Source organism: Pseudophryne corroboree, chromosome 2 (genome assembly GCF_028390025.1).
Source record: "Pseudophryne corroboree isolate aPseCor3 chromosome 2, aPseCor3.hap2, whole genome shotgun sequence".
Classification (NCBI taxonomy): domain Eukaryota; kingdom Metazoa; phylum Chordata; class Amphibia; order Anura; family Myobatrachidae; genus Pseudophryne; species Pseudophryne corroboree.
Window position 1 is genome coordinate 945,121,527 of NC_086445.1, and position 72,089 is coordinate 945,193,615.

Consider the following 72,089-nt stretch of genomic DNA (forward strand, 5'->3'; position numbering starts at 1 on the left):
GTTGGAACGGTCAGTGCCATGGACCGTTCATACATTGCCCTGCATATTGGCGTGCTATCTTACAAACAGGGACGTGCAGTCAGGGGAGGCAGGGGAGGCAGTGCCTCCCCTGTCATTAATGAATACAATAATACAAAGAGATACTTATGACACATATTCTGTGTCATAAGTATCTGCTTTAGCGCAGATATTATTTTAAGATTTTTTTCCTTGAAAAAATCCTGTGTTAAATGTGTTTCGGAGGCACCGCTATTGGTGCCTCCGGCTGTCACTGTGAGAGAGCAGGAAGAGGGAGGCGGGGCCATGCGCTGGGCAGTGAAAGCCCGTTAAAAAACACAGCAGAAGCGGCACCTTACAGAAGTGCCGCTTTAGAATGGGGCGTGCTTTCAGCTCATATGAAAGCACGCCCCCACCCTTTTCAGCTGCTGCCTGGCCGAGAATGCAGACATGTCACAGTCTGACATGTCTGCAGCAGCAGCAGTACCCGATGACTGCTCCCCCCCTACCCTCTTTGCATGGCCACTCCCTCCCCCTGCACCAGCCACCAATCTCTACTGCAGCATACATACATTCTTCCGCCCCTCCTGAGGCTCCGCCCCCTCACACCAGAGGCCACACCCCTTTTCCCGATCTATTTGGAAGATATGATTTCTCCCCAGCCAGCTCCGTGGGATGGAATATATAGAGACTGCAGCCTACCACAATCAAATGTAAGGATCTGTGGGGGGATGGGTGTTTTATATATATATAGGGTTTGGGGTGTATATTAATATTATATAGGGGTGTTGTATTAATATGATCTTTAGGGGAGTGGGTTGGTAAATAATATTGTGTGGGTGTTGTATCACCATCATGGGGTTGTGTACTATCTTGTATTATAGTACAGTATATTGAAGTTATTTGGGGATGGTGTAATGTAATGTGTGTGTGTGTGTGTGAGGGGGGAGGGGGAGGGTAGTGATGTTTTGTGGGATTTACTTTTTATTTTTATCTACGCACACGCACACAGGGCCGGTGCTACCTTTAGGCAGCTGCCTATGGGCGCCAGCACTTGAATGGCGGCGCTGAGTGGAACAAAAAAATGAAGGAAGTGACTGTTGACTGTGCAGTGCGCTCGCCGTGAGGGGGACCAATTCCCTGCTCACCCGGTGTCAGATCTGCCGTTAGAGCCACATATCCGGGGTTGTTCCCACCAGCACTTCCAGCGTCGCTCGCTCACTCCCCTGCCCCCGCCTGGGACCACAAACCATGTAAGCAGGACACGGCGACGGAGCTGCTGGAGCCCGAGGAGAAGGCCGGGTGCCGGTGGCGTTTAGTATATTACTTATCATGCAGCCTGGGACCCGCCAGCAGGAGCCAGAGGTGGAACTTTACTATGAGAATGACGGCTCGCCATTGATTTCCTATAAGCCGGCGTCAGAGCACATCGCTGGGGCTAGCTAAGCTTACCATGTACTTGAAGGTGGCTTGCTGACCCCTTCCCAGGAACAAGTGGCCGCCTCTCTACAAAAGCTCCTCCGGCTCAGACACCTATCATCTGGTTGGTGCGGAAGTCAGTGATTCCACCCTTCACAGGATCAGCCACGGGGAGTGAACATTCCAGGAGCCCCATCAATGGACACAGGAGGCCGGGGGCACCGAGACTGGCACTGCTACTACTTCAGGTAAGTCATTGTCACTGTCTCTACTTGCCTGATGTAAAGTACACCCAGAGCAGCTTCTCTAGTACAGCCCCATGCCCTACATTATGCTGCACATCTGACGGCTCCCTATTTCCCTGATACACCCTGACTGCTCCCTATGTGTCCCTTATACACCCCGACTGCACCCTATGTGTCCCTGATACACCCCGACTGCCCCCTATGTGTCTCTGATACACCCCGACTGCTCCCTATGTGTCTCTGATACACCCCTGATTGCTCCCTATGTGTCCCTGATACATCCCGACTGCTCCCTATGTGTCCCTGATACATCCCGACTGCTCCCTATGTGTCCCTGATACACCCCGACTGCTCCCTATGTGTCCCTGATACACCCCGACTGCACCCTATGTGTCCCTGATACACCCCGACTGCCCCCTATGTGTCCCTGATACACCCCGACTGCACCCTATGTGTCCCTGATACACCCCGACTGCCCCCTATGTGTCCCTGATACACCCCGACTGCTCCCTATGTGTCCCTGATGCACCCCTGATTGCTCCCTATGTGTCCCTGATACACCCCGACTGCTCCCTATGTGTCCCTGATACACCCGACTGCTCCCTATGTGTCCCTGATACACCCCAACTGCTCCCTATGTGTCCCTGATACACCCGACTGCTCCCTATGTGTCCCTGATACACCCCGACTGCTCCCTATGTGTCCCTGATGCACCCCTGATTGCTCCCTATGTGTCCCTGATACACCCCGACTGCTCCCTATGTGTCCCTGATACACCCGACTGCTCCCTATGTGTCCCTGATACACCCCGACTGCTCCCTATGTGTCCCTGATACACCCCGACTGCTCCCTATGTGTCCCTGATACACCCGACTGCTCCCTATGTGTCCCTGATACACCCCAACTGCTCCCTATGTGTCCCTGATACACCCCGACTGCTCCCTATGTGTCCCTGATACACCCCGACTGCCCCCTATGTGTCCCTGATACACCCCGACTGCTCCCTATGTGTCCCTGATACACCCCTGATTGCTCCCTATGTGTCCCTGATACACCCCTGATTGCTCTCTATGTGTCCCTGATACACCCCGACTGCTCCCTATGTGTCCCTGATACACCCCGACTGCTCCCTATGTGTCCCTGATGCACCCCGACTGCTCCCTATGTGTCCCTGATGCACCCCGACTGCTCCCTATGTGTCCCTGATACACCCCGACTGCTCCCTATGTGTCCCTGATACACCCCGACTGCCCCCTATGTGTCCCTGATACACCCCGACTGCCCCCTATGTGTCCCTGATGCACCCCGACTGCTCCCTATGTGTCCCTGATACACCCCGACTGCCCCCTATGTGTCCCTGATACACCCCGACTTCCCCCTATGTGTCCCTGATACACCCCGACTGCTCCCTATGTGTCCCTGATACACCCCAACTGCTCCCTATGTGTCCCTGATACACCCCGACTGCCCCCTATGTGTCCCTGATACACCCCGACTGCTCCCTATGTGTCCCTGATACACCCCGACTGCTCCATATGTGTCCCTGATACACCCCGACTGCTCCCTATGTGTCCCTGATACACCCCTGATTGCTCCCTATCTGTCCCTGATACACCCCGACTTCCCCCTATGTGTCCCTGATACACCCCGACTGCCCCCTATGTGTCCCTGATACACCCCGACTGCTCCCTATGTGTCCCTGATACACCCCGACTGCTCCCTATGTGTCCCTGATACACCCCGACTGCCCCCTATGTGTCCCTGATACACCCCGACTGCCCCCTATGTGTCCCTGATACACCCCGACTGCCCCCTATGTGTCCCTGATACACCCCGACTGCCCCCTATGTGTCCCTGATGCATCCATGATTGCTCCCTATGTGTCCCTGATACACCCCGACTGCTCCCTATGTGTCCCTGAAACACCCCTGATTGCTCCCTATCTGTCCCTGATACACCCCGACTGCCCCCTATGTGTCCCTGATACACCCCGACTGCTCCCTATGTGTCCCTGATACACCCCGACTGCTCCCTATGTGTCCCTGATACACCCCGACTGCTCCCTATGTGTCCCTGAAACACCCCTGATTGCCCCCTATCTGTCCCTGATACACCCCGATTTCCCCCTATGTGTCCCTGATACACCCCGACTGCTCCCTATGTGTCCCTGATACACCCCGACTGCTCCCTATGTGTCCCTGATACACCCCGACTGCCCCCTATCTGTCCCTGATACACCCCTACAAGAATCAGGGCTAGGAGGCACAATATGCACTTGGGTCAAAAACTGGTTAGATAATAGGAAGCAGCGCGTTGTGGTTAATGGATCTTTTTCAACTTGGACTGAAGTGCTAAGTGGTGTGCCGCAAGGCTCAGTATTAGGACCGCTATTGTTCAATATTTTCATTAACGACCTAACAGAAGGTCTAGAGAGCATGGTGTCAATTTTTGCAGATGATACCAAATTGTGTAAGGCTATAAATACAGAGGAGGATGCCGAGTCTCTTCAGAACGACTTAGTTAAATTAGAAGCATGGGCAGCCAAATGGAGAATGCGCTTCAACACAGACAAGTGTAAGGTAATGCACTGTGGTAACAAGAACAAAAATTACACCTACCTACTAAATGGGGTAAAATTAGGGGATTCTGTACTGGAAAAGGACTTAGGTGTCCTCATAGATAGCAAGCTAAGCAGTAGTACCCAAAGTAGGACTGCAGCAAAGAAGGCTAATAAGATATTAGCATGCATAAAACGGGGTATTGATGCTAGGGACGAGAGTATTATACTCCCGTTATATAAATCTAAATCACTAGTGAGGCCACACCTTGAATACTGTGTACAGTTCTGGGCACCGTACTACAAAAAGGATATCCTGGAGCTTGAAAAGGTACAGAGGAGGGCGACCAAACTAATTAAGGGCATGGAGACGATGGAATACAAGGAAAGGCTTGAAAGACTAGGCATGTTTACATTGGAAAAGAGGAGACTAAGAGGGGATATGATCAACATCTACAAATATATAAGGGGACAATACACAGAGCTTGCGCGGGACCTGTTTTTGGTTAGATCAACACAGAGGACTCGTGGACACTCGCTCAGGTTAGAGGAAAGGAGATTCCGCACAATACGGCGTAAAGGCTTTTTCACGGTAAGGACAATACGTGTTTGGAATTCCCTGCCCGAGGGAGTTGTAATGGCGGAATCTGTCAACACCTTTAAGAATGGGTTAGATAAATTCCTATTGGATAAGGATATCCAGGGGTATGGTGCATAGTCATGCATTATAGTTACTATAAATAGGGATAAAATGCAATGGCTGACAGCAGCATCAGTCAGAAATTTTAGTCAAATCATCATGCATAGGACACCACAAATAGGTTGAACACGATGGACAATTGTCTTTTTTCAACCTCAGATACTATGGCCCTCATTCCGAGTTGTTCGCTCGGTATTTTTCATCGCATCGCAGTGAAAATCCGCTTAGTACGCATGCGCAATGTTCGCACTGCGACTGCGCCAAGTAACTTTACTATGATGAAAGTATTTTTACTCACGGCTTTTTCTTCGCTCCGGCGATCGTAATGTGATTGACAGGAAATGGGTGTTACTGGGCGGAAACACGGCGTTTCAGGGGCGTGTGGCTGAAAACGCTACCGTTTCCGGAAAAAACGCAGGAGTGGCCGGAGAAACGGTGGGAGTGCCTGGGCGAACGCTGGGTGTGTTTGTGACGTCAACCAGGAACGACAAGCACTGAAATGATCGCACAGGCAGAGTAAGTCTGGAGCTACTCTGAAACTGCTAACTCGTTTGTAATCGCAATATTGCGCGTACGTCGGTCGCAATTTTAAGAAGCTAAGATTCACTCCCAGTAGGCGGCGGCTTAGCGTGTGTAACTCTGCTACATTCGCCTTGCGAGCGAACAACTCGGAATGAGGGCCTATGTTACTATGTTACCCCGACTGCTCCCTATGTGTCCCTGAAACACCCCTGATTGCTCCCTATCTGTCCCTGATACACCCCGACTGCTCCCTATGTGTCCCTGAAACACCCCTGATTGCTCCCTATCTGTCCCTGATACACCCCGACTTCCCCCTATGTGTCCCTGATACACCCCGACTGCCCCCCTATGTGTCCCTGATACACCCCGACTTCCACCTATGTGTCCCTGATACACCCCGACTGCCCCCTATGTGTCCCTGATACACCCCGACTGCTCCCTATGTGTCCCTGATACACTCCTCACTGCTCCCTTAAGGACCCATTTATCCATGATCGTATTTGCAATGCAACCTGAGTCTGAGGTACATGATTCTGGCACAGTGAGATAGCGATCTAGTGAGGCAGCGATCTCTCTATGCTGGCATCAGTCATCTTACCCTAATTCTCCTACTGTCAGGAGCTGATGGAGCTCGAGGAGGAAGGCGGGGGTGGCACCTTCTCCCAGGCAGGGAAGGGCTTCCCCAACTACCGACTGATCTGTACCCCCTTACAGCCAGCCTTGACCAGCGGCGGTGACAGGGAGTCAAAACCCGGAAAAACTACGAGTGGGTCTTCACGGGCGACTTCCCTCATCCGTAGCCACAGCATCAGCCAAAACAGAAAGGCAACCATGGTCAGTAGCTCAGCCAGCCGTCAGTCATGTGACCGTCAGGAGGTTCTGCAGCAGCTGCAACTGTCTAGTGCCTGAGAGGTGTCAGCTGCCTGCAGATGACCATAATAACATGCCAAAACATTAATGTGTGGGTGTGTCTATATATATATATATATATATATATATATATAAAATCTCCATATGCACAGTGGGAACCAATGTAGCGGTGTAGGATGGGTCCAAATTACAATATATATATATATATATATATATATATATATATATATATAAATATGCCGTGTCTGCACATTTTCACCTCAGGGGCTCGGTATTTTGCTGAGTGGGGGTGGGGGGGGGGGGGGGGGGAGGTGTTTGCTGTTTATTTGCCTAGGGTGCGGAGAAACCTTGCACCAGCCCTGCACGCACAGAGGTGTATTCAGCAAGGAGGGGTCAGTGTGCCGTCTTCATCCGGGGCCCCTTCTTTTTAACCGGCGGTACAAGTAATACCCCTTTTCAGACCGCCTGAGACTGGTCGCACACAGTGTGCGACACGCTTCAGGCCCCTTGCCGCCGCCGCCGTCTGCAACCCGGTATATTGCCGGGTTGGTGACATCAGTGGTGACACGGCAAGGACGGCGCTTGGAGATCACATGATCGCCAAGCGCCACCCATACACCCACAGTAAACGGGAAACGGGTCGCATCAACCTGACTCCCATTCACACTGCACAGTGAGCTGCGTTGAACACAAGTTCAACCCTGCTTGTGACCAGGATTAAAATAACGGGTCACTGTACCCAGTATTTCAACCCTTGCACCTCTCAGACTGCACCTGAACACGGGTTATACGCGCTCATGTGTCAATAACCCGTGTTCATAGGTGGTGGTCTGAAAAGGGTATGAGACTTCTGTCCTAGAGTCCACTCACCAGCTTTTCCCAATAGTCATAGTCAGCGGGTTTTTGAGGGAGGATGAGTGGTAGGCTAAAATGTATCCTAGGGCGCAGTGCCACCATGCACTGGCCCTGCTCCCAGATACGGCCCTGTACAGGTGGAGCTAGGAAGTGCTGGAGGAAGAGCAGCCCCACCACAGGGAGCAGGTTTATTGTTTTCTCTGTCTGTTACCGGCTGCAGCAGGGGCTGGCCAGGATTTGCTCGGGAGAATGGCGGGTACTTTAGTTTGACATGGACTAAGCTCACCGTGGACCTAGCTGTACTGCTTATATTCTATGCTATACTGCCAACAGAGTGGGACAGAGTAATGTGCTCTCCATAGTGTATTTATTAAGAGTTTTGTACATAGCGCAGCAAATTCCGTTGTCACCCACTGCTGTCACCAGCAGTTGGCACCAACTGCTGTCACTCTCTCCCTGTCACCAGCTCCCTGGCATCACCCTCTACCTGTCACCTACTGCTGTCACCCTTTACATGGCATCATCCTCTCCCTGGTGTCACCCTCTGCCTGTCACCCACTGCCTCTCTCCATCACGCTTTACCTGTTACCCTCTGCCTTTCACCCACTGCCTCTCTCCATCACCCTTTACCAGTTACCCTCTTCCTGTCACCCACTGCCTCTCTCCGTCACCCTCTCACTGTAACCCACTGCATCTACCCCGCATCACTGTCTCCCTATCACCATCTCTCTCCTGTCACCCTCTGCCTTTCCAAGGCATCACCCTCTCCTTCGTCATACAAATACAGCATTCTCATTGTGGATTTGTTGTGTGGCCACACCCTCATTGCAAGACCACCCCCAGTTTTCCGGGAGCACGTGTGCCTTTGGCACACGCAGGGACAGTGGCGGTAGCAGGCATGGTAGAAGCTAGAACCAAGTGGGCTAAAGAACCTCTGATGTCAGGAGGAGGAGCTAGGCTGGCAGGACAGTTCTTTCACTATGCATGCCACCCACTACTACCTTTAGTAACCTGGTGGCGAGCGGAGCAAGCCACCGTGCCCAAAGCGTGGCGAATGAAGCTAGCCCACAAGGGCACATTTCGGGTACCCTGTTCGGCCCTGGTGATGTCAGAGGTTCTTTCTCCAACTGGGTTTTAGCCATAACCTAGCGGGCATCGGCTCGGGGGTGGTAGCGGACATTGGCTCAACAGCGGTAGGGGTCATCGGTGGAACTCGGCAGACATTATAGCTGCAGTGCCTCACCAGCCACTGACCTCACCGCACGCCACTGCTTACAGATAGCAGCGCCGATAATGACAGGGGCCACACTCTGCCAGTGTCATACATGGGGGAGAAGCGGTATCAGTGCACATAACGTGACAAGGCAATAGGATGTTGTCATTAAGAGGAATCCTGCTTCCTGACACTCAACAAAGAAAGCAGAGACCAAATGGGTGTGCAATTGTGCATGCATCTAACAGGCCACAGAACAAAACATCCTGGTCTGCAGACAAACACACACACCTGGCCACCTCACGTCTGACTGCCCCTAAATGCACTCTCATGTCTAGCTGTTCCCATGTTCACCCTAATGTCCACCAGAACAATATTTTTGCAGACACTCAAAATGGCTCTGCACATGGACTTCCCTCTCAAGTTAAGATTGCCATCAGCTGTGCTGCAACAGCTTTCTCATCAATTAACTAGTTAACACAGGTTACTAAAATCATAGATTGAGTGGAAGGTCCAGGAGCTGAGCATTTTATACCTGATGGAAGGGGAAATGTTGGAGGGTCTCTTTATGTTGCCTGGAGGCGACCACGTGCCTCAACAAAAAAACGTGGCACTGCCCCCATAATACCCCATAGCCTGTGACTTTTGCCCCACAACACCCCACAGCCTACAACACTGCTCTGATTCTGAGTTGGAAGCACAGCAATAATGAGCAAGTGATCTTGCAACTTTGGTAAAACCATGCTGCACTGCAGGTGGGGCAGCTGTAAAGTGCAGAGAGATTTAGATGTGAGAGGGGTGTGTCCAAACTCAAATGTAAATTGCAGTGTAAAAATAAAACGTCATGAGAAAGGTAAGTAGACAAGGAAACTGATTGTGCCTTTAATATGTGAGAAGCTAAATAAAAACTTACAATATATTGGACCACATGTTTAATACTGTAGATCACTTAATAAACACACCTCGTGTCTTCTATTAGCACGTTTGGTGATTTTGTTACATGTTCATAGGGTATATACTACGGTGGCCAATCCCGGGATCGCGATCGGCGGGATCCCGGGATTTAGGGCCAAAATTGTCTGGGGTCCAATCCCGGGGATTGAGGGATCAGAATTGAGCATCCACAGGACGCTCAGACGCTGTCCGGCTTCCTTCTTCCGGCTCCCCAGCGCAGCATGATGTCACGCTGCGCCGCCGCTGCTGGAGGAGAGAGAGAGAGGCTGTGAAGTTTCCCACTCACCCGCCCACGGTATCTGGTTAGTTATGTGTGCGGGGCGGGCGAGGGGGCCGCCACATAGTTAAAAGCCAATCCCGGGAATCATGGGGATTGGCCATTTTTCAATCCAGATACCCGGGATTGTACAAATGGCCCGGGATTGGCTTCCCTAGTATATACCCAATATGTGGACTTTATGAATATTTTGAACATTTATTTTGAGGGTAAAATGATTGAATTTCACACTATGGTGGACTTCCCCAAAGTCTAGGTTTACTAGTGCTATCCAAAAAGAAAAAACTTCTGCAGCATTGCTTCACAGAAGTCTGCTCCAGTGCTATACGGAAAACCTAACCATGCCCATTATAGACCGTTGTCACTGCTGAACACCATTAAGATCCTTGCAACCCATGTGACTGCCGTCCTACCGCTCTTGGTCCAGAACGATGAATTGCGTTATATACTCACTAGCGCCAACAGCAAATGTCTTTCTGTTTTGCACATGGGAGAGAAGTACATATAATTGCAATGTAAAGGTGTGCCGAGCATATATGCTAGGCTAGGGACTTGCAGAAAATTGGGGTCCCTTGACATGGGCTGCATGCTCAAATGTTCTGATCAAAATATGACATAACCACCTCTTTTTTATTTGCTAATTACACACAGATTTGTAGTATAATTGTTGACAGACATTTGCTATCTGCACTGTTTTGTATACACATATGGCAGTATTGCCACACGGCTGGTCCCATGTACAATATGGGTAACACGAGCACATGCTTGGGCTAGCGTGGTTGCTTCTATACATACTACTGGTATTACCTTGCCTTTACTAGTCCCACATATCTGTATTTCTGGTCTTGACATGGAGGAATCTCTTCCTGCCCCTCTACATCTATGTGAATATCCTCTTAACGTTAGTCTGTATTGCCCATGGTTGGATGGCATCTGATCCCCCTTCTTTGGGTGGTCTTCAGTATGCCGTCTGACGGGATCCCGGCGCACAGTATACCGGCGCCGGAATCCCGACAGCCGGCATACCGACACTTATTCTCCCTCGTGGGGGTCCACGACCCCCCTGGAGGGAGAATAAAATAGCGTGGTGCGCGTAGCGCGCCTCCGTGCCCGTAGTGTGGTGAGCGCAGCGAGCCCACAAGGGGCTCATTTGCGCTCGCCACACTGTTGGTAAGCCGGCGGTCGGGCTCCCAGCGCCGGTATGCTGGTCGCCGGGAGCCCGACCGCCGGCATACCATACTGAACCCCCCTTCTTTCTCCTCCACGATAGCATTAGTTAATGTAATGGTCTCCCATGAAAGAACTACGTATCAGAAAAGGAAGTGGCCCTCAAAATTTGACAAAGTCCGTGGCAGGAATCCCGATATGCTCTTGTTGATTCTTTCATCGACCCTCCATCTAGGAACTCAGTTTCCCTCCGGCAGCCCGTGCTTTAATACCTATACTGTTAGCAATTCTGTTTGATGTTATACATTTTATTTCTGCTCGATATCAGTATATTATTTGTACTGTTTATCTCTCAGTTTCTCTCTCTGGTATGCACATATGCTTCTTTTTGCTGAATTACCCACTTTTTTTAGTGAGGTTTTGTTTTGTGTCTGTAAGTTTCCTTTTTTGTACAGGTACAACATAAATTATCTGGCACCGCTTTAAATCTGAGGTTCAGGGGGGAATTAGGCTGCAGTGTCAAGTTAGGCTACGAGAGGTTTAGGTGCTGTGACGGGAGAGTTAGGCTGCAGGAGGGCTCAGTTAGGCTGCGGTTGGGTTCAGTTAGGCTGTGGAAAGGAGTCAGGCTGTGGAAGGTTTAGGATTTGGCAGTAGGGGGCGAGAGGGTAATCCGTTGGGATGCCGCTGTATGTACCACCAATAATCCGGCACAGTGCTGGACCAAGGATGCCAGATTATCGGTGGTGTGCCTGTATTTTTTTATAAATTAGTTTGTCAGTATGAGTCTAAGCCTAGAGTACCTTATTAGGACTTATTTGGTAAACATAAGTTTACAAGCATTAATATAATATTTAATATAACTGCACTATACGGATCTCATGAGATTGTAATGTATTAAACCAGTATTCAATGTTAGATGCATATGTTTTTCACATTCACAGGTTTGGATTTAGCTGCACGGGTGGAGCCGTCTATACTCCCCTCCCCTCCCCTCCCCCCCTACCCCATTAACTGTTTTTACATACCTGCACATTTGTGCAAAATGCTGTAACCCAGTTTCTTAGGTCAGTTCAATGATCAAACACCCCCTTTTGCTCTTTCTGTCCTTCAATTTCCTCTCCTTCTCAACCCACCGCGTTTTGGACACCATGTCAAAACAAATCAATCATCACACTGCCAATGAATCATTTATTAAAAAAAATATATATATAATGGCATAGTCATCTTGTTTAGAACCAGGCTACTTTATACCCTTAAGAATAAAGTAGAATATAAATCAAGTAGATTCTTGTATTGGATGTCAGGTCCTGATGCTGGTTTGTCTTTATGCCACTAAATCTAGCCAAGTTTCTCCAGGAGGTTTGTCAAGAAATTGAAAATGTTTAAATAGGATAACGAATTACCTTATTAGACTTCAATTTATAGACCACAAGTTGGACAAATCCCATGCAGCTTGAACCACCTCTGCTATTAACCAACTTATCCTAGAAGCCAAACTTCTGCAATCAGAAACGTCCCTCCAGATCTGTTAGAAAAAAAATTAGCCAAGATTAATTGGCAACTACTGAAACTATTCTTAACAATATCCAGTCTTTAGGTCGACAGTCAATAGGTTGACTACTGTTGGTTGACATGGTCAAAAGGTCGACACATCATACGACCTGAGTTTTCAAAAAAGGAGACTTACCATGATTAACACTTTCTACGAGGTAGATTGAGTTCCACAGGGAAACATCTGGGTATAGAGTGGATCTTTATCCAGAGGCACCAACAGGCTAAAGCTTTAGGCTGTCACGATTCATTGGGGCCTCCTCTATAACCCCGCCTGCAGGCACTGAGTGCTCAGTTTTGTTAACCAGTCCAATGCAGGAGCAGGCAAGAGAGAAGGCAGATGTTAGTCACACAGAACCACATTCTTACGACAAGAGAAGGTACCAGCAGCTAATGCCATACATACCCATATAAGCTAGGTGCGTCATGGTGGGCACCCTGTGCAACCCAATGTAACTCGCAGAAAGAGTGTTAACCATGGTAAGTCTACCATAATATCCCTTTTCTGCAGCAGGGTATATTGGCTTCCACAAGGAAACATCAGTGATATCCTAAAGCAGTTCCTCAAGTGAGGGGACGCGCCTTAGCGGATATGAGAATCCGGGGTCCAAAGGAAGCAACCTGGGAGGCTAAAGTATCAAAGGCATAGAACTTAAGAAACATGTTCACTGAAAACCACATAGTCGTCTTGCACAATTGTTGTGCGGACGCGCCACGTCGGGCCACCCAAGAAGGTCCAACAGAAATGAGTAGAATGGGCTTTAATAGCAGCAGGAGCTGGGAGACCAGCCTGCACATAAGCTTGTGCAATCACCATTCTGATCCATCTGGCCAAGGTTTGCTTATTCGCAGGCCAGCCACAGGACAAAAATGGTATCTGACTTCCTGATGGAGAGCCCTAACCACATCCAAAGAACGTTCTTTGTGAGACAAATCCGAAGAGATAAAGGCAAGAACCACAATCTCTTGGTTAAGGTGAAAAGATTACACCACCTTAGGTAAGTAACTAGGTCGTGTTTGTAGAACTGCCCGGTCACAATGAAATATCAGAAAGGGTGGTTGACAGGACAAAGCGCCTAAGTCCGACACCCGTCTTGCAGAGGCAATAGCCAGCAAGAACAGGACCTTGGCCGTGAGCCATTTCAGGTCCACTGATTCAAGAGGTTCAAATGGAGACTCTTGCAGGGTATTTATTACAACAGACAGATCCCATGGAGCCACAGGAGGAACATAGGGAGGCTGAATCCGCAGTACACCCTGAGTGAATGTATGAACGTCAGGTATAGAAGCAATTTTCTCTGAAACCACACCAAGGCAGGTATGTGAACCTTAAGGGAGGCCAGACAAAGATCTAAGTCCAGGCCTTGTTGCAGAAAAGCCAGAATTCTGGAAGTTCTGAATCGATACGCATCATAATTCTTATCAGCACACCAAGTGAAGTAAGAATTCCAGACCCTGTAATAAATCCTGGCAGATGCCGGTTTGCGGGCCTTCAGCTTAATCTGGATAACCGCCTCAGAGTTCTTTGGCCCTCAGGAGTGAAGCTTCAAGAGCCACACCGTCAAAGCCAGTCTGGCCAGGTCTGGGTAGACACAAGGGCCCTGTACGAGGAGGTCTGGGTGCTGAGGAAATAGAAGGGGATGCTCTGTCAACAGACCCTGCAGGTCTGAACAGTGCCACCTGGGCCACGCTGGGGCAACTATAAGTAGTATTCCTCCTTCTTGTTTGAACTTCCGTAGTACCCTGGGCAGGAGTGACACTGAAGGGAACACGTAGGGCAGCCAAAAGTCCCATGGAACCTCCAGTACGTCCACGAACGCTGCTTGAGGATCCTTGATCCGAAGACCAGAACCTTGTGATTGTGTTGAGACGCCATGAGGTCTACGTCTGGTAGGCCCCACCTGTCCACTAGGAGTTGAAAGACTTCTGGATGAAGACTCCACTCTCCGGTGTGCACGTTCTGGCGACTGAGTAAGTCCGCTTCCCAGTTTAGGACACCCGGAATGAACACTGCCGGTATGGCTAGCAGATGGCGTTCCGCCCAACGTAGGATTTTTGACACTTCCATCATTGCCATGCGGCTTCGAGTGCTGCCTTGATGGTTTATGTATGCCACCGTGGTGGTGTTGTCGGATCGTACTTGAACAGGCCTGTTGTGTTCTAGAGGTAGGGCGAGAGATAGTGCATTGAACACTGCCCTCAGCTCCAGAATATTTATTGGAAGGTGTGATTCCTCCTTGGTCCAGTGACTCTGAAAAGAGTGTTGCTCCAACACCGCACCCCATCCCCTCAGACTGGTGTCCGTTGTCAGCAGGACCCAGTCGGGGATCCAGGAGGGACGGCCCCTGCTGAATTGCTGTTCCTGGAGCCACCGGGTCAGCGACAGACGAACCTCCGGAGTCAAGGAAATCATGTAAGATCTGATCTCATGAAGTAGGCCGCCCCACTTGGAAAGCATTAACCTCTGTAGTGGGCAGGAATGAAATTGAGTGTACTCTACCATGTCGAAAGCAGACACCATCAGCACAAGTAGTTGCACCGCCACATGTATCGACACTCTGGGGCGACGTATCCTGTCCTGAAGCTTCAAGACTTTTTCTGGGGAAAGAAACATTCTCTGACTGTGTGTGTCCAAGAGTGCCCCCAGGTGCACCATGCTCTGAGCTGGGACCAGTGAGGACTTCTTTCAATTGATTTAGCCACCTGTGGGCTTGCAGGTAGGTTACCATCAGTTGCAGATGACTGAGGAGGACATCGTGGGAATTTGCCAGAATCAGCAGGTCATCCAAATATGGCTGGATTCTGACTCCCTGGCGACTGAGATGGGCCGTCATCACGGCCATGATCTTGGCAAAGATCCGAGGAGCCATAACCAGTCCAAATGGCAGAGCCTGGAATTGGTAGTAAAGGTTGCCAATAGCAAACCGCAGGAGCTGCTGATGCGACATGGCAATAGGAATATGCAGATATGCATCCTGTATATCCAGGAATAACATATAGTCTCCGGGTTCCATAGCCAGCATAATGGAGTGCAGTGTTTCCATACGAAACCTGGGCACTCTCACAAACTTGTTCAGTGATTTGAGATTTAGTATAGGCCGGAAGGACCCACTGGGTTTTGGGACTAGAAACAAGGACAAGTAATAACCTCTGCCTCTCTGGGACTGAGGTACCGGCGCAACCACTCCCGTACTCCGAAGGGAACTCATCACAGTTTGCAGAGCTTGCACCTTTAACAGATCTCCTGAACGAGACAGCGTACCTGTGAGAGACAATTTCCAGTACCCATGCATCTGAAGTGGTCTTTAACCAGACCTGGGCATACTGTAGAAGTCGGCCTCCACCCTGGGATCCCCCAGGGGGAGGCCTGCCCCATCATGAAGCAGGCTTGTCTTGTTTAGAAGCAGGCTGACGGACCGCCCAGTATTGCTTCGCCTTGGGCTTGGTGGTTTTGGGAGCACGAGATTGTCTCGGGTATGCTTGACCTTTTGCTTTCCCTTGAGGCTGAAAGGAACGCAAAGGTGGTACCTTTTGCCTTCTGTGCAGAAGGATTAGTATTCGGGAGGAAGGCAGTCTTAGCAGCTGCTAACTCAGACACAATTTTATTCAGATCTTGCCAAAATAAAATGTCCCCAGTGAAGGGGAGAACCTCCATTGTCTTTTTGGAGTCTAGATCCACCTTCCATTACTGCAACCACAAAATACGGCGAGCCAGGACAGACATAGTTGACGCCTTGGCTGCCAACACACCCGCCTCAGAGGACGCCTCCTGAATGTAATAGGCGTCGGTGGTAATGCGAGATAGGTATTGTCTGGCATTGTCAGAGATATCCTTGGGCAGCTCTTCCTCTTATGCCTGAACCCACGCTTCAATACCTTTTGCGGCCCAAGTGGCAGAAATAGTGGGCCTACGTACAACTCCTGTAAGGGAGTAAATAGATTTCAGGCATCTCTCCACACGCTCATCTGTCGGTTCCTTCAGAGAAGTGACAGTGGTGACAGGCAAATTGGATGACACCATGAGGCGGGTGACGTGAGAATCCACCGGCAGTAAATTTTCCCAATTGTTAAATAACTCTGCAGACAGAGGATAGCGAGCCAAGGCTCATTTAGGCAGAGGGAATTTCTTCCCTGGAGTAGACCAGGGTTCCCATCTGATGTCCACTAAATGGTCAGAATGGGGCAACAGATTTTTAACCACCTTCTGCCGCTTAAACATATCAGTTTTCTTTGCCACAGTGGTGGAATCCTCATCATTAGATATTTGTAGGATTTGTTTAACAGCAACCACTAGGGCAGGGACATCAATCTGCAAGGGAGAATCCTCATCGGTAACACCTGATTCAGTGTCTGACAGGATCGTATGCTCCCCCTCCTCTTCAGATGAAACATCAGAGAGGTACACTGGCGTTTCTATAATGGGTGCAGTGTGTGCGGTGCACACGGGCCCCTGAGTCCAGAGGGGGCCCCCACCGCACACGCTGCACCCATTTTCTAAATACTCACCCCTCCGGAGTCCCGCGGCGACGTTCACGGCGGTATTAAAACTCTGTGGAAATGGCCGCTGGGCCATTTTCACAGAGTCCTGCGCATGCGCAGTAGAGAAGTCTCAGGGAAAATGGCCGCCACGCCATTTTCCCGGAGATCTGCGCATGCGCAGTAGAGTCTGAGCGCTCTAGTGATCAGACTCTCAGCGCTGCTGGCAGAGAGGAGGGGGCCCGAATAGAGGAGTCTGTACCCGGGCCTCCTCCTCTCTTAAAGCGCCCCTGGAGAGGTATGTGGACTGTGAGGAGGAAGCAGCCGGTGACCTGAAGTGGATTTTTGTCTAACCAAGGACTGATTTAATTGCTGCAGCTTGTTAGATACATTTTCAGCCCAAGGTGGATGAACCATAGGGACAATTTGTGACGGTAATGGCACAGGTGGCCCCATAGGGGCATAAGGCGTTCCACCACAGTACCCAGAAGGTTTGTGAACACATAGCACAGGGTGGCTCCTGAATAGGCACAGGAGCTGTGGACTGACTAGGAGGTGTATGAGACTTGGGGGCTAATTCAGATCTGATCGCTGCTATGCGCCGGCGCATACCAGACAGCCAACGGCTGTCTTAGGCCTGCTATCGCCTCTGCCTGATTGACAAGCAGATGAGGTCGCTGGGCGGAAGACGGCGGCCCTGCGACATTTGTCCACCGTTTAGGGGGCGCAGTCCGGGCAACACAGGCGTGCCCGGACCGTTGGGGTGGCGGGCCGCGGCGGCTGCGTGACGTCACAAGCAGCCGCTGCGACCCGAGCAGTAACGAGTAGCTCCCTGCCAGCGCACAGGAGCTGCGCTGGCAGGGAGCTACTCTTCAAGTACAAAAGCATCGCTGCTGTGCAATGCTTTTGTACTTGTGCGACGGGGAAGGGACTGACATGCGGGGCGGACTAGCCCTGTGCTGGGCGTCCCCCCACGTCAGGGAAGCTGATCGTAAATGCGCTAAATTTAGCACATCTACGATCAGGCCTGAATCAGCCTCTAAGTACACAGACCATCATACAAAACCTCCCCCTCTGGTATATCCTTGGAGCATGCTCTGCATTATGCAGGAGTTTCCACTGATTTACTGCCCTTCTTGTTAGACATTATGGGCCTAATTCAGAGTTGATTGCAGCAGCAAATTTGTTAGCAGTTGGGCAAAACCATGGGGGTCATTCCGAGTTGATCACTCGCTAGCAGTTTTTAGCAGCCGTGCAAATGCTATGCCGCCGCCCACTGGGAGTGTATTTTAGCTTTGCAGAAGTGCGAACGAATGTATCGCAGAGCGGCTACAAAGTTTTTTTGTGCAGTTTCAGAGTAGCTCAAAACCTACTCAGCGCTTGCGATAACTTCAGACTGTTGAGATCACTTCAGACTGTTTGGTTCATGTTTTCACGTCACAAACCCGCCCTGCGTTCGCCCAGCCACTCCTGCGTTTTTCCAAACACTTCCTGAAAACGGTCAGTTGACACCCAGAAACGCCCACTTCATGTCAATCACACTGCGGCCACCAGTGCGACTGAAACGCTTCGCTAGACCCTGTGCAAAACTGCATCGTTCGTTGTGCCCGTACGACGCGCGTGCGCATTGCGCCGCATATGCATGCACAGAACTGCCGTTTTTTAGCCTGATCGCTGCACTGCGAACAAATGCAGCTAGCGTTCAACTCGGAATTACCACCCATGTGCACTGCAGGGGGGGGCAGATAAAACATGTGCAGAGAGAGTTAGATTTGGGTGGGGTGTGTTGAAACTGAAATCTAAAAATTGCAGTGTAAAAATAAAGCAGCCCGTATTTACCCTGCACAGAAACAAAATAACCCAAGCAAATATAACTCTCTCTGCAAATGTTATATCTGCCACACCTGCAGTGCACATAGGCCCTCATTCCGAGGGCCATCAACTTGATGCCACAAATGGGGGGGGGGAGTGTATTTTAGCATAGCAGGGCCGCAATCGCTTGTGCAGCCCTGCAAAACAAGACCAGGGTCGGACTTACTTACCCTGTGCGACGGATCCAGCAACAAAGGTTCCGGGATTGACGTCAGACATCCGCCCTCCAAACACCTGGATCCGCCTGCGTTCGCCTCACCACCACGCCTTGAAAACGGTTAGTTGATGTCCCGGAATGCCTCCCGCCTGTCAGTTGTCATGCGATCGCTGCTGCGATCACTTTCTACGCTGGCGGCGTCGCTGCATGGGCAATGATGCGCGTGTGCATTGCGGGCACCGCGTAGCCACAGTCCCGACCCGTTCGCACTGCAGCAAAGAACAACTGCGTGCGACCGGGTCGGAATGACCCCCATGGTTTTGCCCATTTGCTAACAAATTTTCTGCTGTGATCAACTCTGAATTACCCCCTATGATATACTGTGTCGCACTATATATGAGACCCAGACGCACCTAGTCCCTCAGGGTACAGAATATAGTGACAGCTATATCTGGGAAACACGGAGAGTGAAACCACATAGCAGAAACAGGCACACACAGTCACAGGCAATGCAGAAATTATCACATAAATCTGCACCGGACAAATGTATACTGTATATGTATATGTATATATATATATATATATATATATATATATATCGCAGTGCAATCAGTGACTGGAGGATATCAGAATACTCGTACAGTATATTCTGGAAACAGTACACTCTCTTTCTCAACTAGCGCTGTCTGTATAGAGACATGCAGGATACTCAAGTGTTTGTAAAGTCTCAGCGCTGTATACAGGCAGCTTCACAAGGGAGACCTTGCGCTGCAGTCCCAGAGACCAAGATGGCATCCAGCATCTCAGTCAGGGAGTGAGATAGCGTGTGAGGGAACTCCAGGGCAGGAAATCTGAGAGATGGTGCCCTGGGCAGGCGGAGGGGCTACAGGTCAAGCGCCCCCTCCCCTATGCTGGACTTCCAGCCAGGTACAGTGAGCCTTATAAAATGGGGTGTTAGTACACCTGACCTGTGCTCAGACGCCCTGGTTGTCTAGTGGGGTCCCTGCTCGGTGACAGTGTCCACGCCAGCGCCGCAACCCGTCTCCCTAGGTAACGGACAAAATGGGATTTAATGGTGGGTCCTGGCTGGGGGACCCTCTTTCCTCCTCCCCGTAGCAGCCACGCGAACCAGGAGAGCAGTCTGCGACTGTGTGCCTAAGCCGGGATGCCTCCGACACATGTACCCAGGAACTGAGCCGTGGGAGTATGCAACGCTGCTTGGGAGGTGATGGAGCTGCAGCGCTGAAGTGTCACCCTGTCATACAATGCTGACAGACCGGAGAATAAGTTTTCTTAAGCTTTTTCAGGACTGCCCAGTGCAGCCATCCTATTAGGTGACCTGCTGCTGCAGGCACCAACTCGAAACTGAGCTCGCAGTGCCTGGAGGTGGGGTTACACAGGAGGCCCCAATGCATCATGGGACAGCCTAAAGCTTTAGCCTGTTGGTGCCTCTGAAAGAAGATCCACTCTACACCCTGTGGAAACCAATGTACCCTGCTGCAGAAAAAACGAGATTTATGGTAAGAACTTACTGTTGTTAAATTTCTTTCTGCAAGGTACACTGGTCTCCACAAAGATTAACATCGGGGTGTAGATTAGGATCTTGATCCGAGGCACCAACGGGCTCAAAGCTTTAGACTGTTCCCAAGATGCACAGCGCCGCCTCCTCTATAACCCCGCCTCCATGCCAGTGAGCTCAGTTTCATTAACCAGCCCAATGCAGTAGCAGGTACCAGAGACGACAACCGTTCGTAGCCAATTACACTATACACTCACCGCAGGAGAGGGTGTCAATGGCTATGCCAGTACCAACCCAAAGAAGCTAAGTGCGTCAGGGTGGGCGCCTTGTGGAGCCCAGTGTACCTCGCAGAAAGAGATTTAACAACGGTAAGTTCTAACCATACATCTCGTTTTCTGCTGCGGGGTACACTGGGCTCCACAAGGGTTAACATTGGGGATGTCCTAAAGCAGTTCCTTATGGGAGGGGACGCACTGTAGCGGGCACAAGAAACCGGAGTCCAAGGGAAGCATCTTGGGAAGCGGCGGTATCAAAGGCATAGAACCTAATGAACGTGTTCCTCGAGGACCACGTAGCCGCCTTGCACAATTGTTCAAGGGTCGCACCATGGTGGTCCGCCCAAGAAGGTCCAACCGACCAAGTAGAATGGGCTTTGATGGTAGCAGGAACCGGACGACCAGCCTGTACATAAGCATGTGCAATCACCATTCTAATCCATCTGGCCAATGTCTGCTTAGAAGCAGGCCAGCCACGTTTGTGAAAACCAAACACAAAAAGAGAATCGGATTACCTAATGGAGGAAGTTCTCTTCACATAGATACGGAGAGCCCATACCACATCCAAAGACCGCTCTTTGGAAGACAACTCAGGAGAGGCAAAGGCCGGAACCACAATCTCCTGGTTAAGGTGGAAGGAAGACACCACCTTGGGTAAGTAACCTGGGTGTGTCCGAAGAACCGCCCGGTCACAGTGAAAAATCAAATAGGACTTATAGGATAAGGCACCCAAGTCCGAGACCCTTCTAGCTGAAGCAATAGCCAACAAAAACAACACCTTAAGGGAAAGACACTTAGGGTCAGCAGAGGTAAGAGGCTCAAACGGAGACTCTTATAAGGCCTCCAAAACCACCAACAGATCCCAAGGGGCCACAGGTGGCACATAAGGAGGCTGAATCCGCAACACAATCTTTCTCTGAAACCAAACCGACAAGGCAGAGATGTGAACCTTGAGGGAGGCCAGACGCAGGCCAAAGTCCAGGACTTGTTGTAGAAAGGCCAATAGTTTGGCTGTACTAACCTTGAAAAAGTCATGATTGTGAGACGCACACCAAGTAAAGTAAGCATTTCAGACCCTATGGTATATCCGAGCAGAAGCCGGCTTACGGGCCTTCAACATAGTTTGAACGACCGCCTCAGAAAAACCATTGGCCCTCAGGACGGAAGCCTCAGCCATGCCGTCAAAGCCAGATGGGCCAAATCCTGGTAAACACAAGGGCCCTGAACGAGGAGGTCTGGTCATTGCGGAAGTAGAAGGGAACGATCCAACGAGAGGCCCTGTAGATCGGAGAACCAGTGCCACCTGGGCCACGCTGGAGCGACTAGTAGGAGGTTTCCTCCTTCTTGCTTGAACTTCCGTATTACTCTGGGCATGAGGGACACTGGAAGGAACACATACGGCAGCCGAAAGTTCCATGGGATTGACAGAGCATTTACGAACGCTGCTTGAGGATCCCTTGTCCTTGCTCCGAAGACCAGAACCTTGTGATTGTGTCGAGACGCCAACAGGTCCACATCTGGGAGACCCCACTTGTCCACGAGAAGTTTAAACACTTCCGGATGTATGCTCCATTCTCTGGCGTGCACATCCTGACGACTGAGATAGTCCGCCTCCCAGTTCAGAACGCCCGGAATGAACACTGCTGATATGGCTGGCTGATGGCATTCTGTCCACTGAAGAATCCTTGATACTTCCCTCATTGCCATGTGGCTTCGAGTGCCGTCCTGATGATTGATGTATGCCACCGCAGTTCCAGAATGTTTATCGGGAGTAGTGACTCCTCCTTGGTCCACCGACCCTGAAGAGAGTGTAGTTCCAACACCGCGCCCCAACCTCTCAGACTGGCATCCGTCATTAGCAGGACCCAGTTGGATATCCAGAAGGGACGACCCCTACTCAATCGCTGGTCCTGTAGCCACCAGCTCAGTGGCAGGCGGACCTCCGGAGATAGGGAGATCATGTGAGATCTGTTCCGGTGAGGCAGGCCGTCCCACTTGGATAGAATCAACTTCTGCAGAGGGCGAGAATGGAATTGAGCATACTCCACCATGTCGAAAGCAGACACCATGAGACCTAGCACTTGCATCGCCGAATGAATCGACACTTGCGGACGGGATAGGAAGCATCGGATCTTGTCCTGAAGTTTCAGGACTTTCTCCTGAGACAAGAACAACCGCTGGTTGTGGGTGTCCAATAACGTTCCCAGGTGTACCATGCTCCGAGCCGGAACCAGGGAGGATTTCTTCCAGTTGATCAGCCATCCATGGGCTTTCATGCACTGGATTGTCAAATCGAGATGACAAAGGAGAAGTTCTGGGGAACTCGCCAGGATCAGCAAATTGTCTAGGTATGGTAGTATCCTGACCCCTTGATGGCGTAGTGTAGCCGTCATGACCGCCATAACTTTGGTGAAAACTCGCGGAGCCGTTGTCAAACCAAAGGATATCGCCCAAAATTGGTAATGAAGGTTGCCCACTTCAAACCGCAGGTACAGCTGATGAGATACTGCAATAGGAATATGTAGGTAGGCATACTGTATGTCCAAGGAGACTATAGTCCCCAGGCTCCATGGCCAGAACAATAGAGCACAGCGTTTCCATACAGAACTTGGAAATTCGCACATGCTTGTTCAAGAACTTCAGATTGAGAATGGGCAGTGAGGACCCGTTCGGTTTCGGGACTAGAAACAGCGGTGAATAGAACCCCTTGCCCCTCTGAGTCAGAGGCACCTGTACCACCACTCCTGTGGACAGGAGGCAATGTACCACCGAGTGCAGCGTGTTTGCTTTTGCCGGATCCAGAGGCACATCTGTTAGGCTAAATCAATGAGGGGGATGATTCTTGAAGGGTATGGCGTAACCTCGAGCAACGACTTCCCTCACCCGGGTATCAGAAGTGGTCTTCAACCATTCCTGGGTAAAACCTAGTAGTCGGCCCCCCACCCTGGGATCCCCCAGAGGGAGGCCCGCCCCGTCATGCGGCCGGCTTATCAGTTTTTGAAGCTGGCTGACGGGCGGCTCAAGCACGCTTCGGTCTGGGCTTGGCAGGCCTGGAAGTACGGGTGTGCTTAGGGTACGCCTGACCTTTTGTTTTACCTGGAGTACGAAAGGGCCGAGGGAAAGTACTTTTAGCCTTCTGTGCGGAAGGAGCCGTACTAGGTAGGTAGGCTGTTTTAGCAGTAGCCAGGTCAGCCACAATCTTATTGAGGTCTTCTCCAAAGAGAATGTCTCCCTTGAAAGAAAGCACCTCCAGGGTCTTCTTGGAATTTAAATCCACCGACCAGGATCTCAACCAAAGGATACGTCTGGCCAAAACGGACGCAGTAGCAGCCTTGGGCGCGAGCACCCCGGCATCGGAGGCCGTCTCCTTTACGTACAGAGAAGCCGTGAAAATATATGAGACACATTGTTAAGCATGCTCAGATGCATCAGAAGGCAGTTACGCCTCGAGTTCCTGAGCCCACGCCTCAACAGTTTCAGCAGCCCAAGTCGCTGCAATAGTTGGCCTTTGCACAGCTCCGGAAAAGGTATAATTCGCTTTTAAACAGCTCTCCACACGACGATCCATCGGTTCCTTCAGAGAGGTGACGGTAGTTACTGGCAGAGCAGAGGAAACAACCATGCGTGCCACATGAGAATCTACAGGCGGAGGAGTTTCCTAATTTTTACACACCTCCACAGAGAGAGGATAGCGAGCCAACAGTCTCTTATTCGGTGTAAACTTTGCCCCCGGATTTTCCCAGGATTCCTTACATATGTCAAGCAGGTGTTTAGAGTAGGGTGAAACCTGCTTAACCACCTTCTTACGCTTAAACCTATCAGGTTTCTTGGAGACAGTCTTAGGCTCAGAATCATCAGCCACTTAAAGAATGAGCCGTATCGCCTCAATCAAATTCGAGACATCCACGGATGATTTCCCCTCCCCATCTGAAACATCAGCGTCAGTGTCTGAGGGGTCAGTATATGCACCGTCCTCCTCAGAAGACATGTCAGTTAAGGCCGCAGATTGGGAGGAGGTATTGGCCCTTTTAGAAGACGACTTAGTCTTATGGGGGCGAGAGTGACCCTTAGATTTAGACATGGATCGGTTCAAATGCTGTAATTGAGTGGAAAGCTGATCCGCCCATGGCGGGTTTACAGCGGGGACCATAAACTGTGGTAGTGGCACAGGTGGTCCCACAGGGGGCGTCAATTTAGTCACAAGCGTGTTTAACAATGTGGAAAATGTAGCCCAAGGTGGTTCTTGTGATGCCCCAAGTGCTACCGACCCACTGGGGGGCAAGGAACCCCCTGAACCTGAACTCTCACCTGCTAAATTATCCTCCATTCCGTCAGTGGCCTCACTACCATGCAGTGTGGGAGAGGCCCCAACGTCATTGCCATGTGTAGCAGACATAACTATGCGCACAGTAAAGGGCAACCTGGTACAAATTGTAGCATCACTATAACTAGTAAGAACTCTCAGAGAAACAGCCTAAGATGGCACAGACCGAGAGTTCAATAGGAATAGAACATACGGTGACTATAATTCACAAGTAAAAAATACCCCAGTAGTATATCTTGTGAAACAATCCTATATTATCATCAGAGAAAACCAGAAACACTTGGCCCCCACAGGTATAGCAATATAGGAATAGCACGCTGAGTGAAATACCCTGCAGTGAGGCAACCACGCAGCAGCTACATGCACACACACATATATAGTCACAAACGTACCATGCAGAAATGATGTACCATAAACTGCACTGGACTAGCAATACAAAGTAATACTCAGTATGACTATATGTGATAACAATAGATATAACAAACACAGTAAGCACTGGATGTATATCACAGGGTGTTTGTACCACACAAACCTGAATGTATGCACTCTCTTAACCAACACAGTCCCAGTGACAGGTAGAATACTCTAGTGTCCTGTAGGAAGCACAGCACTGGCAGTTAGGCGGTTCCACAGAGGAGGATTTGCCCCAGCAATCCCAGGAACAGCAAGGCTCTATCTGTAATGGCTGCTGACCGGGAGTGAGGGAGAAGGAAGCAGCTCCAGGGCGGGAACATTGCATAAATGGCGGGCTGGGGGGAGGGGCCTCAGGTCCGACCTGCTCCCCAACGGGCGTGCGGGCAGTAAAGAAAACGGGGGGGGGGGGGGGGGATGGTACAACGTCACCCCTGACCTGTGCCCATAAAGTATAGTGGAACATCAGCTCAGTAATCAGTGTCCATGCCAGCGCGCGCGCGGCCCGCCTCCTACAAAGTCCGGCACAGAAGCCCCTTACCTCCCCCTTGACAGCGGCCCCGCGATCCGGGAGACGGCGGCGTGTGTGTGACTCACCTGAAGAGGGAAGAAGCCGGCGCCTCCGCTGCAGTGACCCGGCAACCACGGCGCAGGAGTATACAGCGCCGCTGGGGGTGATGGAGCTGCAGCAGAGATGTCTATTAGACATAGCCTGCTGCAGCCCTTGTAGATTCTTCTTCTTTTCTGTCAAATTTAAAGCTAAGAATAGGCTCCCTGAGGCAGCCCCCTGTTAAGTGACCTGCTACTGCAGGCACCAACTACAAACTGAGCTCACTGGCATGGAGGCGGGGTTATAGAGGAGGCGACGCTGTGCATCTTGGGAACAGTCTAAAGCTTTGAGCCTGTTGGTGCCTCGGATCAAGATCCTACTCTACATCCCAATGTTAATCCTTGTGGAGCCCAGTGTATGCTGCAGCAGAAATTCAATTTTACAACTTTTTCATAATTTACCTTTCACGTGGAGTACGACTGGGAACGGTATCTGTTCGAAGTTAGCTCGCCATGCTAGGGTATGCGATACGCTAATTGGGAGTTCATTTGCTAAGAGTTAAGAATTAACACCCGAAAAAATAAATAAAATGTAGAACTTATTCTGCGTCAACCATTCCCATGTCAACCTTTTGCTTGTGTCGACATTTTCATCAAGTCGACCTTGTGCATGTCAACATAGACACTGGAAGACCTAAATGAACCATACCCATTTTCAACGTGGATGCAAGCGGCTATTAATAAACGGAGACAAAAAAAAATCTGTAAATGACGTTGTGGAGAACTGTGCCTGCACACTGCTGGCTCGCAAGCTAAGAGTGCATCAGGCAGAAAAGTCCATGCAGAATCCCCAGGGTAAGAGGTGAAATAACCCTTTGGAAATGGCAAACCTTTTTTTCCCCACTTATGCCTGTCTCTATAGCTCCTTTGCTGATGGGAACGGGTGGTCTTCAGTTTGCCGGCTGTTGGGATCGCGGCGCACAGTATACCGGCTCCGGAATCCCGACATCCGGCATACCGATAGCTTTTCTCCCTCTTGGAGGTCCACGACCCCCTGGAGGGAGAATAAATAGCACGCCACCGTGCTCGCAGTGTGGCGAGGCCGCAAGAGGCTCATTTGCGCTTGCCCAGCTGTCGGTATACCGGTGGCTGGGATTCCGGCGCCGGTATGCTGGCCGTCGGGAGCCCGGCCGCCGGCATACCATACTACACCCGATGGGAACACCATACAGCCCTCAAACCAGGCATGGCCAACCTGTGGCTCTCCAGCTGTTGTGAAACAACACATCCCAGCATGCCCTACCAGTTTTAGCATCCCCTAATAGCAAAACTGTGACAGGGCACGCTGGTACTTCTAGGTTCACAAGAGTTGGCGAGCCACATGTTGGCCAGGCCTGCAACAGATGATATTATTGGCGATTATCTTAATGACCTAACCCACCCCGCTTCACACATGGAACACCTGCACATGCTAAATGCACAGTGGACCTACAGGGGGGAGATTCAATTCCTTTCACCCCTTTCCACACTCGTTCTGTTTCTGCCCTCAGGGACGTTGTATCATTATTTCAGCTCGCTACCCCCGGAGTAGTGAGGCACCCAACCCTTTACACAGTAAACCTGATTACTATGGGCGCAATATGCGCGATAACGGAGATCATTTTAGAAAGGAAATTGGGCGGGATATATCATTTGAATCTCACCCATAGAGTGATCATAGCTGTACTTACCCAACTTAAAGTCCAGGCTCAGATGGCTGTACAAACAATTACTATGCAACATTAGAAGATGATCTGGCCCTTCTGCTGGAATGAAGAACAGTGACTTACTGATAACCAACAACATGTATGTGACCCCTGCAGGCACTGCGGGTTATCCGTCACCAACAGGCTCATCAACAATGGTTACATAGCAAAGGTAAGACTACAAACCTAGAACTACACCTTTGGGTACTTTGCAGACCACACACTGCAATTTTGTAGGCAATGTCATCATAGTATTTCCCTAAAGTAATGCAATGACCAATAATGGTTCTATTAAAATGTAGAGGACCACACTCGGGCATATTGGTAAATGTATATAGAACAGTGGATTAGGGCATCAGCGACCAATGGTGTCATAAGTTATAGGAACTGTGTAGATCAGGCCTGGCCAACCTGTGGCTCTCCAGCTGTTGTGAAACTACAATTCCGAGCACGCTTTACCACAGTAATGCCAATAGGGAATGCTAAAACTGTGGAAGAGCATGCTGGGATGTGTAGTGTTGCAACAACCGGAGAGCCACAGGTTGGCCAGGCCTGGTGTAGATTACCTTTATATTAGTGTGCTCTGACTGAGTGACAATTTATTTGATAACAGTTTCGAAGTACCTTAAAAATAAATAAATAAATGATATAGATAGATAGATAGATATATATATATATATATATATATATATCTATCTAACTAGTGAAGATAAGGGCGCCTATTTAGTGTTTCTTTAAAGAATTGATATGAAGTGAATCAAGTGATAATGTATGGACATCACTTATCTGGTATATACACTTTCTTTGGTCTCATGACCAGTGCACATATGTAAAAAGAAATAAAACAGAAATATCATAGCGCGTACAGTTTTAAAGCATATTTCACCATACAAAATAGAAGTAGTTGTATCTAAAAAACCTCCTAAGGATAAGCAAATCCTCAATGGTAAAAATCCACCAGCAGGGATTATTGGGGTTTTTCACAAAATTTTAATACAACATATAACATAGAAGGTATAAAATAGTAAAAATGCAAGCGTACAGAAGATAACAAGATTCGAGCTTATCAATCTGTATGTACAATCAGGTACATCCTGTTTTCCATAAACATCCAATATTGGTAAAAATGCAAACGTACAGGAAATCTGAGTTAAAAAAGCTTATCTGTCCATAAGGAGGTCTCAGGTACAGCAGTCCCAACGCGTTTCGTCAGCAGTATGACTTCATCATGGGGATATCATATATATATATATATATATATATATATATATATATATATATATATATATATATATATATATATATATATATGTAGAAAATGAAGAATAGCGCCTGGGACAGTCCTAATAAAGACACACGAGTAAATAAATACGTAGAATGAATCTACCTAAAATCATTCAACACCCCCCATCTATCAGTGGGTGGCAGCTCCTGCCCAATAGTGGGGTAAAAATTTAGAAAAAGGAGTGCAAAGGAGCGCCTACTGGTGTTTAACGTAAAGTAATTTATATGTGATAATTCGCCATGCGAGACGTGAAGAAAGCGAAATATTTAAGAGAACAACTTATCTCTATACACGTCTTCAGTTCTGATGTTATTTTAAAGCATGTAAATTAAAAAAGACAAGAGAGGAACATAGCGTATACTGTATAAACCAAATGCTCAAAACAAACGAGAGCATGGTTATATAAAAAGGTAAACAAATTTAATATACAGTCCTGAAGCAAATGTACAGGATAAAAACATAAAAACAGCTTATCTGTCCACTCTGGGAAGTTCAGGGCTGAGCAGCAAGTTCCTGTCCCAGGAACTTGCGGCTTAGCCTTGAACTTCCCAAAGTGGTCAGACAAGCTGTTTTTATGTTTTTATCCTGTACGTTTGCTACCTGCATTTGCTTCAGGACTGTATATTAAATTTGTTTACCTTTTTATATAACCAAGCTCTCATTTGTTTTTTGGGACCAGCAGGGTTCCTAATAATTAGGAGCATTTGGTTTATGTGGTTGAGAGAAAACGCTATCAGCATACAGTATGTCTGCAATACAGCCATCAACAGCATGGTCTGAGCAGCAAATGGCCATATCACATGTAAAGCCTGAGCAGCAGGAATGCAGCAAGTCTGCGCTCAGCTTATATAGCTGGACAACTAATACTTATCACTGGGATTCACATTTTATATAAACTAGTCTACTGTGTCCACCTAGTGGTGGATGATTATCATTACATTAGGTGGAGAAGGATCAACAACAGCCTATTCTCCTGGAAGGTTTCTGTAATAGTTTGAGAGTTCAGCCCATAGAGAAACACTGATCAGACAAAACGGTTCTGGTATAAGTGAATTCCCAATAAAAATAAGTAATTTTGGTCTCTGTAGGATACAGCATATCAATGCAGTCTGCACACATGTAAAGAAAACTTGACAAAATAACTTCTAAACAAAATAACAAAATAAATATTTCTGTGCATGTTCTCTGAGTAAATGGACTGAACTTCTGGAAAAAACCCACAAACATAACAAGTAGTATCCCCCGTTCTGACGGTCCTGGGTGGGGAATCGTGAAATCCAACATGTTGGAAATCCTCTACGGTATACACAGATTCAAACACAAAAATGATTGTAATCGTTGAGCCGGGAATTTTAAACATACAATATTTTGGTTGATCACCAATCAACAATGTTCTCTGGATTGGAGTCAGGCACAAAGTGAATTGGCTCGTAGATATATAGGACCCATTACTGAGACTACTAAGCGTTAGAGAGAATGTATAACATTATTTTGGACATAACTAGTGTGGTCTACTTAGTATTCCTCAAACGCAAATTCTTTGACAGTGAGATTTTATTTCCAATTTTTTTAAATTCACAGGATATAAAATTGTGGGTAAAGAGGACTGAACTTGGGTACACTTTCATGCTAAAAGTCTATTTTTTACCTCTTACTTAGATCCAGTAAATCCAATAGCCATAATTTCTGTAGTTTAACTGTGTAACGCAAATATCATATCAAACTTTTTTTTGTTACCCATTTTTTCTTAATGACATGCTAGGCTGTTCCTTGATTTCACATATAAAAAAAATAAATAAAAAAAAAAGTGACACCAAAATTATTTAGCAATAATAACTCAAGCAGTTTTATTTCAATATATTTATTGAGCTATACAGTCCACTGCCTTACCCTCTAGTGTGCACCCTGAATTCGGGTGTGGTTCATCAAATCGACAGTGTCTAGGTCGACAATGTTTAGGTCGACCACTATAGGTCGACAGTCACTAGGTCGACATGGATGGAAGGTCGACAGGGTTTCTAGGTCGACATGTGCTAGGTCGACAGGTCTAAAGGTCGACATGAGGATTTTTTTTTTTTGGTGTCGTTTTCTTCGTAGTGTGACCGGGATCCCAAATTAGTGCACCGCGTCCCCTCGCATGGCTCGCTTCGCTCGGCACACTTTACCGTTCCAATCGTAGTCCACGTGGATCGTTAAGTATGAAAAAATTCAAAAAAAAGAAAAAAAAAAAATGTGAACAACTCATGTCGACCTTTAGACCTGTCGACCTAGCACATGTCGACCTAGAAACCCTGTCGACCTTCCATCCATGTAGACCTAGCGACTGTCGACCTATAGTGGTCGACCTAAACATTGTCGACCTAGACACTGTCGATCTTCAGACCGGATCCCCCTGAATTCATCCCCTGAGTGATTTGCCCGGCAGCAACTTAAATAGAGAACATGTAATTGAGCCGGTCATGCATAAAATCGTGCAAAAGGTGGGATTGCCCCTGGCAACCCATCATACAAATGACAGAATCTGATTGGTTGATACTGGCAAACTTCTCTCTGTGACCTAGAATAGGATTAACTGAGCAAGGGCAGTCGGATTTAACCCCCTGCTGTAATGACTTAATCCCCTGATGTATTGTTCTCTCTGTATTGTATCTGAGAACAATAGATGAAGGGCTTATGCTAATAAACCATGGTGTGCCTAGGCGCAGCAGAGAAGCCAAGATGATCATGGCTCCATCTGTAGGTCTGTTTGCAGAACTGTTTTATTAGCACTGGCTTCAATTTACACTAATCTCACCATTTAGCAGTGAGCTATGTGTCGCTGCTTCTAGTGAACATTTATGTTTATTGGAATTAATAAGAGCACTTAGCAAGCGATATAAATTATATTAACCAAAAGTGAAACTTTACTTTTTAAAAAAAAAAAAATTTAAATGAACTACAACGTTCAATTATATCTATATTACAGAATTTAAAAAACAAACAAAAAACAACTTTGATTTCACACATCTGTCTGTGCTGTACGGCTGGCGGAGAGGTTTTATGTTCAATCTGAAGTGAAACCACTTATCTGAACCAGTTCAATAACCTCACACTTCCTGGTATCACAAAGCACACTCCATATCGCCAGCAAGTGAACTCACACTGAAGTGCAATAAGTTCAGCGATCAGATTTATAATAGACCTCCAATTCCCCAGTGTTGTAACTAATAGAAGGCAAACGTTGAGACTCTTCACAGCCCAATGCAGTCTGTGCTAAGATCTTGAGATCCACATGCTTGATCTTCCAATTATTACCAATCGGACAGCGAATTAATCCAAAGATTTGTTCAAATATTCCCAGACAAGCGTTGCCCCTGTGAATTGTACCAGCAACAGCCACCACCACAAGCCCATGAGAAGAAGTGACACATTTTAATCCTTTGCTGTCGAGGTTGGGGTTAAATATCAGCCTCTCATCTCGAGTTAGAGAAAGCAGACGTAAACTTGTCATCTGAGAGCCGCTGTGTTCCTCCATTGCTTGCTCTCTCGTTCTGTACGAAAATCTAAGTATTGCGTTCTCCCAGAAGTGCTGGGGCCCCCAGTCGCCTCTCTCTTGCCCAAGGGATGGGTTCTGGGAGTTCAGGAGAGAATAAAACCAAGTGCAAAATTGTTCTCCAAGCAGTTTACAGTCAAGCGAATCAAGGTGGGATTGGTCTTCCTTTTCTACCTAGAGAAGACAAATTAAATGACTGTTATTGATGTATCTTTCATAACAGTAGTAAACAATTAAATAGCAATACTGGTTTTTGACAGGCTAAGTGCACCCCTGATGTACAACGAGAGGCAAACATATAGGTTAAAAAACAACAAGGTGAACAGAACAATAGGACGATATGAAGTGCCAGTGCCCACCACCTTCTCCCCCACTGCTGCTCACATGGCAAGGTAGGAAACATTGGATATCTGCAGATTATATTATTATCCTCCACCACTATCTGGTACTCACCTTACAGCTGGGCAGCCCGCAGGAGACTTCTTGCACGGCATGAGGCTATGAGAGGGGAAAAATAGGATTTCAATACCGACCAGTAAATCCTTTTCTCCTAATCCGTAGAGGATGCTGGGGACTCCAAAAGGACCATGGGGTATAGACGGGATCCGCAGGAGCTTGGGCACACTAAAAAGACTTTGACTGAGTGTGAACTGGCTCCTCCCTCTATGCCCCTCCCCCAGACCTCAGTTATAGGAACTGTGCCCAGGAGAGACGGACATTTCGAGGAAAGGATTTTTGTTAAATTAAGGGCGAGACACATACCAGCACACACCACAAACATACCGTACAACCGGAGTAGCAGGAAACCAGATAACAGTATGAACTAAGAACAGCAACTAGCTGAATATAACCAATACACAACCCACGTGTAACCAGAAAATAACCAGTAACACTACAACTGCAGGAACAGTCCACACTGGGATGGGTGCCCAGCATCTTCTACGGACTAGGAGAAAAGGATTTACCGGTAGGAATTAAAATCCTTTTTTCTCTTACGTCCTAGAGGATGCTGGGGACTCCAAACGGACCATGGGGTCTATACCAAAGCTCCAGAACGGGCGGGAGAGTGCGGACAACTCTGCAGCACTGATTGAGCAAACATGAGGTCCTCATCAGCCAGGGTATCAAACTTGTAGAACTTAGCAAAGGTGTTTGAACCCGACCAAGTAGCTGCTCGGCTAAATTGAAGTGCCGAGACCCCTCGGGCAGCCGCCCAAGATGAGCCCACCTTCCTGGTAGAATGGGCCTTAACAGACTACGGCAACGGAAGCCCAGCCGAAGAATGAGCTTGCTGAATCGTATTACAAATCCAGCGTGCAATAGTCTGCTTAGAAGCAGGATTTCCAATCTTGTTGGAAGCATACTGGACAAATAGAGCCTCTGTTTTTCTAGTAAGAGCAGTTCTGGTGACATAAATCTTCAAGGCTCTGACAACATCCAGAGATTTTGGAACCGCCGCAGCATCCGTAGCCACTGGTACCACAATAGGTTGGTTTTAGGGAGGCCAATCCCGGGCCGTTTTTTCAATCCCGGGATTCGGGATTGAAAAACGGTCAATCCCGGGATTGCAGTAGGGATCAGAGAAAGTTGTAGGGAGCAGCGCTTGAGGGAGGGTGTAAGTAGCGGTGCGGGAGGTAGGGAGGGTGTAGGTAGCGGTGCGGGAGGAAGGAAGAGTGTAGGTAGCGGTGCAGGACTCAGGAGGGAGGGTGTAGGTCGCGGCAGGGAGGGTTGGTAGCGGCGCGGGAGGGAGGAAAGCTGTATAGGGAGCACTGACTGCACGGAGGGAGAGAGGGTGGGTGTATGTAATAGTACTTACTATTAGACGGGCGGCAACCATTAACACACTGAACGCGACGGCATTTCAAATGAAGCGCCGGCCGCCAGCCAACCAGAGCTGGCGGACTGGCAGCCAATCAGGGAAGCGGCAGCAGCAGTCGCTCCTGATTGGCTGCCCCTTCCCTGATTGGCTGCCGGTCCGCCAGCTCTGATTGGCTGGCGGCCGGCGCTACAATTGAAATGCCGCCGCGTTCAATTTGTTCATGGCTGCCCCCCGCCTAATATTAGTAAGTACTATTACTTACACAACCACCCTCCCGCCGCCGCGCATGCGCAGTATAATCCCGTGAATCCCGGGATTGGATGCTTCAATCCCGGGATTCAAAGCCCGGCATTTTTGGGCCCAAATCCCGGGATCCTGCCGATCCCGGGATTGATTAGCCTCCCTAGTTGGTTTATGTGAAACGAAGAAACCACCTTCGGCAGAAATTGTTGACGAGTCCTCAATTCCGCTCTATCAGAATGAAAGATCAAATATGGGCTCTTGTGAGACAAAGCCGCCAACTCTGACACTCGTCTAGCAGATGCCAGAGCCAAAAGCATGACCACTTTCCAAGAGAGAAACTTTAACTCAACCTTACGCAACGGTTCAAACCAGTGAGACCTAAGAAACTGTAACACCACTTCAAGATCCCACGGTGCCACAAATGGAGCATGTATATGCGGCACTCCCTTCACGAAAGTCTGAACCTCAGGAAGGACAGCCAATTCTTTTTGAAAGAAAATAGATAAAGCCGAAATCTGCACTTTGATGGAACCCAATTTCAGGCCTGCATCTACGCCTGCCTGCAAAAAATGGAGGATACTACCCAAATGAAACTCCACCGCAGGAGCTGCCTTGGTTTCACACCAGGACACATACTTCCTCCAAATACGGTGATGTTTTGCCGTAACCTCCTTCCTAGCTTTAAGGAGAGTGGAAATGACCTCCCCAGGAATACTCTTCCGAGCTAGGATTTGGCGTTCAACTTCCACGCCGTCAAACGCAGCGGCGGTAAGTCCGGAAACACGCAGGGCCCCTGCAGTAACAGGTCCTCTCTTAGAGGAAGCGGTCAAGGATCTTCTACAAGCAATTCCTGAAGATCCGGATACCAAGCCCTCCGTGGCCAATCCGGAACGAGTATTGCCTGAACCCCTGTTAGTCGTACAATCCTCAGCACCTTTGGAATGAAAGGAAGCGGAGGGAACATATACACCGACCAAAACACCCATGGAGTTACCAGGGCGTCCACTGCGCCGGCTTGGGGGTCCCTTGACCTGGAACAATACCCCGGAAGCTTCTTGTTGAGGCGCGACGCCATCATGTCTATTTGAGGAATTCCCCAACGCCTTGTCACTTCTGCAAATACCTCTTGATGAAGAGCCCACTCTCCCGGATGGAGATCGTGTCTGCTGAGGAAGTCAGCTTCCCAGTTGTCCACGCCCGGGAGGAAGACTGCTGACAGAGCTCTCACGTGCTGTTCCGCCCAGCGAAAGATTCTTGTGGCCTCCGCCATTGCCGCCCTGCTGTTTGTTCCGCCTTGGCGGTTTACGTACGCCACCGCTGTCATGTTGTCCGACTGGATCAGGACAGGGAGACCCTGAAGAAGGTTCTTCGCTTGCAGCAGACCGTTGTAAATGGCTCTTAACTCGAGAACATTTATGTGGAGACAAGTTTCCTGGCTTGACCACTTTCCCTGGAAATTTCTTCCTTGCTTGACCGCGCCCCAGCCTCGGAGACTTGAATCTGTTGTCAGCAGGACCCAGTCCTGGATTCCGAATCGGCGTCCCTCTAGGAGGTGAGAACCTTGCAGCCACCACAGGAGAGAGATCCTGGCCCTGGAAGAGAGACTTATTTTCCGGTGCATGTGCAGGTGAGACCCGGACCATTTGTTCAGCAGATCCCACTGAAACACCCGGGCATGAAACCTGCCAAACGGAATGGCTTCGTAAGCCGCAACCATCTTCCCTAGCACCCGAGTGCATTGATGAATCGACAGACTTGTCGGCCTCAGAAGCTCCCTGACCATGGTCTGGATTTCCAGAGTTTTGTCCTCCGGAAGAAACACTCTCTGTATCTCCGTGTCTAGGATTATGCCCAGGAAGGGCAGTCGAGTGGACGGGATTAAATGAGACTTTGGCAAATTTAGACTCCAACCGTGATGTCGCAGAACCGTCAGGGAGCGATCCACATTTCTTAACAACTGTTCCTTGGACCTCGCCTTTATCAGGAGATCGTCCAAGTACGGGATAATTGTGACCCCTTGCTTGCGAAGGAGAACCATCATTTCCGCCATTACCTTAGTGAAAACCCTCGGGGCCGTGGAGAGGCCAAACGGCAACGCCTGAAATTGGTAATGACCGTCCTGTACCGCAAACCTCAGGAAGGCTTGATGAGGAGGGTATATCGGGACGTGCAAGTAAGCATTCTTTATGTCGACTGACGCCATAAAATCCCCCCCTTCGAGACTGGAGATCACAGCTCAAAGAGACTCCATCTTGAACTTGAAAATTTTCAAGTATGGATTGAGGGATTTTAGGTTCAGAATCGGTCTGACCGAACCATCCGGCTTCGGCACAACAAAGAGGCTTGAATAGAAGCCTTCCCCCCGTTGGGACGGGGGAACCGGCACAACGACCCTCTGTTGACACAACTTTTGTATCGAGGCCTTTACCACTTCTCTTTCAGGAAGAGAAACTGGCAAAGCCGACACGAAAAATCGGCGGGGACGCATCTCCTGAAACTCCAGTCTGTACCCTTGGGACACTATGTCTAAGACCCAAGCATCCAGGGCCGATTGAACCCAGACCTGACTGAAGAATTGGAGACGGCCCCCCACCGGTACGGACTCCCGCAGGGGAGCCCCAGCGTCATGCGGTGGACTTGGTAGAGGTGGGGGAGGACTTTTGGTCCTGGGTGCCTGACACTGCAGGCGACTTCTTTCCCCTTCCTCTACCCTTTGAGGCGAGGAAGGACGAGCCCTTACCTCTTTTGTATTTATTAGGCCGAAAGGACTGCATCTGCTGATGGGGTGCCTTTTTCTGTTGTGTGGGAACATAAGGAAGAAAAGATTACTTACCCGCAGTAGCGGTAGACACCAGGTCAGCCAGGCCGTCACCAAACAAGACACTACCTTTAAAAGGCGGAGCGTCCATATTCTTCTTGGAGTCGGCATCAGCATTCCATTGATGAATCCACAGCACCCTCCTGGCCGAGACCGCCATGGCATTGGCTCTTGATCCCAAGAAGCCAACATCCCTCGCCGCATCCTTTAGGTAATATGCAGCGTCCTTGATATAACCAAGAGTCAAAAGAATGTTATCCTTATCAAGGGTATCCATATCAGAAGCCAAATTATCAGCCCACTTAGCAATAGCACTACTCACCCATACCGACGCCACAGCAGGTCTGAGCAATGCACCAGTATTAAAGAAAATAGACTTGAGAAGTTCGATATACTTCTTGGAAAGCAGCCACTAACCCCTATTGCACACTGTAACTGAAGCCGCTGCAATAAATCCTTTTACCTTCGTACTCTGTCCCGAGTTAGCGTACACAGGGGTGTGTACAGCTGGTCAGCTCTGGATTCCCACCGCATACCAAGTACATAATGAACACAAATATACCTTTAATCTGCCTTTGCGAATAACTATTCGCAACGACATGCGATCTTCTCCAAACCAACACCGGATTATTACTCATAATTTTCCGAACACGTAGATACCATGCATGATGCTCTGATCAGTTACTGTCCCCTCGCATACTGTAAAGGTGTATAATTCCCTTGTTGTGCCTTGTAAATAAGTAAAAGTTGCATGAGGAGAAAGGGGAGACTGTGTGTAATGTGTGTACTAAGTTTGGGAAATATGTAATGTGTGACAGATATTTCCATGTTCATTAGGTTACTTTGTTATGTTATCTCCAAGCAACATGATCCTACACATGAAATGACCAACCATTCTCAAGATACACACAAATATTATATATAATTCCAAGAGTTTTGACTATAAATGTTATACCTCTGATCTATAAATATAAGTTGTCAGCTGTTAGTGATTTGTATCAGCAAGGCTTGTGTTCTTTGTATAGTATATTTGTCTCCTATTGTCCTGGTTTCTATTAAACAATGACAGTCTGGTTTTGGTTGTCTTCAGTATACACTCTGAAACAATAAGGATAACTAGAGATATTTACTTTCCTCACAGATCAGGGTGCCTGTTTCATGATCACAAACTTTTGCGTAAACAAGACATGTCTTGATATATTCAAGACATTGTTTTAGAAGAATGTGTATGTGTGGTTTGATTAGCTTGTGTGTGAACAGTAACTTGCCTTTGAAGATTACATAGTCTGTACTATAAGGATAGAATATGGAACATGGCTTTGGGGGCCTTTCTATGCGATTGCGTATGTCACCGTATTTACCCATACCCCACGCTAATACGCAGGGCTTCACGAGCCAATGTATGCAGCGTCCGGGTTTGCGCACGCACGGCTAATACGCAACCGCACAGAAGCCACTCTGAATGGTGTCTGTATGTGTAGTGCGGGTTTGTAATATTTTCCGACTTCGACAGACTTCAATATCGTCTCCAGTTTACGATCCGCTGGGTCCTTGAGAGCAGCCGTGTCCGGAGACGGAAGCGCCACCTTCTTGGACAAACTGGATAGAGCCTTGTCCACATTGGGAGACGACTCCCATTTGTACCGGTCGTCAGGGGGGAAAAGATATGCCATCAAAATTATCTTGGGAATCTGCCAACTTTTGTCAGGCGACTCCCAAGCCTTTTCACAAAGTGCATTCATTTCATGAGATGGGGAAAATTTTACCTCAGGCCTTTTCCCTTTAAACAAACAAACTCTTGTGTCAGGAACGGCAGGTTCCTCAGATATATGTAAAACATCTTTGATGGCTATAATCATGTACTGAATACTCTTCACAACCTTTGGATGTAAAGATGCCTCATTGAAATCGACATCAGAATCAAAGTCCGTGTCGGTACCTGTATCTGCCATCTGGGTAAAAGAACGCTTTTGTGACCCCGAGGTAGTCTGTACCTGAGACAAAGCCTCCTCCATGGATTTTCTCCATGTTTGTGTCTGCGAATCAGATTTATCCAGTCTTTTAGATAATAAAGCCACATTTGCATTCAGTGTACTCAGCATAGTCACCCGATCAGCAGTCGGCTGTGCCGACAGAGTCATACCCAAATCCCTCTCAGCGCCCCCAATAACTTCCTCCGGGGAGGAACACCCAGCCTCAGACATGTCGACACGGAGTACCGACACACCCGCACTCACACTTGGCCAAAAACAAGGGGACAGACCCACAGGGAAGCCTGTAGAAAGAAACACAGAGGGAGTATGCCAGCTCACACCCCAGCGCCCATATACTAATAGATATAGTATATGTGACTAGCGCTGTCAACAATATGATAAAAGCACCAATTTTATGTGCCCCCCCCCCCCCCCCCCGGTTTTTGCCCCCTTGTAACTTGCGAGAGCCTGGAGGTCCGGGCCAGCGTCTCTGCAGCACTGCAGAGGAGAGAAAATGGCGCTGGTGAGCAATGTGCGGCTAAGCCCCGCCCCTTCCCGGCGCGCTGTAGCCCGCTCAATTTTACATTTTTATACTGGCGGGGGTGATCTATACAGTGCCCGGGCACCGTATAACCTGTTCTGCCAGTCCACAGACCCCAGTAACTGCTGCCCAGGGCACTCCCCCCTAGCGCCCTGCGAGTGCCGTTGGTGATGTGTGTGGGAGCATGGAGCGCAGCGCTACCGCTGCGCTGTACCTCGTTACTGAAGTCTTCGGTTCTTCTCATACTCACCCGGCTTCTTTCTTCTGGCTTCTGTGAGGGGGGTGATGGCGCGGCTCCTGGAACAAGCAGCTAGACGAACCAAGTGATCGAACCTTCTGGAGCTAATGGTGTCCAGTAGCCTAAGAAGCAGAGCCCTTAACTAAGCAGAAGTAGGTCTGACTTCTCTCCCCTCAGTCCCTCGATGCAGGGAGCCTGTAGCCAGCAGGTCTCCCTGAAAATAAAAAACCTAACAAAAGTCTTTCCAGAGAAACTCAGTAGAGCTCCCCTAGTGCGTGTCCAGTCACTCCTGGGCACAAAGTCTAACTGGAGTCTGAGGGAGGGGCATAGAGGAAGGAGCCAGTTCACACCCAGTCAAAGTCTTTTTAGTGTGCCCAAGCTCCTGCGGATCCAGTCTATACCCCATGGTCCTTTTGGAGTCCCCAGCATCCTCTAGGACGTAAGAGAAATATATGCAGGAAATCAGATTAACTCAAAGGGCGCCTGGGAGAGTTTTTAATGATAACTGGAGCAGGTGTTATACAGCTGCCTGTAAGCAAGGCTCAATACTTCTGATTTTATTCTGAAGTTTATGGGAAAGACAGAGAGACAGAAGCAGCAGCTGACAACAAAATACAGATGACTCTCACAGCAGCATCTGTGGTTACAGGGTTATAGTTCTGTCTCTAGCAAACCAGAGAAAAGGAGGCAGAGTCCTGTGTGAGGAAAGGTTGATGTTGTGCAGCATGATCTGAGTGTGTACGATGAGGTCAATGACTGTTGAAGAGATATCAAGCAGAGATTTGTATTGTGATGGAAGGTATATAGGGGGTCATTTCGAGTTGATCGCACGTAGCAACTTTTTGCTGCCCATGCGATCAACTAGACGCCGCTTATGGGGGAGTGGATTTTTGCATAGCAAGGCTGCGAACGCTTGTGCAGTCCTGCTATGCAAAAAAATGTGTGCAGAAGTAGACTTGGGTAAGAGTTACTTACCCTGTGCGATCACTTCAGCGTTGCAGGTCCCGGAATTGACGTCAGACATCCGCCCTCCAAACGCCTGGACACGCCTGCATTCGGATCTCCACGCCCTAAAAACGGTGAGTTGACACCCATATCCGCTTTCCTCCTGTCAATCTTCTTGCGGTCGCCGCTGCGACCACTTTCTTCGTTAGGGGCGTCGCTGCCCGGCGACATCCGTCGCCGTGCAATGACGTGCCTGCGCAATGCGGCCTCCGTGCATGTGCAGTTCCGAACCCGATCGCACGGCTGCGAAGAAGCACAGCGTGCAATCGGGTTGGATTAACCCCCATAATCCGTAGAGACATTCATGATCAGGCGGCTGAAAGACAGGTTGTAGTTTGGCTAAAACAAAGGGAGTTAAGCACAGGGCTGGAGTGGTAAATATGGGAGTCATCTACAAACAAGTGGCACTTTAGTCCCTATGTGGGCATCAGTTTTCCAATATAGTTGGTGCAAGCAGAGTAGTGAGCCAAGGATCAATCCTTGGAAATAATAGTAAGCTGGAGAGGACACTATTGTGGATGTCAAAGTAATGGAGCATTTGCAGGAGTAGAAGTGATAAAGAGATCCAGAAGGAGTAGACTGAATTGATGGATGCCCCTTTTTGTTTGCTTCTTTAGTGAGTGGTGTTTATGCGGAGTGTGCTAGGCGAAGCTGGACTAAACAAGCAGCAGTAGAGAGCTAGAGATGTAAAATAAAATCTACTGTAACCAGTGCCAGATTAAGGTGCTCATGGGCCTGGAGCTGAAATTTATGATGGGCCTATTGTGTGCTGTTGCAGGGGCGGGGGCGCTGGTGTATCTATAATGGGTGCAAGGTGTACAGTGCTTATGGGACACTGGGTCCAGGGGGACCCACACACTGCACCCATTTGATTATACTCACCGCTCCATCAGTCCGACTCCAGCTGCAGAGTTCAAATATCACTCAGAAAGTGGCAGCCGTGGCCATTTTCCTGTGATTCGTGCATGCACAATGAAGTTGTCCCAGGGAGCGCAGAGCGGTGTGTGACCAGCATGGCGTGGGGAGGGTAGTGGGAGGCTACTGATACGGGTATGTCACCAGTTGTGCATTTAGTGTGTGTGTGTGTGTGTGTGTGTGTGTGTGTGTGTGTGTGTGTGTGTGTGTGTGTGTGTGTGTGTAGAGGCAAGTTTGAAAAATATAAAGATGTATCTATTTATCAAGAAAGGTAGATATAGAGCAGTGATCGCAAAATACGCGCTATGGCGCGTTTTTACGCGCTACGGGCAGAGAGGGACTCAGATTTTAAAAGTGAGCGGGTCCCGCAGGGCGCGCTGTTTTTCGCTGACCGTCGCCTTACATCCAATAGAAATCCCCAAGCCCTGCCTCACCAGCCAATAGCCGCCGGCAGCGTCTCCCAATGCAAGCGCCACCTCAGACGTCTGTCCCTCCTCCCTACCCTGCCTTCAACCCATTGAATGTGCAGCTGGCAACCGGGCGGGGACATCACGATGATGGGGCGGGCATGTTAGATGCAGGAGGGAGCCGAGGACACGGAGAGGAGCGCCTTCACCACGGACAGCCTGGTGGGTCTGCTTCAGAGAACATGAGCTGGGGCCAGCGGAACATCTCAGTGCGGTCGTGGACACCGCAAAGTATCAAGAGGTCAGAGCGCTGCGAGCAGGCTCAAGAAGAGAGCGCGGGGTCTGGGATCAACGAGACAATCTACAGTTTCACATACATGCGGGTGGCTGTCATGACTCACGAGTGATAAATAATGCGACCTGGGGGAATGGTGTTAAATCTTTCGTTTCACGAACGTGTGGGTGGGCCTTTCCTATATGTATTTAATGGCCAATACCTGCACATTATACCTGTGAGGGTGCAGTCGGGAAACTAGGTGCACTTCCTGTTACTCTGCATCTTATTCCCCCAGCGTCCATTCCACTCCCAACTACTAATGCACACATCCTGCCCCCTGCTACCACTACTGCACCTATCTTACCCCCTGCTACCACTACTGCACCTATCCTACCACTACTGCACCCATCCTGCCCCCTGCTACCACTACTGCACCTATCTTACCCCCTGCTACCACTACTGCACCCATCCTACCACTACTGCACCCATCCTGCCCCCTGCTACCACTACTGCACCTATCTTACCCCCTGCTACCACTACTGCACCTATCTTACCCCCTGCTACCACTACTGCACCTATCCTACCACTACTGCACCCATCCTGCCCCCTGCTACCACTACTGCACCTATCTTACCCCCTGCTACCACTACTGCACCCATCCTGCCCCCTGCTACCACTACTGCACCTATCTTACCCCCTGCTACCACTACTGCACCTATCCTACCACTACTGCACCTATCTTACCCCCTGCTACCACTACTGCACCTATCTTACCCCCTGCTACCACTACTGCACCTATCTTACCCCCTGCTACCACTACTGCACCTATCCTACCACTACTGCACCCATCCTGCCCCCTGCTACCACTACTGCACCTATCTTACCCCCTGCTACCACTACTGCACCTATCCTGCCCACTACCACTACTGCACCTATCTTACCCCCTGCTACCACTACTGCACCTATCCTACCACTACTGCACCTATCTTACCCCCTGCTACCACTACTGCACCTATCTTACCCCCTGCTACCACTACTGCACCTATCTTACCCCCTGCTACCACTACTGCACCTATCCTACCACTACTGCACCCATCCTGCCCCCTGCTACCACTACTGCACCTATCTTACCCCCTGCTACCACTACTGCACCTATCCTGCCCACTACCACTACTGCACCTATCTTACCCCCTGCTACCACTACTGCACCCATCCTGCCCCCTGCTACCACTACTGCACCTATCTTACCCCCTGCTACCACTACTGCACCCATCCTGCCCCCTGCTACCACCACTACTGCACCCATCCTGCCCCCTGTTACCACCACTACTGCACCTATCTTACCTCCTGGTACCACTACTGCACCTATCTTACCCCCTGCTACCACTACTGCACCCATCCTACCACTACTGCACCCATCCTGCCCCCTGCTACCACTACTGCACCTATCTTACCCCCTGCTACCACTACTGCACCTATCTTACCCCCTGCTACCACTACTGCACCTATCCTACCACTACTGCACCCATCCTGCCCCCTGCTACCACTACTGCACCTATCTTACCCCCTGCTACCACTACTGCACCCATCTTACCCCCTGCTACCACTACTGCACCTATCCTACCACTACTGCACCCATCCTGCCCCCTGCTACCACTACTGCACCTATCTTACCCCCTGCTACCACTACTGCACCCATCCTGCCCCCTGCTACCACTACTGCACCTATCTTACCCCCTGCTACCACTACTGCACCTATCCTACCACTACTGCACCTATCTTACCCCCTGCTACCACTACTGCACCTATCTTACCCCCTGCTACCACTACTGCACCTATCTTACCCCCTGCTACCACTACTGCACCTATCCTACCACTACTGCACCCATCCTGCCCCCTGCTACCACTACTGCACCTATCTTACCCCCTGCTACCACTACTGCACCTATCCTGCCCACTACCACTACTGCACCTATCTTACCCCCTGCTACCACTACTGCACCTATCCTACCACTACTGCACCTATCTTACCCCCTGCTACCACTACTGCACCTATCTTACCCCCTGCTACCACTACTGCACCTATCTTACCCCCTGCTACCACTACTGCACCTATCCTACCACTACTGCACCCATCCTGCCCCCTGCTACCACTACTGCACCTATCTTACCCCCTGCTACCACTACTACACCTATCCTGCCCACTACCACTACTGCACCTCTTACCCCCTGCTACCACTACTGCACCCATCCTGCCCCCTGCTACCACTACTGCACCTATCTTACCCCCTGCTACCACTACTGCACCCATCCTGCCCCCTGCTACCACCACTACTGCACCCATCCTGCCCCCTGTTACCACCACTACTGCACCTATCTTACCTCCTGGTACCACTACTGCACCTATCCTACCCCCTGCTACCACTACTGCACCCATCCTGCCCACTACCACTGCTGCACCTATCTTACCCCCTGCTACCACTACTGCACCTATCCTACCACTACTGCACCCATCCTGCCCGCTGCTACCACCACTACTGCACCTATCTTACCCCCTGCTACCACTACTGCACCTATCCTACCCCCTACCACTACTGCACCCATCCTGCTACCACTACTGCACCCATCCTGATACCACCACTACTGCACCTATCCTACCCCCTGCTACCACGTCACCTATCCTACCTCCTACCACTACTGCACCCACCCTGCTACCACTACTGCACCTATCTTACCCCTTGCTACCACTACTGCACCTATCCTAACCCCTACCACTACTGCACCCATCCTGATACCACCACTACTGCACCTATCCTACCCCCTGCTACCACGTCACCTATCCTACCTCCTACCACTACTGCACCCACCCTGCTACCACTACTGCACCTATCCTACCACCTTCCACCTCTACTGCACCCATTCTACCCCACATACCCACACAGTGCCCATTATAAACACCCCCATACTGCTAAGTATTCACACCCCCATAGTGACCATCATATGCACACCCCAATACCGCACAGTGTCTATTATACACCCCCCATAGCTCTCATATCACTCTATACCCACACAGTACTCATTATACACACTTACAATGCTCATAGCACCCTCTATTACCCACACACACCTGCACAGTGGCCATCATACGCACAACACATGCCCACACAGTGCTCATAATACACCCCAACCCCCCCCAACCCCACACACACACAGCGCCTAGCATATTGGTACTCAATACCCACAGTGCCCAGGATACATCCCCCCCCATACACAGTGACCAGCATACATAAAATCCCATATCCACACACAGTGCTCAGTATAGATACAATTGCCACACCCACACAGTGCTCAGCATACACACAAACAATCCCCAAACCAAAGCAGTGCCCAGCATACGCACCAACCCCATACTCAGACAGTGCCCAGCATACGCACCAACCCCATACTCAGACAGTGCCCAGCATACGCACACACCTCGTGTTATAGCGGTAGGGCTTCAAGAAGGACACGGAGAAGCTGATCTTAAAAGTTGACGGGGAGCAGGAAGCATCGAATCCTCGGTACTGATGCCTCCCTACCCCTAACACTGCCTACAGCACTACCTGCACCTAACCCCCTACTTGCCTCCCAATACTGCCATAACTGCTATCTACCATGTTGGGTGGTCTAATGCTATGTGGGGAGGGATAAGGGGAGCTCAAAAGCATACAGTGCTATGGGACCCAGAAACTGTGAAGTAGGACCCCAATTTTTTAAAGTGAGGGGTCCCCGGGACCCACAATTTTTTCTGCTCGGCGCGATCACTGTAGAGAAGACAGACAGAAGAGTGTCACTGGGTGGGGGGGAATTAAAAAATTTTGATCGCCCAACAGAACTAATAAATTGTTTTGCTGATAGCGCATGACTGCATGATTTCCGCTCACTGCTTCTGCAAAAAATTGCCATTTCATCAGCATGCTGAATAGTTTATATGGGTTTAGCGATTTACGTAGCTAAACCCAATGCTTTTGGGTGTGATAAGTAATGGGCGTCCACGATACTCGCTTCCATTACCGTTGAATAGTTGTAGGGCACCCAAGGACCATTTGGATTTCCCCAACTATGTTCAAGGACACAGTGCGTCTCATACAAAATACTGTTATACACATTTTGCACAACAATAGTAGGACCCCTTATACTATCTAGTACTGGTGCCCCTTTCACATTATACCACACAGTATGAGCCGAATTTCACATTATAGCACTTAGAATGAGCCGAAATTCACATTATAGCACACAGTAGAAGCCAAAATTCACATTAGAGCACGCGGTATGAGCCAAAATTCACATTAGAGCACGCGGTATGAGCTGAAATTCACATTAGAGCACACGGTATGAGCTGAAATTCACATTAGAGCACGCGGTATGAGCTGAAATTCACATTAGAGCACGCGGTATGAGCTGAAATTCACATTAGAGCACGCGATATGAGCTGAAATTCACATTAGAGCATGCGGTATGAGCTGAAATTCACATTAGAGCATGCGGTATGAGCTGAAATTCACATTAGAGCATGCGGTATGAGCTGAAATTCACATTAGAGCATGCGGTATGAGCTGAAATTCACATTAGAGCACGCGGTATGAGCTGAAATTCACATTAGAGAACGCGGTATGAGCCAAAATTCACATTAGAGAACGCGGTATGAGCCAAAATTCACATTAAAGAGCGCGTTATGAGCCAAAATTCACATTAGAGAACGCGGTAGAAGCCAAAATTCACATTATGACACATATCTACATACTCACACACAGCCACATACAGTAGATACACACACGCACACATATATACATATACACACAGCTATATATATATATATATATATATATATATATACACATACATACACACACATACACACACTGTATATACATTTACATACAAAGTCACATATATATACACACACACACTGTCCCCACCATGACACTCCATGAGTTCCCCACTGCTCACCAGTTGCCGGGTAGCCGGGGTATCAGCATGCGGGTGCCGGGCAGCTGTGCTATGGAGCGTGAGCTGGCCACCCGGGTTGTCATCAGGCGAAAGCCGGAGATGGCAGCGGAGCTGTCAGGGGGGCGGGATCCGGAGACCTGGCATTATCAGGCCGCATGCGGAGAGCCGAACCACCACACTTTTGACAGGGCCCAGGGAAGGGAGCTGGACACTGTACTATTTCAAATCTGCCGTAGCCGCTCCTGATTGGCTACCGGTCCTCGGCTCCACGGCAGATTTGGAATAGTAGCGCTGCGGTCAGCTTGCTGCTGCGGTGGCCCGTCACCTCAGAGGGATCAGTCAGTTTCCCAGGTAGTGGTCACTGGTCGGGATGGGCAGCCCATTTGCGCCGTCACTCGTTTCCCGTCACTCTCTCCCTCCCTGCGCGGCTGCGCCTCCTGTAAGCGTATGGGGTGCAGGGAGGGGGGCTAGTGAAGCCTTTCCGCTGCGGCTCCATATAGATTACGCCGGTGGCCGTGTTTAGTTCGGCGGTGCGACTGGAGGGGGGATCACAACTTCTGTGCAGGGGGACCGCGGACGGGCAGTAGCAGGCTGCTGTAGCAGGAAAACATTTTTTCCTGTCTGCAGCAGCAGCACAGCTGAAGCTATGGGCCTATTTTGATGGGGGGCCTGGAGCTGCAGCTCCATCCGCCCCATTGTTAATCCGGCCCTGACTGTAACTAAGGTGCTCCAGTAGTTTCAAGGCAAATGGAAATAGAGGAGTTTGGAGAGGGAGGGCATGGATGAGTCTAGACTAGAGGTTTCTTGAGAATGGGAATGAGGACTGCATGTTTGAAGGCAGAGAAAAAAATACCTGTGTAGAGGGAGACGCATTTGGCTCAATCGTAGTGGGCTGAATGACTGCGGATGAGTGGTTACGGGTTAGGAATGTGTGCAATAACGCACTGTCACACCCATTTGTGAATTTCTGCTGCAGAGTCTTTTTGAGAATGGAGACTGTAAACTAACTATGAACCCTTAACATAACTGAGGCGCTTTATTTTGTGCCTCCATGATATCACCGCTCCATGGTGAATTTAAAGTCTGCACTGTTATTAGATCCCCTGGCAAACTGGCTACCAAATCAAAATTGTTAGAGACAGGTGCAATAACCACTTAAATCTCACTATGGCTGAAAAATCCCAACAGAGGAGGACAAACCTGTGGTTATCTTGCATGATGGATTAAACATAACTAATAAAATTAAAATGTACAAATTCATACTGCTAAGAACAATTTAAAATGTTGGTAAATTTGCGTAATATGGACATTTTCTCAACATGATAGAAAGCACAGAGTTGCAATCAAATAATCACAGATATTTAGCAAATAAATCAGGCAAGGACTGTACAGGAAAGCTATTTTTCTTTAACCATTTAAGTAACGACTTTTTTTTCCAGAAGGGACATCAAAATTGTAGATATTATTAACCACTTGTCGAACATGTTCGCATTGTTTGCGACCACACCAAGCTGTGTGTTATCTGACCTAGTCACAAGCAATGCGACCAGTCAGAAACACAGAGTGATCGGCTGCCAGAAGATAGTCTTCTACTAGCCGCCAATCACAAAGGGACCTCCTGGTCCCTCTGCTTCCCTACACCCTCCCCCAGTGTCTGCTGAACAGTCGTTCACTGCCGATCGTTCAACATGGCAGGACCCTCCCACCCGGTGGCTGCAGAGAGAAGCAGCCACTCTGGAATTGTAACTCCCCTCAGCCTCCTAGTGTATACCTGGTGCCTGCTCAGATGTGCAGCAGCTGGAGAAATCAAAGTCGCAATGGTCCCAATGTTCCGATGGTGATGTACAAATGTTTGGGGGGGGGAAACTATTTTACAAATGTTAATTTCATAAAAATAAAAAAAATAGTTTTGAATACATTTTAAATAGATGTTCTTGATCTAATTCAATAATAAAAAAAAATAAACAAACAATTTCTGAGTGGTTAAAATATAATTTAGTCACCATGTTTTTAAAAACATATTTAAATATTTTAGGGAAAAAAAAATGCCTATTGGTGTTTAGTACCACCCAAACGTCCACAGGTCCACATTGTAACATTACGCTCCACCATACTAATGGTAATAGACCCCCAGTAGCATAACCCACCAACGCCCGTGCCTGTGTTGGGTCCCAACTAGAGAATAACCACCCATATCTAAAAAATTATCTTGTTATCTGGGACGTCCAGCTAGAAATTTTATAATAACCTTATAATGCAGGTGTCCCACTTCATATCTGTAACTTTAAAGTGTAGTGGGATAAAATACTAGTTAAGCTAGAGCAGGGGTTCTCAAACTCGGTCCTCAGGACCCCACACAGTGCATGTTTTGCAGGTAACCCAGCAAGTGCACAGGTGTATTAATTACTCACTGACCCATTTTAAAAGGTCCACAGGTGGAGTTAATTATTTCACTTGCGATTCTGTGAGGAGACCTGCAAAACATGCACTGTGTGGGGTCCTGAGGACCGAGTTTGAGAACCTGTGAGCTAGAGGATATAATATATTAAAATTTGTAACAACTTTGACTTATTTAATTTAATAATATTTATGAGAAAGATGGAGAATAGAAAAAAAGACCCTCCCAGTTAATGCTGCTACAAAAGCACATAGAAGTACATGAATTCCATTGTCAATGTCTATCAGTCCGGTTATAATGCCAAGTCGATATGACCCGTGGTTTAAGCGGTTATTATAAAGACGGAGCATGGCAATTGGACAATGGACATGCGTCACCTTGAGCATCATTACTACTAACCTTCTGTCCTGGAGGAGAGTCCTTCTGAACACCTGGGACCCTCCAGTGATCCAGTGCACATTGGATTAATTGATGCTTTTCCCACGACGGGAGCACTGAGATTTTCTCTTCATCCAGGTATTTAAATATGACGCTGCGGTGAACTTTACGTCTTTTCAAGAGCTCGGTGGCATCCTTACTGTATGACAGGATTGCATCAATGGCCTCTGTGCAGAAAACAGACGCAGAATATTCGGTTGCAGAGAATGAAAGAGCAAAATCTTTACATTGTTACTGACACTGGGCAACAATTTTCCATCAATCCCACCAATTTAAACTACAGAAAGGGTACAATGAGGGAGCTGCAAAATTACCCTCACAAAGTGGAAAAATCCTTCCTGACACTATAAAAAATAAGAATTTACTTACCGATAATTCTATTTCTCGTAGTCCGTAGTGGATGCTGGGAACTCCGTAAGGACCATGGGGAATAGCGGCTCCGCAGGAGACTGGGCACAAAAGTAAAGCTTTAGAACTACCTGGTGTGCACTGGCTCCTCCCCCTATGACCCTCCTCCAAGCCTCAGTTAGGATACTGTGCCCGGACGAGCGTACACAATAAGGAAGGATTTTGAATCCCGGGTAAGACTCATACCAGCCACACCAATCACACCGTATAACCTGTGATCTGAACCCAGTTAACAGCATGATAACAGAGGAGCCTCTGAAAAGATGGCTCACAACCACAATAACCCGATTTTTGTAACAATAACTATGTACAAGTATTGCAGACAATCCGCACTTGGGATGGGCGCCTAGCATCCACTACGGACTACGAGAAATAGAATTATCGGTAAGTAAATTCTTATTTTCTCTGACGTCCTAGTGGATGCTGGGGACTCCGTAAGGACCATGGGGATTATACCAAAGCTCCCAAACGGGCGGGAGAGTGCGGATGACTCTGCAGCACCGAATGAGAGAACTCCAGGTCCTCCTCAGCCAGGGTATCAAATTTGTAGAATTTAGCAAACGTGTTTGCCCCTGACCAAGTAGCTGCTCGGCAAAGTTGTAAAGCCGAGACCCCTTGGGCAGCCGCCCAAGATGAGCCCACCTTCCTTGTGGAATGGGCTTTTACAGATTTTGGCTGTGGCAGGCCTGCCACAGAATGTGCAAGCTGAATTGTACTACAAATCCAACGAGCAATAGTCTGCTTAGAAGCAGGAGCACCCAGCTTGTTGGGTGCATACAGGATAAACAGCGAGTCAGATTTTCTGACTCCAGCCGTCCTGGAAACATATATTTTCAGGGCCCTGACTACGTCCAGCAACTTGGAGTCCTCCAAGTCCCTAGTAGCCGCAGGTACCACAATAGGCTGGTTCAAGTGAAACGCTGAAACCACCTTAGGGAGAAATTGAGGACGAGTCCTCAATTCTGCCCTGTCCGTATGAAAAATTAGGTAAGGGCTTTTATAGGATAAAGCCGCCAATTCTGAGACACGCCTGGCTGAAGCCAGGGCCAACAGCATTACCACTTTCCATGTGAGATATTTTAAGTCCACAGTGGTGAGTGGTTCAAACCAATGTGATTTTAGGAACCCCAAAACTACATTGAGATCCCAAGGTGCCACTGGAGGCACAAAAGGAGGCTGTATATGCAGTACCCCCTTGACAAACGTCTGAACTTCAGGAACTGAAGCCAGTTCTTTCTGGAAGAAAATCGACAGGGCCGAAATTTGAACCTTAATGGACCCCAATTTTAGGCCCATAGACACTCCTGTTTACAGGAAATGCAGGAATCGACCTAGTTGAAATTCCTCCATCGGGGCCTTACTGGCCTCGCACCACGCAACATATTTTCGCCAAATGCGGTGATAATGCTTTGCGGTTACATCCTTCCTGGCTTGACCAGGGTAGGGATGACTTCATCCGGAATGCCTTTTTCATTCAGGATCCGGCGTTCAACCGCCCTGCCGTCAAACGCAGCCGCGGTAAGTCTTGGAATAGACAGGGTCCTTGCTGGAGCAGGTCCCTTCTTAGAGGTAGAGGCCACGGGTCCTCCGTGAGCATCTCTTGAAGTTCCGGGTACCAAGTCCTTCTTGGCCAATCCGGAGCCACGAGTATAGTTCTTACTCCCCTCCGTCTTATAATTCTCAGTACTTTTGGTATGAGAGGAAGAGGAGGGAACACATACACTGACTGGTACACCCACGGTGTTACCAGAGCGTCCACAGCTATTGCCTGAGGGTCCCTTGACCTGGCGCAATACCTGTCCAATTTTTTGTTTAGGCGGGACGCCATCATGTCCACCTTTGGTTTTTCCCAATGGTTTACAATCATGTGGAAGACTTCTGGGTGAAGTCCCCACTCTCCCGGGTGGAGGTCGTGCCTGCTGAGGAAGTCTGCTTCCCAGTTGTCCACTCCCGGAATGAACACTGCTGACAGTGCTATCACATGATTTTCCGCCCAGCGAAAAATCCTTGCAGCTTCTGCCATTGCCCTCCTGCTTCTTGTGCCGCCCTGTCTGTTTACGTGGGCGACTGCCGTGATATTGTCCGACTGGATCAGCACCGGCTGACCTTGAAGCAGAGGTATTGCTTGGCTTAGGGCATTGTAAATGGCCCTTAGCTCCAAAATATTTATGTGAAGTGATGTCTCCAGGCTTGACCACAAGCCCTGGAAATTTTTTCCCTGTGTGACTGCTCCCCAGCCTCTCAGGCTGGCATCCGTGGTCACCGGGACCCAGTCCTGAATGCCGAATCTGCGGCCCTCTAGAAGATGAGCACTCTGCAACCACCACAGGAGAGACACCCTTGTCTTTGGTGACAGGGTTATCCGCTGATGCATCTGAAGATGCGATCCGGACCATTTGTCCAGCAGGTCCCACTGGAAAGTTCTTGCGTGGAATCTGCCGAATGGAATTTCTTCGTAGGAAGCCACCATTTTTCCCAGGACCCTTGTGCACTGATGCACTGACACTTGGCCTGGTTTTAGGAGGTTTCTGACTAGTTCGGATAACCCCCTGGCTTTCTCCTCCGGGAGAAAACACCTTTTTCCGGACTGTGTCCAGGATCATCCCTAGGAATAGAAGGCGTGTCGTCGGGATCAGCTGCGATTTTGGAATATTGAGAATCCAACCGTGCTGCCGCAGCACTATCTGAGATAGTGCTACCCCGACTTCCAACTGTTCCCTGGATCTTGCCCTTATCAGGAGATCGTCCAAGTAAGGGATAACTAAAACTCCCTTCTTTCGAAGGAGTATCATCATTTCGGCCATTACCTTGGTAAAGTCCCGGGGTGCCGTGGACAATCCAATCGGCAGCGTCTGAAACTGATAGTGACAGTTCTGTACCACAAACCTGAGGTACCCTTGGAGAAGGGTAAATTGGGACATGTAGGTAAGCATCTTTGATGTCCAGAGACACCATATAGTCCCCTTCTTCCAGGTTTGCAATCACTGCTCTGAGTGACTCCATCTTGAATTTGAACCTTTGTATGTAAGTGTTCAAGGATTTTAGATTTAAAAATGGTTTCACCGAGCCGTCCGGCTTCGGTACCACAATTGTGTGGAATAGTACCCCTTTCCCTGTTGCAGGAGAGGTACCTTGATTATCACCTGCTGGGAATACAGCCTGTGAATGGCTTGCAATACTGTCTCCCTGTCTGAGGGAGACGTCGGTAAAGCAGACTTTATGAAACTGCGAGGGGGAGACGTCTCGAATTTCTTGAGACGGGCCCCCACCGTGCCTGAGACCGCTTGTAAAACCCCAGCGTCATGCTGAGGACTTTGCGGAGGCGGGAGAGGGCTTTTGTTCCTGGGAATTGGCTGTTTGCTGCAGCCTTTTTCCTCTCCCTCTGCCACGGGGCAGAAATGAGGCGCCTTTTGCCCGCTTGTCCTTATGGGGCCGAAAGGACTGCGCCTGATAATACGGCGTCTTCTTAGGTTGAGAAGCTACCTGGGGTAAAAATGTGGATTTTCCAGTGGCCACCAGGTCTGTTAGACCTACCCCAAATAACTCCTCCCTTTTATAAGGCGATACTTCCATATGCCTTTTGGAATCATCATCACCTGACCACTGTCTTGTCCATAACCCTCTTCTGGCAGAAATGGACAGCGCACTTACTCTTGATGCCAGTCGGCAAATATCCCTCTGTGCATCACGCATATATAGAAATGCATCTTTTAAATGCTCTATAGTTAGTAATATACTGTCCCTATCTAGGGTATCAATATTGTCAGTCAGGGAATCCGACCAAGCCACCCCAGCACTGCACATCCAGGCTGAGGCGATTGCTGGTCGCAGTATCACACCCGTGTGAGTGTATATACATTTTAGGATATTTTACTGCTTTCTGTCAGCAGGTTCCTTAAGGGCGGCCGTATCCGGGGACGGTAGTGCCACCTGTTTAGACAAGCGTGTGAGCGCTTTATTCACCCTAAGGGGTGTTTCCCAACGTGCCCTATCCTCTGGCGGGAAGGGGTATGATGCTAATAACTTTTTAGGAATTAACAGTTTTTAATCGGGGGAAACCCACGCATCATCACACACTTCATTTAATTCCTCAGATGCAGGAAAAACTACAGGCAGTTTTTTCTCACCCAACCTAATACCCTTTTTAGTGGTACTGGTATTATCAGAAATGTGTAAAAACATTTTCCATAGCCTCAATCATGTAACGTGTGGCCCTACTGGAAGTCACATTCGTCTCTTAATCGTCGACACTGGAGTCAGTATCCGTGTCGGCGTCTGTATCTGCCATCTGCGGTAACGGGCGTTTTAGAGCCCCAGATGGCTTTTGAGACACCTGGACAGGCACAGGCTGAGTCGCCGGCTGTCTCATGTCATCAATCTTTTGTAAAGAGCTGACACTGTCACATAATTCCTTCCATAAGCTCATCCACTCAGGTGTCGACTCCCTAGGGGGTGACATCTCCATTACAGGCAATTGCTCCGCCTCCACACCATTTTCCTCCTCATACATGTCGACACAACGTACCGACACACAGCACACAAAGGGAATGCTCTGATAGAGGACAGGACCCCACTAGCCCTTTGGGGAGACAGAGGGAGAGTATGCCAGCACACACCAGAGCGCTATATATATATATATATATATATATATATATATATATATATATATATACATACACACACAGGGATAACCTTATATAAAAGTGTTTTTCCCCTTATAGCTGCTGTATTGTTATACTGCGCCTAATTAGTGCCCCCCTCTCTTTTTTAACCCCTTTCTGTAGTGTAGTAACTGCAGGGGAGAGCCAGGGAGCTTCCCTCCAACGGAGCTGTGAGAGAAAATGGCGCCAGTGTGCTGAGGAGATAGGCTCCGCCCCCTTCTCGGCGGCCTTTTCTCCCGTTTTTCTGTGGAATCTGGCAGGGGTTAAAATTCATCCATATAGCCCTGGGGGCTATATGTGATGTATTTTCGCCAGCCAAGGTGTTTTTATTGCTGCTCATGGCGCCCCCCCCTAGCGCCCTGCACCCTCAGTGACCTAAGTGTGAAGTGTGCTGAGGAGCAATGGCGCACAGCTGCAGTGCTGTGCGCTACCTTGGTGAAGACAGGATGTCTTCTGCCGCCGATTTTTCCGGACCTCTTCTTGCTTCTGGCTCTGTAAGGGGGCCGGCGGCGCGGCTCTGGGACCGAGCTCCGAGGCTGGGCCTGTGTTCGGTCCCCCTGGAGCTAATGTCCAGTAGCCAAGAAGCCCAATCCACTCTGCACGCAGGTGAGTTCGCTTCTTCTCCCCTTAGTCCCTCGATGCAGTGAGCCTGTTGCCAGCAGGTCTCACTGAAAATAAAAAACCTAGAACTAAACTTTCACTAAGAAGCTCAGGAGAGCCCCTAGTGTGCACCCTTCTCGGCCGGGCACAAAAATCTAACTGAGGCTTGGAGGAGGGTCATAGGGGGAGGAGCCAGTGCACACCAGGTAGTCCTAAAGCTTTACTTTTGTGCCCAGTCTCCTGCGGAGCCGCTATTCCCCATGGTCCTTACGGAGTTCCCAGCATCCACTAGGACGTCAGAGAAAGCTATTTATTTAATTGCATTGATACACTAAAACAGTGTTACCCAACCTCGGGCCTCATGGCACAATTATAGCCCTTTTAGATTGAAATGCCAGGTCCAACCTGGGTGCAATCCTTTCAGAGTGTCGACTAGATCCGGCTTTTTGCCGACGTCACCGCACATATTACTAGTGCCGGTGCTTGCAGATGAGATATCTTCTAGTGCCGGCTCTACCTATGCTGTAAATGGGTGCCGGGTCGCATCAACCAAGCTTACCTGTTTACACTGCACCGCGACACAGATCCTTCCTGGGACCAACCCTGCAAGCTAGCTGGATTGGATTCCCTGGTCACTGGACCCGGGTTAACCTTTTTCCACTGAGCCGCTCTTGGGTAAACAAAGCACTAACCTGACTTTTTAGCGGCAGTGGAAAACTTTTCAGGGCTGAAGTGGTCATGTGTCAGGAGAAGAAAGTCCTCACCTTTCCTCCAACTTGTCACCACAGCACCTTATTCAGCCTATTCTCAATAAATAATCGTTCCTGTGTGGAGAGGAGTGCTTTGACCAGGAGGGTCAGTCATGTGACTAAGCGAGGGCAAAGCTGCAGGTGACTGGCGTAGTGCAATTACTTATTATCCTTTCGTGCAATGGTAATTACGGAACTGCATGAAGCACAGACAGTGGTGCTGGGTACCTCATCAAATTAGAGGCTCCAGACAGATATGGGCAGGCAACATCTGTACATAAAGTCTACATACAACTAGGTAAAATCCCAGTTAACAAACCAGCCCCCAGCGCCTCCATTAACAGATAAAACCGACATAGCACAAGTGTGTATGGCTGGAAATAAAACTGGGGGCTAATAGATACCTATTGTAAAATGTCAAAATCCTGGCTGTGCCGATATAGGGGCAGCGGAGGGTAAGATATATCTCCAGCAGGGCAGCTGTCAATGTGATCTTACAGCTGCTGCCTCCCCAAGGTAACTAAAGGTGGGTACACACTAGTAGATATATCTGCAGATCAATTGATCTGCAGATATATCTATGTTCGGATCGGGCAGTGTGCTGTGCATACACACTGCCCGATCCGTCGGGGGACTGACGTCCGCCCAGTTCACCTGTCAATCACCGCCGGCAGCCGCAGCATGTGTATGGGCGGTCGTCCACACACAGCGACGCGCCAATATATCGTTAGATATATTGGCCGTCGGCTGTGCTGCGCAGCCGACGCGATACGTCTGTGAACGACGGAGTTCACAGACGTATCGCCCGTACACACTGGCCGACGGTCCCGTGATGTATCGGCCGCTCAAGAGAACGGCCGATATATCGACCAGTGTGTACGGGCCTTAAGACCAATGAGTGACTACTATGCCATCTAGGGTGCTGCAGATACCAACCCCAGCATGCCAGGGACTAACTGGCATTATAGTTACAGAACAGTGGAGTGATACTCTATTAATTTGCTACTGTAGAACTACAAGTGCCAGCATACCAGGGCCATAACTGCCATTAATGCGACAGAGGCGAAAAGGGGTGATACTCTATTACACAGCTACTGTAGAACTACAAGTGCCAGTACACCAGGAACATAACTGGCATTAACGTTACAGAGGAGTGGGGCGATACTCTATTGCACATCTAGTGTGTAGAACTACAGGTCCCAGCAGAGCAATGCCACAGCCGGTTGGGACACGGAGGTTCCCCGGCTGCAGTATGGTCTCCCAGAGTCCGGGCGCAGCGCCGCTCACCTTCCCTGCTCAGCACATGGATCATGCGGTTGGTGACGGTCTCCGCTATGGAGATAAGATCCTGGGTGTCCAGCAGAGCCAGCAGCCGCCTGCAGCACTCCTTCTCCCGGCCGCTGAGACCGGACATAGCGGCGGACACAGAGCGGCCCTGGCTGCGGCGACTGTATACTTCCGCACTGACAGCTGGTGGGGGAGCGGTAACCATGGACGCATTACACTTCCGCTGACGTCACGGTCCGCCGGTACACTTCCGATGACAGCACTCACACCTGTCTGTAAAGACCGCATCTCCTCCATTGCTCCATTATACGTTTTAGTGACGTCATGTACACGCAACTTACTCCCGTTGCTCCTGGGGAAGGTGATGGCCTGGAATAATGCAGGGGCAGGCCATCTCCGGTGCTTCAGTGCCCTGTGGAACTAAATCCTAAAGGGGGCGGGGTCTATCGAAGAGGTGGGGTCTGTCGAGGGCGGCACGATCACCCCTCATACAGCCTGAATCTGAGTTGGACGCAGATGCGGCATTATTTACGATTTTTGCTGCAGTTGTGTCTGCAACCAGAGCCGGCCTTAGCTATAGGCAGTTTAGGCATTTGCCTAGGGCATCCAAGCATGTCCCTGCAGCATCTCATGCTGAGAGGGACAGTCCGCAAACTAACTGTTACTTTCCAAATGTATTCAATCAGTACTTGTATACACTGCTGTTTACATTTGTCAAAAAAATGCACACAGCAGAAGCCCAGTAAATGCAAATCCTGGACCTGTGACATTTTTACTGACTATATAAGGTTATTACTGGATGGCTTCTTATGATAACACGTGTATTTTGGAAGACTGCTTCACAGAAACCTGACATCACCTATACTGCTTGTGCACATGGGGGAGGGGGACCCTGCCATCCTGTGTGTGTCCCTTATCCCGGTGCAAACCCCAGGTGTCTGCAGGGACATAACATGGGCAGTGTTCTCCCCACACTTTATTTCCTAGTCAGTCCATACCGTAAAATTCCCCTGCCATCTAGCACTGTAACGTGGTCAGTAAGTTGCGTTGTGGTATTTCTATATGAAACATCAGTGCAGCGTGACTTTTGGACACATCAGACTGGAGGGCAGAGCATTTAGCTCCCACAGTATAAAGTAAAGTGCATGCAGTTAACGGGAGTAACAGACACCAGCAAACCCACTGAATAGTGAAGAGAATGGACAGTTTCTACATGTTTGATACTGATCTTTTTGTATAACCAGCAAGTGTGGCAGTATCTGTGGCAGTATATGTGTATTATGGGCATTACTAATGTGGGGCATATGTGTAAGGTGCATTACTGTGTGGCATTATGTGTATTATGGGCATTACTAATGTGGGGCATATGTGTAAGGTTCCTTTACTGTGTGGAATTATATGTATTATGGTCATTACTGTGTGGCATTGTGCAGAGTTGAACTGGCCCACAGGGTAACCCCCCGGTGGGCCCCACTACCTGAGCGTTGCAGGTACAGATGCAGAACTAGCGGCGGAGCTAGGGGGCACCAGACAAAATTTTACCTAGGGCATCAAATTGGCTAGGGCCGGCTCTGTCTGCAACTTTAGGCTAATTTGGCTACAGTGCCCTTCCATGGCGTGCATCCAGTGTCTACCGACGCTGCAAGCATGCTTTGTGCGTCTTTAGATGCTTCCTTCATACCCTTCAACATTTTAAACATAAATCGGTACAAATTAGGGAAGGGGCTTGGCCACTGGTAAAGGCGCCCCTTTTCCTATACTTTCAATGGAAGTCTGGATAGCCAAAAATCAGTACAGACCATTAAAAAAAAGGTACCGTCCCTGCGAAAAAGGTCCAGTTAAAGGGTATGTACCTTTGGTTGCGCCATTAAAACTTTCAACAGTCCTGTGCTAGGAGCAGCATATCGATCTGAGTATGGCCTCCAATCTGAGTGATTCAGCATCTCTACAAGTAACACTGCCACGCTACGTTACATCTGCATCTGATTAGCCAACCCCCTGTAACCACCTAGTAAAGTCCAACACATTTCTGATACATTACTTTGTGCGTACGTCTGAATCTGTACTGCACATCTGTACAAATACTATCTGGATTTATGTACGGTGCGACTCAAATTAAAAACATCACTCTGCAGCAGGGTACACTGGTATTTCACAGGGAATAACATCATGGATCTTGATCCGAGGCACCAACAGGCTAAAGCTTTGACTGTTCCCAGGATGCACTGCACCGCCTCCTCTATAGCCCCACCTCCAGGCACTGGAGCTCAGTTTGTAAGTTGGTGCCGGCAGTGCAGGCAGCTAACAGGGAGGGCTGCGCTAGGCAGCCCTAATAAGAGCTTTTTAAGAAGAAAGAAGACTTCAAGGGCAGCAGCACAGGCACTAGATGCTGTGTATGTCATGCTGACATTCTGTGCTGCGGCTCCATCACCGCCCCCAGCGGCGCTGCATACTCCCGCACCCTGGTTGCCGGGTACTTGCAGGGGAGGCGCTCCGTTCATCTGGCACACATCACGGTACCTGGTGGTGAAGTCCAGCCGAGGGGATAAGGCGCTGACCTGCAGCCCCAGCTCCAGGCGCCATCTACAGCGGTAGCGTCTAGTTTACCTTCATGGAGAGGACCTTTCCCATAACCCCCTGGGTCCATGTCACAATCTATTTGGAATAGTAAAGTGTGGCGAGCGGAGCAAGACACCGAGCCCGAACCGCGGCGAGCGGAGCAAGCCCGCGAGGGTCCAATGCTGCATAGAAAAAAAAAATAAGAATTTACTCACCGGTAATTCTATTTCTCATAGTCCGTAGTGGATGCTGGGAACTCCGTAAGGACCATGGGGAATAGACGGGCTCCGCAGGAGACTGGGCACTCTAAAAGAAAGATTAGGTACTATCTGGTGTGCACTGGCTCCTCCCTCTATGCCCCTCCTCAAGACCTCAGTTAAGGAAACTGCCCGGAAGAGCTGACACAACAAGGAAAGGATTTGGAATCCAGGGTAAGACTCATACCAGCCACACCAATCACACCGTACAACTCGTGATAACCATACCCAGTTAACAGCATGAACAATAACTGAGCCTCAGTAACAGATGGCTCAAAACAATAACCCTTTAGTTAAGCAATAACTATATACTAGAGATGAGCGCCGGAAATTTTTCGGGTTTTGTGTTTTGGTTTTGGGTTCGGTTCCGCGGCCGTGTTTTGGGTTCGACCGCGTTTTGGCAAAACCTCACCGAATTTTTTTTGTCGGATTCGGGTGTGTTTTGGATTCGGGTGTTTTTTTAAAAAAACCCTAAAAAACAGCTTAAATCATAGAATTTGGGGGTAATTTTGATCCCAAAGTATTATTAACCTCAAAAAACATAATTTACACTCATTTTCAGCCTATTCTGAACACATCACACCTCACAATATTATTTTTAGTCCTAAAATTTGCACCGAGGTCGCTGTGTGAGTAAGATAAGCGACCCTAGTGGCCGACACAAACACCGGGCCCATCTAGGAGTGGCACTGCAGTGTCACGCAGGATGGCCCTTCCAAAAAACCCTCCCCAAACAGCACATGACGCAAAGAAAAAAAGAGGCGCAATGAGGTAGCTGACTGTGTGAGTAAGATTAGCGACCCTAGTGGCCGACACAAACACCGGGCACATCTAGGAGTGGCACTGCAGTGTCACGCAGGATGTCCCTTCCAAAAAACCCTCCCCAAACAGCACATGACGCAAAGAAAAAAAGAGGCGCAATGAGGTAGCTGTGTGAGTAAGATTAGCGACCCTAGTGGCCGACACAAACACCGGGCCCATCTAGGAGTGGCACTGCAGTGTCACGCAGGATGTCCCTTCCAAAAAACCCTCCCCAATCAGCACATGATGCAAAGAAAAGAAAAAAGAGGTGCAAGATGGAATTATCCTTGGGCCCTCCCACCCACCCTTATGTTGTATAAACAAAACAGGACATGCACACTTTAACCAACCCATCATTTCAGTGACAGGGTCTGCCACACGACTGTGACTGATATGACGGGTTGGTTTGGACCCCCCCCAAAAAAGAAGCAATTAATCTCTCCTTGCACAAACTGGCTCTACAGAGGCAAGATGTCCACCTCATCTTCACCCTCCGATATATCACTGTGTACATCCCCCTCCTCACAGATTATCAATTCGTCCCCACTGGAATCCACCATCTCAGCTCCCTGTGTACTTTGTGGAGGCAATTGCTGCTGGTCAATGTCTCCGCGGAGGAATTGATTATAATTCATTTTAATGAACATCATCTTCTCCACATTTTCTGGATGTAACCTCGTACGCCGATTGCTGACAAGGTGAGCGGCGGCACTAAACACTCTTTCGGAGTACACACTTGTGGGAGGGCAACTTAGGTAGAATAAAGCCAGTTTGTGCAAGGGCCTCCAAATTGCCTCTTTTTCCTGCCAGTATAAGTACGGACTGTGTGACGTGCCTACTTGGATGCGGTCACTCATATAATCCTCCACCATTCTATCAATGTTGAGAGAATCATATGCAGTGACAGTAGACGACATGTCCGTAATCGTTGTCAGGTCCTTCAGTCCGGACCAGATGTCAGCATCAGCAGTCGCTCCAGACTGCCCTGCATCACCGCCAGCGGGTGGGCTCGGAATTCTGAGCCTTTTCCTCGCACCCCCAGTTGCGGGAGAATGTGAAGGAGGAGATGTTGACAGGTCGCGTTCCGCTTGACTTGACAATTTTGTCACCAGCAGGTCTTTCAACCCCAGCAGACCTGTGTCTGCCGGAAAGAGAGATCCAAGGTAGGCTTTAAATCTAGGATCGAGCACGGTGGCCAAAATGTAGTGCTCTGATTTCAACAGATTGACCACCCGTGAATCCTTGTTAAGCGAATTAAGGGCTGCATCCACAAGTCCCACATGCCTAGCGGAATCGCTCCGTGTTAGCTCCTTCTTCAATGCCTCCAGCTTCTTCTGCAAAAGCCTGATGAGGGGAATGACCTGACTCAGGCTGGCAGTGTCTGAACTGACTTCACGTGTGGCAAGTTCAAAGGGCATCAGAACCTTGCACAACGTTGAAATCATTCTCCACTGCACTTGAGACAGGTGCATTCCACCTACTATATCGTGCTCAATTGTATAGGCTTGAATGGCCTTTTGCTGCTCCTCCAACCTCTGAAGCATATAGAGGGTTGAATTCCACCTCGTTACCACTTCTTGCTTCAGATGATGGCAGGGCAGGTTCAGTAGTTTTTGGTGGTGCTCCAGTTTTCTGTACGTGGTGCCTGTACGCCGAAAGTGTCCCGCAATTCTTCTGGCCACCGACAGCATCTCTTGCACGCCCCTGTCGTTTTTTAAAAAATTCTGCACCACCAAATTCAAGGTATGTGCAAAACATGGGACGTGCTGGAATTGGCCCAGATTTAATGCACACACAATATTGCTGGCGTTGTCCGATGCCACAAATCCACAGGAGAGTCCAATTGGGGTAAGCCATTCCGCGATGATCTTCCTCAGTTGCCGTAAGAGGTTTTCAGCTGTGTGCGTATTCTGGAAAGCGGTGATACAAAGCGTAGCCTGCCTAGGAAAGAGTTGGCGTTTGCGAGATGCTGCTACTGGTGCCGCCGCTGCTGTTCTTGCGGCGGGAGTCCATACATCTACCCAGTGGGCTGTCACAGTCATATAGTCCTGACCCTGCCCTGCTCCACTTGTCCACATGTCCGTGGTTAAGTGGACATTGGGTACAGCTGCATTTTTTAGGACACTGGTGACTCTTTTTCTGAGGTCTGTGTACATTTTCGGTATCGCCTGCCTAGAGAAATGGAACCTAGATGGTATTTGGTACCGGGGACACAGTACCTCCAACAAGTCTCTAGTTGGCTCTGCAGTAATGATGGATACCGGAACCACGTTTCTCACCACCCAGGATGCCAAGGCCTCAGTTATCCGCTTTGCAGTAGGATGACTGCTGTGATATTTCATCTTCCTCGCAAAGGACTGTTGAACAGTCAATTGCTTACTGGAAGTAGTACAAGTGGGCTTACGACTTCCCCTCTGGGATGACCATCGACTCCCAGCGGCAACAACAGCAGCGCCAGCAGCAGTAGGCGTTACACGCAAGGATGCATCGGAGGAATCCCAGGCAGGAGAGGACTCGTCAGACTTGCCAGTGACATGGCCTGCAGGACTATTGGCATTCCTGGGGAAGGAGGAAATTGACACTGAGGGAGTTGGTGGGGTGGTTTGCGTGAGCTTGGTTACAAGAGGAAGGGATTTACTGGTCAGTGGACTGCTTCCGCTGTCACCCAAAGTTTTTGAACTTGTCACTGACTTATTATGAATGCGCTGCAGGTGACGTATAAGGGAGGATGTTCCGAGGTGGTTAACGTCCTTACCCCTACTTATTACAGCTTGACAAAGGGAACACACGGCTTGACACCTGTTGTCCGCATTTCTGGTGAAATACCTCCACACCGAAGAGCTGATTTTTTTGGTATTTTCACCTGGCATGTCAACGGCCATATTCCTCCCACGGACAACAGGTGTCTCCCCGGGTGCCTGACTTAAACAAACCACCTCACCATCAGAATCCTCCTGGTCAATTTCCTCCCCAGCGCCAGCAACACCCATATCCTCCTCATCCTGGTGTACTTCAACACTGACATCTTCAATCTGACTATCAGGAACTGGACTGCGGGTGCTCCTTCCAGCACTTGCAGGGGGCATGCAAATAGTGGAAGGCGCATGCTCTTCACGTCCAGTGTTGGGAAGGTCAGGCATCGCAAACGACACAATTGGACTCTCCTTGTGGATTTGGGATTTCAAAGAACGCACAGTTCTTTGCGGTGCTTTTGCCAGCTTGAGTCTTTTCAGTTTTCTAGCGAGAGGCTGAGTGCTTCCATCCTCATGTGAAGCTGAACCACTAGCCATGAACATAGGCCAGGGCCTCAGCCGTTCCTTGCCACTCCGTGTGGTAAATGGCATATTGGCAAGTTTACGCTTCTCCTCCGACAATTTTATTTTAGGTTTTGGAGTCCTTTTTTTTCTGATATTTGGTGTTTTGGATTTGACATGCTCTGTACTATGACATTGGGCATCGGCCTTGGCAGACGACGTTGCTGGCATTTCATCGTCTCGGCCATGACTAGTGGCAGCAGCTTCAGCACGAGGTGGAAGTGGATCTTGATCTTTCCCTAATTTTGGAACCTCAACTTTTTTGTTCTCCATATTTTATAGGCAGAACTAAAAGGCACCTCAGGTAAACAATGGAGATGGATGGATTGGATACTAGTATACAATTATGGACGGACTGCCACGGTTAGGTGGTATAAAAAAACCACGGTTAGGTGGTATATATTATAATAATAATACAATTATGGATGGACGGACTGCCTGCCGACTGCCGACACAGAGGTAGCCACAGCCGTGAACTACCGCACTGTACACTGGTTGATAAAGAGATAGTAGTATACTCGTAACAACTAGTATGACACTATGACGACGGTATAAAGAATGAAAAAAAAACCACGGTTAGGTGGTATATATTATAATAATAATACAATTATGGATGGACGGACTGCCTGCCGACTGCCGACACAGAGGTAGCCACAGCCGTGAACTACCGCACTGTACACTGGTTGATAAAGAGATAGTAGTATACTCGTAACAATTAGGATGACACTATGACGGTATAAAGAATGAAAAAAAAACCACGGTTAGGTGGTAGGTATATAATAATAAATAATACAATTCTGGTCGGACGGACTGCCTGCCGTGTGCCGACACAGAGGTAGCCACAGCCGTGAACTACCGCACTGTACACTGGTTGATAAAGAGATAGTAGTATACTCGTAACAATTAGGATGACACTATGACGGTATAAAGAATGAAAAAAAAACCACGGTTAGGTGGTAGGTATATAATAATAAATAATACAATTCTGGTCGGACGGACTGCCTGCCGTGTGCCGACACAGAGGTAGCCACAGCCGTGAACTACCGCACTGTACACTGGTTGATAAAGAGATAGTAGTATACTCGTAACAATTAGGATGACACTATGACGGTATAAAGAATGAAAAAAAAACCACGGTTAGGTGGTAGGTATATAATAATAAATAATACAATTCTGGTCGGACGGACTGCCTGCCGTGTGCCGACACAGAGGTAGCCACAGCCGTGAACTACCGCACTGTACTGTGTCTGCTGCTAATATAGACTGGTTGATATTTAAAGAGATATTAGTAGTATACAACAATACTATACTGGTGGTCAGGCACTGGTCACCACTCCTGCAGCAAAAGTGTGCACTGTTAATTAATATAATTGTACTCCTGGCTCCTGCTAACAACCTGCAGTGCTCCCCAGTCTCCCCCACAATTAATTATAAGCTTTTAATTTATACATTGATGACTGTGCAGCACACTGGGCTGAGCTGAGTGCACACAGACTGAGTCACACTGTGTGACTGACTGTGCTGTGTATCGTTTTTTTTTTCAGGCAGAGAACGGATATAGCAGAGAGAAGTGAACGGATATATTATATTAAATAAAAGTTAACTAGCTGCTGCACTGGTCACTGACTGTGGTAAACTAACTCTGTCTGCGACTCTGCACAATCTCTCTCTATCTAATCTATCTATCTCTATTCTAATGGAGAGGACGCCAGACACGTCCTCTCCCTATCAATCTCAATGCACGAGTGAAAATGGCGGCGACGCGCGGCTCCTTATATAGAATCCGAGTCTCGCGATAGAATCCGAGCCTCGCGAGAATCCGACAGCGTCATGATGACGTTCGGGCGCGCTCGGGTTAACCGAGCAAGGCGGGAAGATCCGAGTCGCTCGGACCCGTGGAAAAAAAAAGTGAAGTTCGTGCGGGTTCGGATTCAAAGAAACCGAACCCGCTCATCTCTACTATATACATGTATTGCAGAGAGTCCGCACTTGGGACGGGCGCCCAGCATCCACTACGGACTACGGGAAATAGAATTACCGGTGAGTAAATTCTTATTTTCTCTGACGTCCTAGTGGATGCTGGGAACTCCGTAAGGACCATGGGTATTATACCAAAGCTCCCAAACGGGCGGGAGAGTGCGGATGACTCTGCAGCACCGAATGAGCAAAGGCAAGGTCCTCCTCAGCCAGGGTATCAAACTTGTAGAACTTAGCAAATGTGTTTGAACCCGACCAAGTAGCAGCTCGGCAAAGCTGTAAAGCCGAGACCCCTCGGGCAGCCGCCCAAGAAGAGCCCACCTTCCTTGTGGAATGGGCTTTTACTGATTTAGGATGTGGCAATCCTGCCGCAGAATGAGCTTGCTGAATCGTGTTACAGATCCAGCGCGCAATAGTTTGCTTTGAAGCAGGAGCACCCAGCTTGTTGGGTGCATGCAGGATAAACAGCGAGTCAGTTTTCCTGACTCCAGCCGTCCTGGCTACATAGATTTTCAAAGCCCTGACTACATCTAGTAACTTGGAGTCCTCCAAGTCCCGAGTAGCCGCAGACACCACAATAGGTTGGTTCAAATGAAACGCTGATACCACCTTAGGGAGAAATTGGGGACGAGTCCTCAATTCTGCCCTGTCCATATGGAAGATCAGATAAGGTTTTTTACATGACAAAACCGCCAATACTGACACACGCCTAGCCGAAGCTAAGGCCAATAGCATGACCACTTTCCACGTGTGATATTTTAGCTCCATGGTCTTAAGTGGCTCAAACCAGTGGGATTTCAGGAAATCCAACACAACGTTAAGATCCCAAGGTGCCACCGGTGGCACAAAAGGAGGCTGAATATGCAGCACCCCCGGAACAACGTCTGAACTTCAGGCAGTGAAGCCAGTTCATTTTTAGAGAAAATGTATAGGGCCGAAATCTTGACCTTTATGGATCCTAATTTTAGGCCCATAGTCACTCCTGACTGTAGGAAGTGCAGGAATCGACCCCGCTGGAATTCCTCTGTAGGGCCTTCCCGGCCTCACACCAAGCAACCTATTTTCGCCGTATACAGTGAAAAAGTCTTGCTGTCACGTCTTTCCTAGCCTTTATCAGCGTAGGAATAACTGCATCCGGAATGCCCTTTTCCGCTAGGATATGGCGTTCAACCGCCATGCCGTCAAATGCAGCCGCGGTAAATTTTGGAACAGACAGGGCCCCTGTTGCAACATGTCCTGTCTGAGAGGCAGAAGCCCTGAGTCCTCTGAGAGCATTTCCTGCAGCTCCGGGTACAGAGTCCTTCTTGGCCAATTCAGAGCAAAGAATATTGTTTTCACTCCTCCTTTTATTACAATTCTCAGCCCTTGGGTAAGAGAGGAAGAGGAGGGAATACAGAGACCGACTGGAACACCCACGGTGTTACTAGTGCGACCACAGCTATCACCTGAGGGTCCCTTGACCCGGCATAAAACCTTTTTTAGCTTTTTATTGAGGTGGGACGCCATCTAGTCCACCTTAGGCAGTTCCCATCAATTTGCAAACTGCGTGAAGACTTCCTGATGAAGTCCCCACTTTCCCGGGTGGAGGTCGTGCCTGCTGAGGAAGTCTGCTTCCCAGCTGTCCACTCCCGGAATGAACACTGCTGACAGTGCGCTTACTTGATTCTCCGCCCAGCGAAGAATTCTGGTGGCTTCTACCCTCGCCACCCTGCTCCTTGTGCCGCCTTGGCGATTTACATGAACCCCTGCAGTCTGACTGGATCAGAACCGGTTGGTCGCGAAGCAGGATCTCCGCTTGACTTAGGGCGTTGTATATGGCCCTTAGTTCCAGGATATTGGTGTGAAGGCAAGTCTGTTGACTTGACCACAGACCTTGGAAATTTCTTCCCTGTGTAACTGCCCCCCACCCTCGGAGGCTTGCATCCGTGGTCACCAGGATCCAGTCCTGAATGCCGAATCTGCGGCCCTCGAGAAGGTGAGCCCTCTGCAGCCACCACAGGAGAGACACCCTGGCCCTGGGGGATAGGGTGATTAACCGATGCCTCTGAAGAGGTGATCCAGACCACTTGTCCAGTAAGTCCCATTGGAAAGTCCTCGCATGGAACCTGCCTAAGGGGATGGCCTCGTATGATGCCACCATCCTTCCCAGGACTCGAGTGCAGTGATGCACTGACACCTGTTTTGGTTTTAATAGATTCCTGACCAGTGTCATGAGCTCCTGAGCTCTCTCTATCGTGAGATAAACCCTATTCTGGTCTGTGTCTAGGATCGTGCCTAGGAGAGGCAGATGAGCTGTAGGAACCAACTGCGACTTTGGAATATATAGAATCCAGCCGTGTTGCCGTTACACTTCCAGAGAAAGTGATACGCTGTTCAGCAACTGCTCTCTTGATCTCGCTTTTATGAGGAGATCGTCCAAGTACGTGATAATAGTGACACCTTGCTTCCGCAGGAGCACAATCATATCCGCCATTACCATGGTGAATATTCTCGGGCCGTGGAGAGACCAAACGCCAACATCTGAAATTGGTAATGACAATCCCGTACCGCAATTCTGAGGTACGCCTAATGAGGTGGATAAATGGGGACCTGAAGGTATGCATCCCTTATGTCCCGATTCACAATAAAGTCTCCCCCTTTTTAGGCTTGCACTGACCGCTCTTAGCGATTCCATCTTGAACTTGAACCTTCTCAGGTATATGTTCAGGGATTTTTAATTCAATATGGGTCTGACCGAACCGTCTGGTTTCGGGATTACAACATGGTCTAATACTAACACCCTCTTGTTGAAGGAGGGGACCCTTGACCACCACTTGTTAAAGATACAATTTGTGAATTGCAGTTAACACTGGCTCCCTCTCTTGGGGGGAAGCCCGCAGGGCCGTCGGTGAGGGGGCATCTTCTCACAGTCCAGCTTGTATCCCTGAGACACAATATCTATTGCCCAGGGATCGAACAGGGAGTGAACCCACTTGTGGCTGAACTTACGAAGGCGTGTCCCCACCGGGCCTAGCTCCGCCTGTGGAGCCCCAGCGACATTGGTGGATTTTTGTAGGGGCCGGGGAGGACTTCTGTTCCTGGGAACTAGCTGCCCGGCTCTGACAAGAAAGGACGCACCTCAGACTTTCTTGTTTCTTTATTCGAAAGGCTGCATTTAATAATGTCGTGCTTTCTTAGGCTGTGCAGGAATATAAGGCAAACTAGCAGAATTACCAGCTATAGCTGTGGAGACCAGGCCCGAGAACCCTTCTCCACACAATCCTCAGCCTTCCATATGCCTCTTAAGTCGGCATCATCTGTCCAATGCATATTCTACAGGACACGTCAAGCAGAGATCGACATAGCTTTGACTCTAGGACCCAGTATATTCATGTCTCTTTGGGCATGCTTTATAACTATATATCTATCACTTAAGACAGCATCTTTAATATATTTATATTGCATACTAGGGTCTCATCTCTGCTGATAAGGTACCTGTCCACGCTGCCACAGCGCTATAAACCCATGCCGACACAATCGCCGGTCTGGGTAGTATACTAGAATGTGCACGCTACCTGCAGGATCCCTGAGAATAGCAAGTGCTACCGTCTGTGCAAACAGGACACCCCAGGGGAAGATTCTCAACATATCCTGGCCCTAGTGGGGAAAGGATACAGCCTGAGAATTCTCTTGTGGGAAGCTGCCGTCTCTTGTCTGGAGATTCCCGCTCTTTTTCCTCATGAGAGGAGGGAAATTTACCTCAGCATTCTTCCCCTTAAACATGTGTACTCTCGTGTCAGGGACAGATGAGTCATCAGTGATATGCAAATCATCTTTTATTTCAATAATCATATATTGACTACCTTCTAGCCATCTTGGCTGTAACTTTGCATTATCGTAGTCGACAGTGGAGTTAAACTCCATGTCGATACCAGTGTTTGTTATTATGGATAGTGAGCATTGAGAGACTCTGAAAGTCTCTGTGACATAGGGACAGACCTGGGTAGATTTCCTGTCTGTTCCCTAACCTTTTGTGCAATAAATTCACCTTAGCACTTACACATATCCAAACAGGTGTCGGCGTTGTCGACGGAGACACCCTCTCACACACATATCCGCTCTATCACCTCCTTAGAGGAGCCTTTTACCTCAGACATGGCGACACACGCGTACCGACACACCACACACAGGGGATGCTCTATTTGAGGACAGTTCCCCCACAAGGCCCTTTGGAGAGACAGAGAGAGAGTATGCCAGCACACACCCCAGCGCTATATAACCCAGGGATTACACTACAACTCAGTGTTTACCCAGTAGCTGCTGTATATACAATTTTTGCGCCTAAATTTATGTGCCCCCCCCCCCTCTCTTTTCACCCTTTGTGTACCAGGATACTGCCGGGGAGAGCCTGGGGAGCTTCCTTCCAGCGGAGCTGTGAAGAGAAAATGGCGCTGGTGTGCTGAGGAAGAAGGCCCGGCCCCCTCAGCGGCGGGCTTCTGTCCTGTTTCGGACTAAAAATGGCGGGGTTTTACACATATACAGTTTTCCAGACTGTATTATGTGTATATATTGTCAAAAGGTATTCTTATTGCTGCCCAGGGCACCCCCCCCCCAGCGCCCTGCACCCTACAGTGACCGGAGTGTGTGGTGTGCAGTGGGAGCAATGGCGCACAGCTGCAGTGCTGTGCGCTACCTTAATGAAGACTGGAGTCTTCTGCCGCCGATTTTATCTCCTTCTTCTGTCTTCTGGCTCTGCAAGGGGGACGGCGGCGCGGCTCCGGGAACGGACGATCGAGGTCAGGCCCTGTGTTCGAACCCTCTGGAGCTAATGGTGTCCAGTAGCCTAAGAAGCACAAGCTAGCTGCACGCAGGTAGGTTTGCTTCTCTCCCCTCAGTCCCACGTAGCAGTGAGTCTGTTGCCAGCAGATCTCACTGAAAATAAAAAACCTAACAAATACTTTCTT

At 49.1% G+C, this 72,089-nt stretch overlaps 1 protein-coding gene across 2 annotated transcripts; it reads right to left on the bottom strand.

Moving 5' to 3' along the window:
- Positions 1-29,582: 29,582 nt before the first annotated feature.
- On the bottom strand, positions 29,583-58,667 carry C2H3orf38 (chromosome 2 C3orf38 homolog). Of its 2 annotated transcripts, XM_063956299.1 has the most exons (4): positions 58,239-58,667; positions 50,495-50,700; positions 32,926-32,970; positions 29,583-32,646 (listed from the first exon to the last, which is right to left on the bottom strand). In XM_063956299.1, exons 1-4 carry the CDS (start codon positions 58,441-58,443, stop codon positions 32,098-32,100), a joined length of 1,005 nt encoding a protein of 334 aa, XP_063812369.1. In that variant the 5' UTR covers positions 58,444-58,667; the 3' UTR covers positions 29,583-32,097. The 2 variants fall into 2 exon arrangements, with proteins under 2 accessions (XP_063812369.1, XP_063812370.1); XM_063956300.1 differs by lacking the exon at positions 32,926-32,970 and having other exon boundaries at positions 58,239-58,665.
- Between the last annotated feature and the right edge of the window lie 13,422 nt (positions 58,668-72,089).

Coding starts and splice junctions, on each gene's coding strand:
- C2H3orf38 (XM_063956299.1), bottom strand. CDS start 58,443: ATGGTTACCGCTCCCCCACCAGCTGTCAGTGCGGAAGTATACAGTCGC. Junction 50,701..58,238: donor CCATGTGCTGAGCAGGGAAG/GTGAGCGGCGCT, acceptor TTTTCTGCACAG/AGGCCATTGATGCAATCCTG. Junction 32,647..32,925: donor GCGGGCTGCCCAGCTGTAAG/GTGAGTACCAGA, acceptor TGTCTTCTCTAG/GTAGAAAAGGAAGACCAATC.